The 53,590-nt window shown below is 46.4% G+C and overlaps 1 protein-coding gene and 1 long non-coding RNA gene across 2 annotated transcripts; both read right to left on the bottom strand.

Moving 5' to 3' along the window:
- Positions 1 to 21,891: 21,891 nt before the first annotated feature.
- Chst4 (carbohydrate sulfotransferase 4) lies at positions 21,892 to 33,305 on the bottom strand. The gene is made up of 3 exons (XM_048437277.3): positions 33,014 to 33,305; positions 31,781 to 31,948; positions 21,892 to 23,743 (listed from the first exon to the last, which is right to left on the bottom strand). Exon 3 carries the CDS (start codon positions 23,723 to 23,725, stop codon positions 22,568 to 22,570), a length of 1,158 nt encoding a protein of 385 aa, XP_048293234.2. The 5' UTR covers positions 23,726 to 23,743; positions 31,781 to 31,948; positions 33,014 to 33,305; the 3' UTR covers positions 21,892 to 22,567.
- A 52-nt stretch (positions 33,306 to 33,357) lies between these two features.
- Positions 33,358 to 35,373, bottom strand: LOC148118527 (uncharacterized). Its single transcript, XR_015735973.1, has 3 exons — positions 35,263 to 35,373; positions 34,099 to 34,431; positions 33,358 to 33,535 (listed from the first exon to the last, which is right to left on the bottom strand). It is a non-coding gene; the product is annotated as an uncharacterized LOC148118527 (long non-coding RNA).
- Between the last annotated feature and the right edge of the window lie 18,217 nt (positions 35,374 to 53,590).

Below are 53,590 nucleotides of genomic sequence, written 5' to 3'. Positions count from 1 at the left end.
ATTCATTCCAGGGCCCCGGCCCATGGAATGTTGCTGCATTAGGATGCATGTTTCTAACTTACCCTATGGAATCCCCTGTAGGCATGCCCATATGCTTTTCTCCTGCGTTATTCCAGATTGTGTTAAATTGGCAATCAATACCAACCATTCTAGGATCATCTATTTCTCTGTAGACATACTGATTCTGGAAGTTACAAACAAACATACCTTCATTTACAAACAAACATTTCATAGGTCTTTGACACCAAATGCCGAGCTATCCTTGCCTGGATTCTCAGGCCACTCAGTGGGGGAACAACTTGGAGCAAGTTTCACTTGACTTGCCAGTGAGAGGGGCTGGATCTTTCGGATCTTTCAGCACTGTCTGAAAATGCTATCAGGTGCAGTCACCTATTTACGCGTTTTCCTCAACATCTCTGCTAGAGAAGGGAGGGGGGAATCTTGTAAGGTTGACCTGGGGTCATGTTAGACTTTAACAGTCTGGAGACAGTTTACCAAGGCGAGTAAGAGTCTTAATTAGAAGAGAGACTTAAGAGCTCAACCGGCTACACCCTAAGGATTATCTTCACAAAATATGAGCACCAAACCCCTCCCCAAGCTATGTTTCAGTTCAGTGAAAATTTATGTCTTAATTTTCCCCTATCAAACCCAAGATGAAGGGCCATACGATGACACTGGTTTCCTGTATGCCACCAGTGTGGACATCTTCCAAAAATGTCTGGCTCCTCTTTTCCTGTCTCCTGTTCCCAAAGAAATAAACAGGAAGATGGTGCTTTACAGAAGATGTTTAGCTTCCCCTGCATAGATGGTTCCACCCAGCGCTACTCACAGAATTCTGCCCAGACCCTGCAGTTCCAGTTTCTTTGGTCTACATGTTGATCAATGAACCAGACGAACAGTCAGGCATCTTGAGGGAAAAATGACTGGGGATGTAGCTCAATGGTACAGCAATTGGCGAGTAGGTGCAGGACTCTGGGTTCATCCCTACCACTGTGGTGGGGTGGGAGAAGGATGGGGTTGGGGGAAAGAGGGGGTGACTGGTGTGGGAAGTATGCACATTGGACAAATGTCAAATGACACATACAAACATTCGATGTTTCATACAAAGGTCCTGTCCTTCAGCCGCTCAGTTTCTTCTCTGGTGGGGAAATGAGTATTTAGTGGTCCACACTCGAGAATTATTCGGAGCAGATGTAAGTGGCTGTGTGTGCTTAGGTAGGCACAACTTCCCCTTTAAAAATCCAATGATTTTAGTTCTGAGCTCTATCTAAGTCAAAGGAGGGTTGACACATCTGAAGTATTCCTCACGCCCCCAGCGTCTCTAAAAACCCTGCCCTGTCCCCAAGCTTAACACTCTGGAAAGATGCTTTTCTGCCTAGTAGTGTCCAAGAGTCTCCGAAATCACAATCTGGATAAGAAGGTGGGGGACAAGCGCTGTAAGTTGTGGCTTCACCTCTGCCAGTCTGACAGGCCCGGACCAGGATGAGATGGCACAAAGTGATCCAAATTTCATCTTAGTTCTCAACTCTCCAGCCTGGAAAACTCAAACAAAGCGCAGGCGCAGATGGACGGCCCTATGGGGCGGGGCTAAGGGCCACTGCAGGTGCTTGTGAGCAAGCTCTGAGAGTAGCTGTGGTTTGTTTGCACCTTCAGTTTGAACTTGACCCCGCTGCCCAACGTGATATTCTCTTCCTCTTGTACGCCTTCAGGTTCTAAGAATTTGACAAATCATCCCTGGGCACCAAAAACATTGGTGAGCGTTCCCAGCTCCAGGCCAGTCCCACCAGATGTGAAGCCGAGTGGGAGGTTAGCTGGTATCAAAAGTATGGACCTTTGGAACATTTCTTCAAAGAATCGTGCCCTTCACGGTCCTGTGCATCCTGCTGGAAAAATGAATCCACTTCAACGGGCTTGTCAGAGATGAAACTGGACACGGTGAAGCGACAAGGGCAGACCAACAATATGGGGTTTTAAACTAGGAGACAGCTAGCATGAAGTAAAGGAAACTTTAACTTTTACAGGCACGGTAGTGAGGGAAACAGGTCGGGGCAAGAGGGAGGCTTCCACAGAATCAGGAAGATGAAAAATCAGGAGAAGGAGGAAGAGGGAGAGGAGGAGAAGGAAGAAGGGGAAGGAGAAAGAGGAGGAGGAGGAGAAAGAGGAGGAGGAGGAAAAGGAGGAGGAGAAGAGGAAGAGGGAGAGGAAGAGGAAGAAGAGGAGGAGAAGGAGGAGAAGCAGGAGGAGGAGAAGAAGAAGAAGAAGAAGAAGGAGAAGAAGAAGAATAAGAAGAAGGAAGAAGAAGGAGGAGGAGGAAGAGGAAGAAGAAGAAGAAAGAAGAAGAAGAAAAAGAAGAGGAAGAAGAAGAAGAAGAAGAAGAAGAAGAAGAAGAAGAAGAAGAAGAAGAAGAAGAAGAAGAAGAAGAGGAAGAAGAAGAAGAAGAAAAGTTGGTTCACGTAAGATGTACCCAGGGTGTGTTGTTAAATGACACAAGGGAGAGAGTGTTGGTCTCCAAGTTTCTCATGGAAGCTGGGAAATAGGGACATTGTAGTCAGACATTGTCTGGAGCAAACAGACAAACAATTCTTTGAGTAGCCTTGAATTTCTCAGGCAGCCACCTTAATACCTGGAGCATCCTAGGGAGATAATTTGGAGTTGCTAAAAGCGGTTCCTACTTGATTCAAGTCTTGTTGAAGCTATTAATAGTTGAGAAAGGGTTCAGAAAATCCTGGATAGAGTTTGGTCAAGGAGAGACTCTGTCAACTCTACATCCTACTGGGAACTGATTGGAAGTACCCAAAAGTTGAATGGTCTCATGGTGTACTCTGCTTTACCGTAAACAATCTAAATATGCTCGCAAACATGTCTGGCTGCCTAAGGCTGGGCGTGAGGGTCAGAGTCGAAGATGGAGAGTGTCTGCCAACGTGTGCCGGGCTTGTACTGGGGGAAGGATATGTTCTAAATCGGTCGTGGTGTTGTGCGCACAACCGTTAAAACACTAAAACATATCAGATTAAACACTGTTAGGTGAATTATGCAGTACAGGGGCGACATCTCAATGACACTTTCAAAAAGTCAGGAGGCAGTAAGCCCTCAAGAAGGCCGTCCCAAACATGCCTTGGCATTGGAAGGAAGCTCAAAGTTGCTTTTGATTGGCTTTGTTGTGAAATAAGGTCCTTCAGGCTGGCCTCATTTAAACCTACAGTCCTCTGGATGCTGAGATTGCAGGTGTGCACTACCGTGTCCAGGTTGAAGTCCCAGGAATTTAAAAGAAAAAAATCTGTCGAGTGTATCATTTATACAGCTGTTCACACAGAAATCGGTTTTCTCATGCAGAGTATGACATCATTTCAGACTTCAGCATTTCGAAACAGAAAACATTCATTCTTTCTTAGGAGCAAATACATGCATTTTATGTGTGTGTATGGGGGAGGGGCACACATGCCATGGTGCAAGTCAGAGGACACTTGCAGGGGTCTGAGCTTTCCTTTCACCAAGTGACATGCTGGGACACAACCAGGGACTTCAGGTGTGGTGGCAAGCACTTCCACCTGCTAAGCCATCTCAGAGGCCTGATGACACGTTTTCCTTAGCGAGGCCACACGCACAGGAATTAGATTAGGAAGAACTGGATGGGGTGATCTTGCCACTATTGGTTCATCTCAGGGTACAAAGGGCTTATTTTTTCTCGACTCTGGCGTTTCATAATGGAAACAGGGCAAATGTCAACTGGGCTTCAACTCTGGGAAGCATCCTCATTAGACGGCTTTAGAAAAACAACTGGTATTTCTATATAAACAGAGTTGGTGTGTGTGCTACATGAGTTCACTCTTTTCTGAAATGATATCGAGTTATTCACTATGAAACAGACACAAAACTATAAACAAGTATATAATCCACACTAATGTGTATCACTTACTCGTTTAATGACAGATAGTGATCTACCATATTGGTCCTGTCTTCTTTTTTCCCGTTTTCTTTGCTGCGAAATTACAAAGCAAACACTAGATTTCCCGTTTTCCTCCAAACACTTCAGGAAATATCTAAAAGTGTTATTTCCAGGTAGGCATGATAGTGCCTACCTGTAATCCTAGCACCTGGGAGGCTAAGGAAGGAGGATGGCTGTGAACTGAAGGCTAACTTGAGCTACATAGTGAGTTCAAGGCAGTCTGGAACACATAGCAAAATCTTACCGAACCAATAACAACAACAACAACAACAACAACAACAACACACACACACACACACACAATTAAAGCCACCAAACCTAATCCTTCCTTCCTTTTTTCCTCCCTCCCCCTCCCTCCTACCCTCGCTCCTTCCCTCCCTCCCTTCTTCCCTCTCTCCCTTCTTCCCTTCCTCCCTTTCTTTCATATATGTAAGTTTATGTGAGCAGGAGTGTACAAGAGGACAGCCTAGGTCATTGTTCCTCCGGAGCTGTGCACCCTATTTTCCAAGACAGGGTCTTGCATTGGCCTAGAACTCACCAGGCAGGTGAGAGACCCACCTGTTTCTGGCTCCCCCGTGCTGAGGCTACACACACGTGTCGCCACAGTGCTTGATCAGCACTTAATCGATGGAGCCCTCTCCTCAGTCCTGAACATTAGTTCTTAGACACAAGATCACATTGTGCCAGGTATTTCCAGTTGCATTCAAAATGCAAAAAAGTTTTTGAGACATGAAAGGAATTATGTTCACTAGATCAGGAGCCAAATAAGGTTCAAACAATCCTTAGTTTTCTGTCTTGATCTCAATCTAGTGGAGCCTGGGTTCTCTTCTCTATTCTTCTCCCCACGCCTTGGATCTGTTGCAGTGAGGGCTGTAGGCTCACATGGCCCATACTCTGGGTGTGTCTGCTTGCTGGTAGTGTCTTTTAACTGGGTTTCTCTAAATTGCTTACAAATTCTCACGAGGGGGTTTAGAACTACCGTTTCCAGAGCCCAGAGCAAAGACATGTATTGTTTTTCTTGCATGTGTGTGCTTTAAGATTTATTTTATTTTTCATTTATGTGCATGTGTGTGTCTGTGTGAGTATATGCCACATGCGTGTGGGCACCCGTGGAAGCGGGAAGAGGACATCAGATCCCCTGGGGCTGGACCCCCATCTGCTCCTCCTCAGCCTTTCAGAGCCTCACACCAGTTCTCTGTTCTTGTCCTTTCCTGTGAGGATCTCATGGTGCAAGTCTCAGGCCTGTATCTTCTCAGCTTCATCAGCTTCTTCGCTTTCTACAGCATCTCCCGTGCAAGGCCTTTCCCTGGGTTGAAGCAGCCGCGAACCATCTCCATCCCTGTACTCAAAGGCAAATGAGTGCCACTGCTGTGCAGTCTCCAGTCCCTCTTGGCCCTCAGCACTGGCTTGAAAATCCTTTTGCAAATACTACGCTAGCACTTCCTTGGGGCTGGGAGCCCAAGACTGCTGAGATCCAGATTGGGAAGTTCCTAGAGAAAGAGGCTCCATTTATGGGCTAGAAGCAAGGACAAACTCCAGATATGTCTGGGCCACTTAATGTGGAGATTTGTTTGTGCCGTTGTGTCAATACGATGAGGCACCATTTTGTAAGCTGCCATCTTTCTTCTCAGTAGGAACAGGCAAATTCTATGTAGAACTAGAATAGCAATAGTAAAGTCAATCTGTTCACTTTAAAACATACGACCCCCCCCCTTTTTTTTTCGAGACAGGATTTCTCTGTAGCTTTGGAGCCTATCTTGGAACTCATTCTGTAGTAGACCAAGCTGGCCTCCAACTCACAAAGAACTGTAGCATGGGGGGGCCAGCTTGTTGGGATTTCTGTCCCGCCCGGTACCCCACAGCCAGCAATTCCCTCAAAAAAATCACACACAGGACTCCATAAGATTATAAACTGATTGGCCCATTAGGTCAGGCTACATAATAGCTCTTATAATTTATTTTACCCCATTATCCTTATCTATGTTAGCGACACGGCTCAGTACTTTTCTCAGTTGGGCAGGTTACATCCTGCCTCTTCGGTGGTCTGCGCAGGAATGGCGGAGGGAGCTTCCTGCTTCCTAGCCTTCTCCTGTTCTCCTTGCCCCACCTCTACTTCCTGTCTGGTTGACCTGCCTGTACTTCCTGCCTTGCCAATCAGCGTTTTATTAAAATACATGATTGACAGAATACAGATAATTCTCCCGCACCAAAGAACAGAGTCTTTCTCCTGTCTTTGCCTCCCAGGTGCTTTTGCTTTAAGATTCACTGAGTCCTACAGGCTCTGGTTAAACCCTCACTTTCAGATTCTGCTCTACCCACGAGTTGACGACTCTGAAATGTGTGTCCAGGCTAGGTCTCTCTTCTGAATGTCAGAGCTGCCCATCGGACTGCCTCATCCCTTCTCCATCGACAGATCGTAAAAGGAATCACTGATCTATCATTTCTGATGCCCCACTCAGAGTATCCCTGACTACATCCAGAGTTCTTCAATGAATACCACCCCCTTCTCCAGGATTGGCCTCTTCCTCTGCTTGCCCACACTAGGAACCTCTGAGCCACCATCAGTACCTCCCATTCTTACCTGTCTCCATGTCCAGTCTTTGAAAACCCCTTAGATCTGGCCTCTCTCCTTCCCTGCTTGTCATTGTCCGAGTCCTCCACCCCCTCTTAACCGGCTTAACCACATCCGGCCCACCTACCATCCGACACTCACCACAGTGATGACTTTTAAAACCAAAAAAAGGAGCCATGTTATTTGCCTAATCTTCCTGTTGGTGTGGGGAGCTCATGGGGGACAGAGGACAACACACGGCTGTCAGTTCTCTTCTTCCACCATGCAGGTTCCAGGGGTCGAACTCAAGTCAACCGAGCAGGGCAGCAAGCATTGTCGCCTGCTGAGCCACCTCACTGACCCACTTCACGTTAGTGTTTTAAGACAGAGGATGACAGGAACACAAGACTAATGGACACAAATTGGCACATCTGACAAGAGACTCTCTTGGTAGAGGCCTCGGCGCACCAGATAGTCCTTCAGGCATGTTTGTGGGCATTTTTCTTTCTTTAAAAGTTTTTTTTTAAAGATTTATTTTATTTTATGCATATGAATGTCTTGTCTGCATGCATGTAAGTGTACCATGTGCATATTTGCAAGAGGGTCTTGGATCCCCTGGAACTAGAGTACAGATAGCTGTGAGCCACCCTATTGGTTGAATTGAAGCAGGGTTGCCCTTTTTATTTGTTTGTTTTTTTTTTTTTAATACAGGGTCTCTCTATCTAGCTACGGCTGCCTTGGAACTGTCTATGTAGCCCAGGATGGGCTTGAACTCACAGAGATCCACCTGCCTCCCAAGTGCTGGATTAACGTGCTCTTGATTGCTGAGCCATCTCTTAAGACTGATGTGATTGTGTGGTGGCATCACCGCTGTGCAGGTGGTCCTGCCAAGGCGGTAGAAGAAAGCCCGATAAATTCCTTTCTCCCCAGGTTGCTTTTGGTCCTGGTGTTTATCACAGCAACGGAAAGCCAGCTAGGACCCAGAATCTCTGATTGGGCCTGAGTTAGCTAGACTGGCTGGCCAGCGAGCTCCAGGGACCCTACTGCCCCAGCACCAGGATTACAGTCACATGCCACTGGGCCTGGCTTTTTACACTTTTACGTGGGTTCTGGGGGTCCCGACTCAGGGCCGGCTTTCCCCCACTCTTATCTTGCACCATGCACCTGCTGCCCCTTAAAATGTCCTTACTGTAAGGCCATGCTTCCTCCTACCCCGACCGGCCTGCTGCTCACTCTCCCCTCTGTCTATATCACTAATTCTTATTTACTCTCCGAAGTGCAGTTCAGGGAAACCTACTGCTGCCCTCTGCTTTAGCCAGCTTCCTTTTCCTCATTGCTTTTCGTCTCATTTTGGAATTGTAAATATTGGGCTGGTTCCAGGGTTTAATGAGCATCTTTCTCAGTGTGTAGACTCTGTGCCCAGAGTCTGTTTGCTTACCATTGTCTCCTAGTGTTTCGTGTTGAATAAATGAATGACTGTTGATGCCGTGACAACAGTAAGGGGCTCCTTCACCACCACAGCCACAGCTGCATTCTGGGGACACTGTGGATCCCAGCTCTGCCTCTTGCTTCCAGCGGACTGCACAGCCTCTGGTGGCAGAGAGGCCTGGGCCTGTTGTGCTGCTGATGCTGCTGGCCAACTGTGACTCTTAGGCAAGACCCTTTTCCTCTTTGGATTTCAGTTTCTTGATCTCTGATAGCACATCCACTCTGATCTCTTTAGAGGTTTGGTTTGGAGCTGGAGAGATGCTCAGCAGTTACAATCACGTTTGCAGAGCGCCTGAGCTTGGTCCCAAGCACCCACTCATGTAGGATGGCGCATGATTTCCCCTAGCCCTAACTCCAGAAGATCTGATGATGCCCATGGCTTCTGTGGACACCTCCACACATGTGCACACGCCTACACACTGACTTAACTTAAAAAAAAAAAAAACTTAAAACTAGATTCCCCCCCCACAGTAAGTGTATTTTTTTTAAAGTACTATTTATGGACGTCAATAAATACATAATTTATCAAATTGTCAAATTATCTCCACAATCATTCTCTCTGTGTGGTGTGTGTTCGTATGTATGAGGGTGTACTGTGTGTGTGGTGCATGTGTGTGTGTGCATATGTGGAAGCCGAAGGTCAACTTTGGGTGTTGTTCCTCATAGACCACCCACCTTGGATCTGCCAGGATCTGTCACTGGCTAGAGTTTGCCAACTAGGAAGGGCTAACAGGCCAGCAAATCCCTGGGGTCCACCTGCCTCTGCCTCCCAGTGCTGGCGTTCCAGGTGAGTGCTACTGCACCCAGCAGTTTTACATGGGTGTTGGGGACCAAACATAGGTCCTCATGCAGCAAGCGCTTACCCACGGAGCAGCCTCCACAGTCCCGCAATAGCTTTGTAAGCCTTTCTTTTTTAATCTAACATCTGTACTTCACCCTTTATATTTGTATATCATATATCCTTAGTCTCTCTTGAGTTATAAAATCCAACTGACCTTTTTAAATTGATTTTTATTGAGCACTACATTTTTCTTTGCTCCCCTCTCTGCCTCTCCCCTCCCCATTCAACCCTCCCCCAAGGTCCCCATGCTCCCAATTTACTCAGGAGAGCTTGTCTTTTTCTACTTCCCATGTAGATTAGATCTATGTAAGTCTCTCTTAGTGTCCTCATTGTTGTCTAAGTTCTCTGGGATTGTGATTTGTGAGCTGGTTTTCTTTGCTTTATGATTAAAAACACCTATGAGTGAGTATATGTGATAATTGTCTTTCTGTATCTGGGTTACCTCACTCAAAATAATGTTTTCTAGCTCCATTCATTTTCCTGCAAATTTCAAGATGTTTTTATTTTTTTTCTGCTGTACAGTACTCCATTGTGTAAATGTACCAGATTTTCCTTATCCATTCTTTGGCTGAGGAACATTTAGGTTGTTTCCAGGTTCTGGCTATGACAAACAAAGCTGCTATGAACATAGTTGAGCACATGTCCTTGTGGCACGATTGAGCATCCTTTGAATATATACCCCAAAGTGGTATTACTGGGTCTTGAGGAAGGTTGTTTCCTAATTTTCTGAGAAATCACCACACTGACATCCAAAGGGGTTGGACCAGCTTGCACTCCCACCAGCAATGCAGAAGTGTTCCCTTTTCCCCACAACCTCTCCAGCATAAGTTGTCATCAGTGTCTTTGATCTTGGCCATTCTTACAGATGTAAGATGGAATCTCGGAGTTGTTTTGATTTGCATTTCTCTGATGACTAAGGATGTTGAACGTCTCCTTAAGTGTCTTTCAACAATTTTAGATTCCTCTGTCAAGAGTTCTCTGTTTAGGTCTGTAATCCATTTTTTTTTATTGGATTATGTGTTTTTTTGGTGACCAATTTCTTGAGTTCTTTGTATATTTTGAAGATCAGACTTCTGTCTGATGTGGGGTTAGTGAAGATCTTTTCCCGTTCTGTAGGATGTCATTTTGTCTTGTTGACCGTGTCCTTTGCTTTACAGAAGCTTTTCAGTTTCAGGAGGTCCCATTCATTAATTGTTTCTCTCAGTGTCTGTGCTGCTGGGGTTATATTTAGGAAGTGGTCTCCTGTGTCAATGTGTTCAAGTGTATTTCCCACTTTCTCTTCTATAAGGTTCAGTGTGGCTGGCTTTATGTTGAGGTCCTTGATCCATTTGGACTTGAGTTTTGTGCATGGTGATAGATATGGGTCTATTTTCATTCTTCTACATGTTGATACCCAGTTATGCCAGCACCATTTGTTAAATATGCTTCCTTTTTTCCATTTGATATTTTTGCTTCTTTGTCAAAAATCATGTGTTCGAAGGTGTGTGGATTGATATCCGGGTCTTCTATTCCTGTCTGTTCTTATGCCAATACCAGGCTGCTTTCAGTACTGCAGCTCTGTAGTAGAGTTTGAAGTCAGGGATTGTGATGCCTCCAGAAGTTCTTTTATTGTACAGGATTGTTTTGGTTATTCTGGGTTTTTTGCTTTTCCATCTGAAGTTGAGTATTGTTCTTTCGAAGTCTATGAAGAATTTTGCTGGAATTTTGATGGGCATTTCATTGAATCAATTGACTTTTAAAATCCTTTTCTCTCCACCTTCTTTTGTGTTGGGGATTGAACCTACAGACTTGTATACCCTAAGCAGGAACTTAGGGTACCACTGAGTGCCATCTCTAGTTCTCTTCTTTACTTTATAGATTGAGAGGGAGTGTTACTTGGCTGGGTTTTAACTCACTCTGTAGCCTAAACGGCTTTGGGCTTGCAATTCTCAAGCCTCAGCCCCTCCCCAAGTCAAAGTAGCTAGGTTTCAGGCCTGCTTCACCATGTCAGGCTCCGCTTTTGTCTTTCACGGTGTTGACAGTTTTGAAGAGTTCTGGCTAGTCTTCTGTCCCAGGTTCCATAGCTGACTGTTGTCCTTGTTGAGACTTTTGGAATATTTTTGACAAGAAGCCTACAGTGGCAGCATGTACTTCCTAATGCATCCACCAGGGGGCAGAAGCACCAGCTGTCCCATATTGATGTTGCTAAATTCAATCCCTTGGTTAAGAAGGAATCATTAGAGTTGTGAGGGGAGAATTCAATGATGGATTGCAGGTTCATAAACCCCTCTTGCCCATTCCTATTTAGTGTTGGTTCTGGGGCAGACACACAGCCCTCCGCCTTCCTGATGGTTAGAGTCTTATGCATCCTAGCAACTGCCCTGCCGTACCACGGAGCTGGAGACCAGCTCTCCACAGCATTCTTGATTTTGTGCTTCACCATCTCTAGGCAGAACTCCATGGATTGGAAGCCAGCATGATATACGTTGCGAGTTCCAGGCCAGCCAGGGATATGCATGTTTGTGTGCCTGTTTGTCTGTATTGTACAGTGTGTGTTGGTGTCTGTTGAAGCTGGAAGACACCATCAGAAGCCCTGGAGCCTGACTTACAGGTGTTTGTGAGCTGCCATGTGATTACTGGGAGCTGATCTGGGCTCTTCTGAAGCAGCACCAGCTCTTAACCACAGAGCCATCTCTCCAGCCCCTCCATCTTATTTTTTGAGACATGTTTCTCATGTTTGAAACCGACGCTCATCAATTTGGCAAGGCTAACTGGCCAGCAAGCTCAGGGAATCCCCCTGTCTCAGTAACGGTAGCTTTGGGTTAAGGCATATGCTGTGCTGACACTTTTACAGGGTGCTGTGGATCTCAACACAGGTCCTCACGCTTATGTAGCAAGCACTGTACCACCCGAGCATCTCCCTGGGTTCTTCTATTGCTTCTGACAACACTCTGGGGCATGAACAACACTGGGTTTTCTTTTAAATAAGTTACTTTAGGGAGAGCTGTTGAGCCCCCTGTTCTTTAGGCCTGCCCATCTCGTGGAACAGAATCTGCCACTAAGCCAGAGTCGAGTCCTCTTCTGAAGGGATGCGCTTGCTTGGAGCACAAGGGAACTCTGGAATGCAGACAGGAGGAGCCCTGCTCTTTCCATCTTGCTTCTCCTGGTGTGGATCCTAGGAGTGGGTCAGGTAGAAGCATCTGGAACCCAACATTCTTGGCCTTTTCTGGGTAAGTAGGGTTTCTAACTGGGACCTGATTTTTGGAAGGGAATTATAGTTCCGCCTCTTGCTTGGGAAGAACAGAGAACGGCCCAGAGAGATGTTGGCCACCTGGCCCCTCCTAGAGTGAAACCTTAATCCTAGACTAGGAGTTGGCAGAAGAGGGACGTCCCATCTCCTTGCCTACCCTGCCTGCATTAGAACTTCCCCTACACTGAACTGGGCCAGGGGTTAAGATCAGACAGTGATTGAAATACCAGATCTTTGCTGTTCTTACGGGGCTGACTAATTTTTCTTGAACAGATATTTCACTAGTTGTTGTCTTAGGATAATACCCAGGGGCTTTAGAATTTACAGCATTCACTCTGAGTTTAAGTGGGACATTTTCATAACTATTATTAGTCAAGTGTTTGTCCACTCAGGCGAGCTCTTCACAATGGCTTCCTAGAGGCTTTTATTTCCCACATTGTTTTATTTTTATTTTTGAGACAGTCTTAAACTGTGGCCAAGGTTAATCTTGAAGTCACCATCCTCTTGCTTCTGACTCCTGACCATGAGGTTACAGGAGCTTGCCACCACATTTGACTTCCCACGTCGTTTTGTACTCAAATGGAATCAAAGGACCTCCCAGGGCAAGGCACAGCTCAACAAACACCTGTAGTTTTACACAATATGGAGTAACGTAGAGTAGGGGCCCATTTTCATGTCAATAGGGGAGCAAGAACAAAACAACAACCAGGCTGGAAAATTTCTGTTCGATTTGGCAAAAAACCCATGTTGCCGGCGGTGGCCAGGGAGTTTTCGGAAGCACGTGGGAATACTTGAATAGTTTTATGTTTTCAGAAAACTTAAGCATTGTCAGTCTTTTGGGCTGCAGTCAGACCACCATTAAAAACATAAGTCAATCCAAGTGTTTGAATCTCCACGTTTGAACACCCCCCATCCCACTTGACCCATGGCATTTTAAGCCATTAGCTTTAAGATCCAATTTCCTTTATTTCTATCAAACAGGAAGTGAGTGAAGTGTTGGCTCTTTATTATCTGGATCCTTAAACATGTTGCTGTATGTTTCAGAATGGAAGTTTCTATTATTGATTAAACGTGTTTTCCCTCCCCTAAACGTTATATGAGGAACGAGCCGTTGGGGCATAAGTAACTGAAATCAGATTCAGAAGAGCGGTTGTTCTGGAGACCTTTTTTTCCCTTCATGGCTTTATTTTGTTTATTTTATTTTAATCTTTGAGACAAGGTCTTAATACGTAGCCTCAGTTAGCTACTGTGCTTATATCTCGTGAGCACTTAAGCAAGTATTTGCTGATCGCTTGGTACGGGTCAGGAACTATGCCGGGTGTAGATACATCACAGTAGATAAGATAATCCCTCAGCACTCCTGTGACCTGTGTAGTTTTACGACGTAGCAACGCTTAATGTGACAGTGGGAAGCTCATTGTGGTGGCGTCCAGCGAGAACTTAGCGGGTGTGGTGGTTAATATCGTCACTCTGACGTGTCTAAAGTCACGTAGGAAACAAGGTTCTGGGCATGTGTGTGAGGGGTTAGCCTTTTAGGTATACCTCTGAAAGATTACTGACAGGTTAGCCGAGGTGGGAAGAGCCATTTTAACTGTGGGCAGCACTGTTCTGTGTGTGCGTGCGTGCATGCGTGCGTGCGTGCGTGCGTGCGTGTGTGTGTGTGTGTGCGTGCGCGCACGCGTGTGCGTGTGTGTCCTTCACTGACTCATGTGAAGAAGTAAATTGAGCAATGAGGCCCTGGTATCCACTGCTGTCTGCTCCTTGACCAGACACAAGGTGACCCCCTGCCTCCCAGTCTGTCGCCGTGCCTTCCTCTGCTCTGAAGGATGTACCCTCAAACTGTGACCCAGAATGAACCTTTCCATCCTCAGATTGCTTTAGTCAGACCTTTTAGTCATAGCCACAAGGACAGTAACTGATGAAGAGGGCCAAAGTCAGAGAAACGCTAGAGGGACTTCCCTTGGACCGAAGGAAGATAATGATTTAAAAGCCACGGACGTTGATGGTGGAATAGAGGGGCTGGTTCCACGTGGGAGAAAGGATGTGATATGCCACGCGGAGGATGGTGCTTGCGTGGTACAAACAGCGTGGTCCAAAACAAAAGGAAGACGCTTGTGTGGTACTGGTAGAGCCATGGATTTAAGAGCAAGGAGCAGAACCGAAGGGAGAATGGGGCGGCACCCACAGGATAAGCTGTGAGGCTTTCTTACTGTGGGATTTGAACTCTCTGAACTTTTTCTTTTTCCCTACAGCGTAGTTATTGGATTGTACAGACCTAGGGCTATGGGAGTCTGGGTCAGGGATGTATGTGTCAGTAATCCACAATTTGCAGCTCAGGGGAGGTAAATAGCAGGTCCCCAGTGAAAAAGGGAGAGACTTTATGCCTGTGCCTAAGGACTCCAACATTTAGTAGCTAGGAAAAGGGGACAACACGGAAGGCAGAGAGGAGGCAGAGGCCGGAGAGGTGTCTAGAGTGGGGCTTAAGGAGGAAGTGGGAGAGATGTTTCAGGAGACTGGAGGAGAGGTAAGCGCCAGAATGCGTGGACTAGAGCGCCGGAACAGCGCGGAATTGGGTTTCCAGGCCAGTGAGGGCTGGTTCAGGGGAAGGCAGGAGGTGGTGATCCAGACTGTAGTGGGCTAAGGAGCAAGCAGAGGCAAATGAATGGCTATGGATACCGCTTAAGGGCACTGTGGTCCAGCAGGTGAGGAGAGTTTGTAGATATGGAAAGGGGCGGTTCCGTTTCTCCCAAGAAGGGAGAGCATTGTGGGCACGGAACCAAAGGGGAAGATTTGGCTGAAGAGAATCTGAGGTTTAGAGGAAAGGAGTAAACTTGAGAACCAGACAGTTCTTCAGAAGGTGGGAGGGTTAGGACTGCATCTCCAAGCGTGGGACTGGCCTTAGAAGGGAGGGGGAAGGAACACTCAGATGTTTGGCGTGGGGGAGTGGAGGGATTCATTAGCCCACGGTCTCTCTTTGAGGAAGAAGGGGAGGTGCAGTGTAGTCCCAAGAGGGCTGGGAGGGTTTTGAGGAGCAGGGGAAGGGTTCCGACCTGTTGAAGCAGACTATTATAAACGGCACAGGAAGGCAGCTGTCTTAGCAAGTGATTTCTCCCCACTGGGCCCTTGCTGGCTTAGGGGTGGGAGCAGGCAAGGAGAAGGCAGTGTGTGAGGTCCATGCAGGCTCATGGCCACAGACATTCAGCATTCCCAAGCCTGGCTTTTCTCAAAACACTTTCCTGACAGATATGGAGTATTGAGAAAATGAAATCTTCCTCAGTCAAATGTGTTTGGGCAAACCTTTATATGTGTGTGTGTGTGTGTGTGTGTGTGTGTATGTATATGTATATGTGTGTGTATGTGTGTGTATATGTGTGTATGTACGTGTGTGTATGTGTGTGTATACATGTGTATGTGTGTGTTCGTGCGTGTGTGTGTATGTGTATATATATATTCTTTTTGTAACTTACAAATGGACATAGTTGAGGTTCTCACAGAGGGAGTCCAGTTAAATTTAATTTTTAAAATTTCAGGTTAATTATTTCTAGATTGTTCTCGTTCGTTCCCCCTCACACCCCCTCTCACCTATAAAATTCTTACCGTTTGGTTCCCTCCCTGCAATTCAGTCCCAGGTGAAAGAACAGAGGTCTTTGTTGTGCTCCATCCAGTGTTTGTCTTCCTCACAGTTGCTCCTCATAACCGCATTGATTGAGTGGAGCAGGGACAAGCCTTTCTGGAGCGAGCTTGGATTTTACGAACGGTAGCTCCAAGTACCCACGGCACCTACTGTTTCCTGTTGTAAATTAAAACACAAACAGTAAGCCAGCTTCCTTATGGTTCTCTCAGGATGGTGAGAAGGTGAAAACTGGTATGGCAGCCGGGCCACTGACCACCCGTGAGGCTTAGAGTTCTGCTTGGGAGAACTTAGGGAGAGTCAGTATCTATTGCATGCGTATGTGTGTGATATGTGTACATGTGTGTGTGTGTTTGTGTGTGTGTGCATGCTTGCAAGTATGTGTATGTGTGTGTGTGTGCATGTATATGTGTATGTGTGCATGTGGAAGTCAGGGCTTGTCCTTATTCTAAGTCACCAATAATCAACATTTTCATAGTTTTTTTCCAGTTTAAAATTGTTCTCAGTCTTCATGCCGTAACTGAGAGAAGCAGATGCAGAGATCCACAGCCAAGCACTGGACCGAGACCTGGGAGTCCAGTTGACAAGAGTGAGGAGGGATTGTATGAGCCAGGGTGGGGGTCAAGAAAATAATGGGCAGATCCACAGAGGCAGCTGACCTGAACTATTGGGAACTCACAGACTCTGGACCAAAAGTTAGGGAGCCCGCATGGGACCGACCTAGGCCCTCTGCATGTGGATGACAGTTATGTAGCTGGGTCTGTTTGTGGGGTTCCTAGCAGTGGGATCAGGACCTGTCCCTGGCACTTGAGCTGGCTTTTTGGAACCTAGTTCCTGTGCTGGGTTGCCTTACCCGAAATGCAGGGAAGGAGCTTGGTCCTGCCTCAATGTGATATACCATCTTTGTTGACTCCCATGGGAGGCCTGCCCCTTTCTGAATGGAGAAGGAGTGGATGGGGCCCGGGATAGATGGGAGGAAGGGGAGGGAATAGGAAGAGAGGAAGGAGAGGAAACTGTGATTGGTTTGTAAAAATAAATGAAAGAATTAATAAAAAATCAAATTGCTCTCATTTGTGGGCTTATCTCATCACCGTTGGTCGCTGTTGACTAGGGAATACGGTTTTGGCCGACGACAAATGAAAGAGAAAGAGAGGGGCAGGGAGGGATCCAGACAGGATTAAGGGCAGAGGAGAAAGCATACACTGTCCGTGGTGTCCGTGGTGCTGTCACAGCCAAGGGAATGGAAATGGGTTCTAGGAAGGGAGCAGGAAACTTAGAAATGGCAGTAGCTTGTGTCCTCCAGACAGATACATGAGTCTGAGATACAAGCATTTCATGGGGGATGAGGTTCAGTTTAAGAAGTTGGTTTAAGATGTTTAAAACATTGCTCATGGGCCAGCAAGATGGCTCAGCAAATAAGGGGGCTTGCCGTCACACCTGGCAATCCATCCCTAGGGTCCACGTGGTGGAAGGAGAGAACCAAATGACTCCCCCACAAGTTGCCTTCCAACTTCCACATGCGTTTGGTGGCGTGTGTGCGCCCACGCCCACTCATCTGTCTGCCCACACGGCCATGTGCACGCAAGTAAATAAGGAAATAATTTTTAAAAAGTCAAACGGTTGCAGGGTGCTGAGAATGCCAGTAAAGGGGGTGACAGCGGGAATAAACCAAACAGAAACACAGGAGTAGAAGCCCAGGTCCTGTGAGCCCCGAGAGTCCTCTGATACCCAGGCCTGAGTCCCGTGTCCTCAGCAAGACTGATGGTTTTCCTGGCCCACCTGCTTCCGCCTTCATCGGTCCTGCTGGTTTTACTCAATGCTCTAAATGACGGTGTTGTGGCCTCTAAGGTGTTTCCTCTTCTGGTCTCAGCTGCCTGAATTACTAAAGGCACAAGCTGCAGGGCCACTACCTGTGAATGGAGGGTCCCAGGCAGTCTGCCTGCACCTCTGTCTTAAACTTCTTTCTCCTCACCTCTCACGATACAGCTCTTGTACTTTAAATGCAGAAAAATGATCCTTTGAGAATTCCATACATACGAACAACATATTTTGATCATATTTATCCCCTAATCCCTAATTCCTTGTCTCCACCTTCTTTCCTTCCTTCCTTCCTTTTTTTTTTCCCCCAAGATAGGATTTTGCTGTGTAGCTCTGGTTGTCTTGGAACTCTGTAGCAAACTCAGAGATCCACTTGCCTCTGCCTCCCAAGTGCTGGGATTAAAAGTGTGCACCACCATTCCCAGCTTCGTTTTATCTTTTTAATAACTCACTTAGTCCAAAATTAATGATACCCAAAGGTTCATTGGCATGAAGTCCTCAAATAGAACATGATTAACTTGCCAGGAACCAGAGTCCAGAAGGAATCCGACTTGTCCTCTCCTGACCTACCCTGCCACTCTACTGAGGTGACTAGGAAAGGCTGGAAGCCTTGGGTCTGGCCTGTCTTCAGTCTAGACATGCGGGTTGGCAGCTCATTCATCTGGACAGGAGCGAAAAGATCAAGAGAAACCCACGTGGAGGAGGGTTTCTCCGTGGCTGCACGTTCCTTTGGACCAGATGATTCTCGACTCTGGAAAGCTTCCCTGTGCACTGCTGCCTGTGCCCCACTGATGCCCGCAGCAGCCCAACTTAAGTGTGACAGCTCCAAATCCCCCAGAGAAAAATGCGCAATCACGGTGTGCCAATCAAATAATGCTAAAACACTTCTTGTTGTGAGCCACTGTTGTATAAAACCCAGGGAACCATGATTGGAGGGGTTGCTGATATGGCAATTAGCCTGGCTCAGCAAGGGCCCATTATTATTTGAGCTGTCTGGACTGTGCCAGTCTCGCGGACACTAACACTGTGAGAGTTCAGTAAGGACGGCCTGTGTGAGCAGTGATGCAGTTAATGCTGCCTGCCCTGTGCACGGTGACACAAGGAAACCCTGCTGGCAGCGGCAGAGCCACCGGGCAGTACAGTTTCACGGGTTTATTGACCTTCCTGCCACGCTTGTACTTCTTTACCTTGCATGAGATCATCATTACTGAAAGCATCATAGCTCTCAGAGATGCTTTTTGGTATTGCCTATGCTGGCTTGGGCATTTGCCAGGATGTTGTCAGGGTGTCTGTTCCCAGATCTCTGCATGGCATGCCCCTCCCTATTTCCAGGAAGACTCTCCCTCGAATGACCCTTAGACTTCTGCACCCTCCTCATTCCCTGACCACGTGCCCTGCACTAACACTGACCCGGCTACTGTTTGTCCCCACAAGCTCTCAGCAGCAATGCCCAGGGTATCCCTCGCCATATGGTATTGCTTGTTACATGAATAGAATGAATGAATGAAGACAGAGTTAGCAGAATGTGACAGCCAGGCTCAGGCTATTGGGAGCTACTTCTCTGCAGTACTATGGAGGGCCAGAGACATTTGTGAGAAGAGTTACAATCCTGGGCCTCTCTGCCAGCAGGAGGGTCAGTGCACTGGGCTCTCCTGAGTAATGCCTGTCAGATTTATTGCTAAGTGGCCCATGTCACTCATACATGCTCATTTAACAAATTTTACTTTCTCAGTCTATAAAAGTAATTCAATAGAATTATGATAATATACATGCAGAGATTATGTTTAAGACTAGGCGTAAACAATCATATAGTAAATTGTAAGCTATAACTTGAAAAAATATTACAGATTAACACCAAGTCAGATTCTGTATAAAAATCACCATAAACTGATTCTACCGTTATATAGCCACTATTCACAAGTTTTAATTAAACTTTGTTAAAATGTTAACAATTGCTGTCATTATATACAAAGTAAAACCACACAGGAATTATAGATAGAAATGCCATTAAATTCTAGTTGAAGTCCCCTATTGCTTTCCACCTTATTTTTAATGAATTTATATATTAGGCATATAGGTTTTTCGCCTGCACATATGTTTGTGTACCACATGCATGTCTTGGAGGCCAGAGGAGGAGGGTATTTGATCCCTTGAGACTGGTTGTGGGCCATTGTGTGGGTGCTAGGAATTGAATCCAGGACCCCTGAAAGAGTAGCTAGTTCTTCTAATCATTGAGCCATCTCTCCAGCCCCTGTGCTTTATTTTTGGAGATGAGAGAGGTCTCTAATTTTGAGATGAGGTCTCTAAATAAGCCTGGAGCTCATACTTTTGGTCAGGTTAGATGGCCAATGAGCTTCAAAAATCTACACTTCCCCTCTGCACAGCAACACTGTGAGTATAGATGCCCAGTGTTTTACCATGGGTTTTGAGCTGGTGAGCTCAGGTCCTTGTGGTGTGGGAAGTCCTTCTGTATATATGTTGTTTTTATTGGTTAATGAATAAAGAAACTGCTTTGGCCTGTGATAGGGTAGAGTAGAGCTAGGCGGGGGAAAACTAAAACTGAATGCTGGGAGAAAAAAAAGGTGGAGTCAGGGAGAAGCCATGTAGCCCTTACCAGAGACAGATGCCAGATGGAACTTTACCGGTAAGCCACAGCCACGTGGCTCTACACAGATTAATAGAAATGGGTTAAATTAAGATGTAAGAGCTAGCCAATAAGAAGCTAGAGTTAATAGGCCAAGCAGTGATTTAATTAATACAGTTTCTGTGTGGTTATTTCTAGTCTGGGCAACCAGGAACGAAACAAGCTGGCTCCTACAACATCCTTATGCATATGTGGCAAGAAATTTACCAACTAAGCCCCAGGTCCTAAGCTCTTGAGGAGTTCTGGAAGTTACTTGGATTTGAATGTTAGAGTAAATTTGCTCCTTTGAAGCAGCATAGACATTAACACCAACCAACCCTGCTAGCAAAGGCAGCAGTTCCTCAAGTATCACAGATGATGGGGCGTTCTGTTGATGCTCAGAAGAACGGTGGGGGAGAACTCTGACTTGATGAAGTGAGAAACATTGACGAATCAAAGGAAAAGGCAAAATGGCAGATTCTGTCAGGTTTGGACTCAATGAGTTATTAAAAAAACCAACCATTCAGAGCTCAGAGGCTCATAAAATTCCAGACCCCCTCTCTTTGTGTGTGTGTGTGTGTGTGTGTGTGTGTGTGTGTGTGTGTGTGTATGTGTGTATGTATGTGCAATGCTTGCAAGGCTGTCAGAAAAGAGAGTCAAAACCTCAAACTGCACTTACAAGAGATTGTGAGCCACACAACATAGGTGCCAGGAACTGAGCTCAGGTCCTCTCCAAGAGCAGTTTATACTCTGAGCCATCTCTCCAGCACTTTCTATAGATATCATGCCTTGTTCTTTTTACCCCAGTGGCAAAGACATGTGTTCAGCATGTCTTGGGACCAGGAGGTGAATTTCATTGCTGTCTAACATTGGGGGTGCCTTGTGCCAGGAGAAGTCAGTAGGGCCTGGAGAGCCAGCAAGGTGGTGCAATGAGCATCTAGAATCCCACACTGAGAGGCTCTGATCCCACCAGACTCGAGGAAGCACCTGGCAGTGTGCGTTTGTACACAGTGGTCCTAAAGCACAGCAGGGACCTGGGGACATCTGCAAAGGCTGGGAGAAACAACTTTCCTTACTAGGGGAGATGACTGTTAGAAACCGACGGAGAGACTGAGGTCTTCTGGCTGAGGAATTAGAGTCAAAGAATTAGGTGCGGAGCTCCCAGGGTGATACACACGTTGTTACACGTATGTCACAGGGAAGGGGTGAGTCGCTGACTGCAGCTGTTGTATTTGAGTATACAATGTCCCACATGGGCTCATGTTGTTCATCGCTTGGTCCCTAGGAGGTGCTGTTTGGAGAAATTACAGAATTTCCACGTGGAGCCTTGCTGGAGGAAGTGTGTCACTGGGGGGTGGGTTTTCAGGTTGTACAGCCTGGCTCAACTTCCTGTTCTTTCTCTCTGCTTCCTGTGTGTGGGTGAAATATGACCTGCCAGCCTCACACCCCTGCTACCATACCTTACCCACCGTGATGAACCGTACCCCACTGGGATTATAAACCAAATAAACCCCTTCTCCCCAAAGTTGCTTTCTGCAGTGGTGTTCTATTGCAGCAACAGACAAGCAGCTAATGCAGCTACCTTCCACCAACGCTTAAGACAACAGAGGCTCGATTTATCCAAAAGTGGTAGTGATTTTTTTATGCATTAGACAATAGCAAAAGACAATAAAAAAAAAACTCTACAAAGATGATTATGCCCATTGTTAGAATCCCATGAGAATGAAGATTGTCTACTGGTAGTCAGAAAACATACAAGAGGAATTCAAAACAGAAGCTTGGTTTATAATTTTCATATTATCGGAGAGCAGTTTCACAGATAAACACTGATAAACACTGGAGAGAGATGCCATCCGGACCAATTGCACTGTGAACATGAGTGCTGGTCCTATTGGGCAAGGTGTTTGCTGCCTGTTTGTGGTAACTGGCAGTGCTAGAGGCAGACTCACAGGTAAGCAACCACCCCTGTGCCTGCTGCCTTGAATCTGAGGGTCTCTGTGGAAGTTGCTGGGAGTTCTTTGGTGAAAGCCCCATTTCCCTGGTTTTTGTTCTTCCTCTTCTTGTTGGGAAGATGTGAACAGGAGGTTTATGGACTTGTTCCAAGGGTGCTGCTTGGTGTGTCTAGTAGGCCTGCAGGCCATAGTCTCTGAGGTATGCATGGGTGGGAGGGTCAAGGAGAGAAGAGAGACGGCAGTCTTGCTTGGTGGGCTGGAGGGGCTGCTCAAGGTCCCTGAGTCTTTCAAAGACAGAAGGAGATTCTTGACTTTAGGCTCAGATGTAGCGTGTATCTCAGTATAGACACAAAGGCTTCTGCTTGGGCCTGTGGAGGCACAGCTGATGCTCAGCTTGCTTATCTCATGACACTGTTCAGGCCTGGGATCATTTTGTGGTGGCTGAGGCTGGACCCAACTGGTACAGACAGGTCTCCTAAGCCTTCTCGCTAGAGTGGCCCCAAAGTGTTCGGAGAAGACAAAAGATCCAGTAACAGGTCGCCTTGCTCTTGTTTGGATCTGGCTGGGAGGTAGCCCAGCAAATCCATAGCCTCACTACAGACATCTTGAAGTCGAGAAACCTTTTCATAAGGCAATGACCAACGCCATGCCTGGGAGATGTTCAGGGCATTTCTGGCGTTAGTGGCAAAGGAAGGCTGACTCATACTTTTGCCACGGGTGACGTTGTGAACCCAGGTTTGGAGATGGGGTAAGAATTTCAACCCCACAAAATTGTATAGCCTGGAGGTCTGGGCCAACGGTGCCCGAACCAGGTCCTCGTACCTCAGGAGCAGGAAGCGTTGCTGTAGAGCCTCAGGCAGGGCTTGGATGGCCTTGATTATGTCCACGTGACTTTTGCAGATGATCTGCATGGTATAATAGGGGTGGTCTTCCTCCTTGATCGCTTTCAAATGGTCCCCCAGCACAATGTGACTATCAATCATGAGGTCCCCTCTGGTGTGTTCCCGAGATCGGAACACAGCCCGGGGGTCTCGGATCAGGTGTACGATGTGCAGGTTGAGAGAAGGGTCTGTGAGAAGTGGGTAAAGTGCCTGCAGGTTGAAGAAGCGCACCTCCTTGAGTACCACGTGACTGTGAGAGCCGCAGGCCTTCTCCACCATATCAAAGGGCTGCTGAGAACAGAGGCGCTTACAAGGCTCAGGCGAGCTGATCTGGTCACTAGAGAAGAAGTCACAGACAGGTGACGAGCACAGGGCCCGGCTTTGCTCCCACTGGAAGAGGCTGGACTGTTTTCGGGGGCCTGGCTTCATGTAGGCATCGAAGACACTCATGTCACACAGGAAGACCGAACGCAGAAGGTCCCGCGCAGCCATCTGCAGCTTCCAGGCCGTGCTGCTGGTGAAACTCATCCACACGTGCCAGGCAGGCTCCATCAGGTAGAAGACATCCGGGTGTTGCCCAAAAACCTGCCCCACAAAAGAGGATCCTGACCGCCAGGAAGACAGGACCAGCACATGCACGGGCCTCCTGGACTCTTCTTCGTTCTGGACAAAGCCCCTATGTCCCAACGTGTGGAAGAAGAGTGCAGCAATTAACATCTGGGAAACCAGGAACAGCAGCAGCTTCCCTTTCTTAGGCAGTACCATCCTTTGGAAGTAGAAGACCTTTAAAGGGCAAGCAGAGGAATGGGGCTGAGTCAGGCTATGGTGGCATCTACCTTCTGGCTTCTCTTGGACCCCCTCCAAGGAGCAATGTAAAAATTCAGAAACTTCCTGCAAGCCCTTGTCCAAATCCCTCTGCAGAGTAATTCTGGCTCCTTGGTTCTTACTGGATCGTTGTGTTCTATTTTTACTGTCTTTAAAACGTCCCCCTCTGGTCTTTCTTGTCCACTGAACTCCCAAGAACGTCCCCACTCAGCTGCATTCACTCAATATAAGGGACACTGCCACACCCTGTGCCTTCTACACCCCTGACAGAGTGGCCTGCAGGCAAAGCTGTCTGTCTGACCAAGTCCTGCTTGAATACTTTTGTTTTTCTCCAAACCAAGGGAAGTGAGACACTTAGCCATGGGCTGCCATCAGGTTACTCCTCACCTCACTGATTCCTTCATGTGAAGGAGAGTCTCACAAACTGTTCCTCATCCCTCCCCCATTCTGATGAAGCCTGGGACTTTCCCACTACAATCTCCTGAAGGCTAAGGATGAAGGCTGCCACACTGCCTGGCTTTAGAGTTTTCTCCTTCATGGCAGAGCCATACATCAATGGGGCATCAGGTTCCTTCTGATTTAGCCTCATCCCCTGGGACTAAGAATGTGGGGGAGGGGATTCACAGCTAACCTTGTGTCTATGCAGATGACAAATGACCTGACTCCATTTCAGAAGAACCATTGACTCTATAGATGTGTGGTGAGCCAGCCTAGGAGCTGGTTAGAGACACCCGGGGCTGTTTGGTCACAGGGCTTCAGCTTGGGAAATGCCTGGCTGCTTTGCAAACCTACTCAGGACTGTCCTGCAGAATACCAGAGACTGTCACCTCATCAGGAACTCAGATGTTCATTACACAAAGCGATAACAGAAGAAGGTGTTAGGAGGGTGTTCCAGTCGCTATATTTTCAATATTTAAAGAACACGTTGGCATTTGTAATTCACATAAAAGTTCATGAAGACTGGTGGAGGCCCTGGCTTCACTCTGCACAGTGCGGGCTTATTTTATAGGAAAAACCTTCGTGTGGGGTGCTTGGTAGGTCAGCCATGCTCCAGTGGATGGCCTTATATTCCTGATTCCAAAAACCGGACTTGTTGGGGTATTAAAAAAAAAAAAAAGGACATGAAATTTGGGGGTGGGGGAGGGGTGAGGAGGTGAGAGTGAATCTGGGAAAAGTTGGGGGAGGATTGTATGCATGTATGAAATTCTCAAAGAACAAAATATAGTAAAACACATATAATAAAGGAAAGTACATATTTCAATGCAGAGAGAGGGGACAGAGAAAGAGAGCGTGCATCAAAGTCAGCAAGAGGGCTTAGCAGGCAACAGTACCGGCTAATAAACCTGAGTCTGACACCGAGGATCAAAATGGTGGAAGGAGGGAACTGGCCCCTGCGAGTTGTCTTCTAATCTCCACAGGTGCATGTGTGCAAATACACCCGCATGCATATGTACACACACACACACACACACACACACACACACAATTTCTAAAAAGAATAAAGATAATCTGGTGTCAAGCGCCATGCTGGTGTCTCCCTCCTAAACAGTTTTAAAAATCAGTTGTTTTTATCTTATGTGTGTTGGTTAATCATCCACATGCATACAATACCCTTGGAGACCAGAAAAAGGGTGTTGGATGCCTGGGCACTAGAGTTACAGATGCTTGCTAGGCACCATGTGGATGCTGGGATCTGACCCCTACTCCTCAGTGAGAGCAGCCGGTGCTCTTAACCAAGGAGTCCTCTCTCTAGTCCCTCTTAGAGGTTTTAATGCTCTCTTCTGCATCATTCTGGTCCGAGCGACTTCTTGATATAAATAACCAAGAGACAAGCTGGCTATTACACAGAGCATAAATATGAACAAGAACAAGGTGTTAATGTATATATATCATCACGTGACCTAGAGATTCTCCTCCCTTGCGCCTTAGTAAAGAAGGGAAGGGCTTGCTATTCTCCTGATGACAGGTATCATCATCAATTGCAATCTCTTCCTTTGGGTGGTACATGCCTATAACCCTGTGTACATGGGAGGCAGAAGTAGGAGGATTGCAAGTTCAAGGCCTGCCAGAGTAATTCAGTAAGGTCCTCTCTCAAAATGAAAGAAATACACTAAAGAGAGCCTACATGTGTAGGGAGTGGAGGAGGTCCCGAGTGTGAGGAGTGGGTGAAGTCCTCAGAGTACGTATTGTCCACACGAGCATGGTCATAGCAAGGGCCCCCATAGAAACGGCGACCTTCCTCTGGTCCCAGGACAAATGTTGGCAGTGTGTCCAGAAAGCATCAACCCTCGTCTGGGATGTTTACCGCTGGAGACTGTTCTCCTACAGAGCCCTCCAACTGAAACTAGCTAGCCCCTCCCCTTTGTGTAGTACATAATAAACACACTGAGTTTTGGGGTTGTCTTGCAGGTGCCCTCCGTCAGGGTGAGCACAGTCTACCCAACCCTGGCTCTTCTGTGTCATCCCAATCATGTTTCCAGGACCTCCGCTGTGAGGGACACAATATGGAGCTCCTGCCTACATAGGCAAGGCCCTGATGAAAACGTAAACACTGTTAGAACAACTTCCATTCCAGTCTCGAAGATCGGTTTTACATCCCTGCTGGGTAGGTTTTCCTTTTCCGCCTCCCAGGACCTAAGTAACCCGAGAAGATTAACTGAGGAACTGCCTAGATCAGGTTGGCCTGTGGGCATGTTGGTGGGGAACTGTCTTAGCTGCTAAGGCGGAGGATCCACCCTGAATGTGATCACCGGTTCCGGGGTATCGCCCACCTCCGGGATTTCCCTGCGATAAGGGACTGTAGTCAGGCGAACCCCTTCCAGGCCTAAGTTGTTTCGCCCAGGATACTTTGTCATAACAACAGAAACAAAACTAGGGCAGGAATGGATGATTTGTCTGTGTTCTTAGTTCTAGGAAGTTATTTTGTCTGACTCTTACTAGATTCCCTTGTCAAAGGCTTATGTTTGTGTTGTAATTTTGAGATAGGCCAGCCTGCATCTTACTATGTAGCCCAAGATAGCCCTAAACGCCTGTTGGTTCTTTTGCCTCAGCCTCCTAAGTGCTAGAATCATAGGATCGAGTCACTAAGCCCAGTTTTTTAAATGTTTATATTTATTAGTATATTTTAAATGCACAAAATAGTGGGTCTTACAATGTCATTTTATACATACATATGATGTGTGTGTATATATGTACATATATGTATATATATGTACATACATACACAAGTCACATATCCTGCTACTCTCTCTTACCCTCTATCACCCACTGACTCTCTTCTCTGTCACCCACTGACCCTCTCAGTCTAGTCATTATTCACAACTTAAAAAATATTTTTTAGGACCCATTGATTTGCATGAATAGGTATAGGGGGTGCATATCATTAAATTATATGCATATATGAAATTGCCAAAGGACAAAAAAAATAAACAAATATCCTGATTGTCTGCTCAAATGGGGTATGTAATAGGAAATTTCATGGGGTTCCAATTGTTTTGAAAAGACTGGTTCTCAAGATCATGAAGCCTGTAGAGTGAGAACTGAAAACGTGGCTTTCTTAAGACTCCATGCAGGAGGGGAAAGGCTCGAAGAGCGCTTGATGGCTGTATCCTGGCCTGCCAGGACCCAGATCTCTGTCTTGCTGAAGACAAGTGGAGAGGGGGGATCTTGCCACAAGCAGTTGGGTCTGTAGGGGAAGTTAGGACATTCTCGAAGCTCTCTGTAGGTAGGGGTTAGTGACACATCTTCAAAGAGGTCACAGCCTTCCCCTAGAGAAAAGAAAACATGAGAACTTTCCTAGTGACTTGGTCGCCTTGTGCCAGTTTCTAAGAACCAGTATTTATCTTGCCGTTAGTCCACAGTGAAAACTCTGCTTCCAAACCTGCCTAGTTATCTCTGCTACACAACAGTGGGTTAATACTATTCTGTCGGTTCAGCTGCAGTTCAAACATACGAGGAGATTTAGATGTTTACAAACCCTTCACGATTTCCCTCTTAGGAAGAGACACAGCAAGGCGTCCTCCTGACCCACCTCTCTTTGCTTTTTTTCTTTCCCTTTTTCTTCTCAGCGTGTCATAGAACACAACGACACAGGGACACGGAACACAAAGCATGTCCTTGTTTCTTTCTACCACCTATTGTACGGACACACAGCAATTTATCTAACCAAGGGCTCCTGCGTTTCCAAGCTCCGCTTATTTCAAAGGCTTCATTCATGGGCTTCTTGTCTACACACTTGTAAGATTAAATCCCCAGAAATGAAATTGAAATGTGGAGTCAAAAAGTGCACACACACACACACACACACACGTGTGTGTGTGTGTGTGTGTGTGTGTGTGTGTGATTTAGACAGCCATTGCCAGGCAGCCTTTATGCTGCCTGCGAACCTGGAGGGAGGTATTGGAGAGTGGGTTTGGGAGGAGGGGGAGGCGGCCACAGAGGTGATTCTTGGAGTTTGTAACTTGCTTCCTCAAGAGATAGGACATGCTTTGCCAGGTCTCAGGCTTCCCTTGGAAGTCCCCTTAGACATTCTGGAAGTGTGTCATAGCCCTCACCAGAGTTTGTGTGGCAGTGACATCTCCCATCTCTCCCATTGCCAGTCATGCCTTCCCTCTGGATGTACCTAAAGCATCAATCGAGGGTCAGCCTTTTTCTCTGTCTCTTGTGTGTATGAGTATGTGTGCCTGTTTGTGTGAGGACCACTGTGGAACTTTTGGCGTCATTTCATTCTTCATATAGCATACACCTTCCTTCTTTTTCCTTCCCTCCTTCCCTCCCTCTCCCCATTTCTTTCTCCCCTCTCTTTCTTTTTGAGTCAAGGCCTCTCACTGGCTTAGAGCTTGCCAAATAGGCTAGGCTTGCTCATCAGTGAGCCCCAGGGATTTCCAGTCCTGGATTAAAGATGTATGCTGCCATGTTTGGTGTTTGAAAAACCTGAGTTCTGATGATCCATCTTGGTGTTCTCAAAGTAAGCACTTTACCCATGGTTCTGTCTCTCTAGCCCTTATCTCCTCTTCGTGGCCAAAATATTCCCCCACTTTGCTAGGTTTCGGGAGCTAAGGGCACTTGCTGCTCAAGCATGGGGACCTGAGCTCTTATCCTCAGCAGCCAAAGAAAAGCTGGGTGTGGTCATGTGGGTTCATGCATTCCATGTTGTGGTCATCTGGGTGCATGTACCCCACAGTGTGGTCATGTGGGTTCATGCATCCCATGTTGTGGTTATTTGAGTGCACACATCCTGTGTTGTGGCCATCTGGGTACATGTATCCCATGTTGTGGTCATCTGGGTGCATGCATCCTATGTTGTGGTCATCTGGGTGCATGTATCCTGTGTTGTGGCCATCTGGGTGCATGTATCCCATGTTGTGGTCATCTGGGTGCATGCATCCTATGTTGTGGTCATCTGGGTGCATGCATCCTGTGTTGTGTCCATCTGGGTGCATGCATCTCATGTTGTGGTCATCTGGGTACATGTATCCCATGTTGTGGTCATCTGGGTGCATGCATCCTATGTTGTGGTCATCTGGGTGCATGTATCCTGTGTTGTGGCCATCTGGGTGCATGTATCCTGTGTTGTGGTCATCTGGGTGCATGCATCCCATGTTGTGGTCATCTGGGTGCATGTATCCTGTGTTGTGGCCATCTGGGTGCATGTATCCTGTGTTGTGGCCTTCTGGGTGCATGCATCCCATGTTGTGGTCATCTGGGTGCATGTATCCTGTGTTGTGGCCATCTGGGTGCATGCATCCCATGTTGTGGGAAAACAGAGACAAGAGGATGGCTGGGACTTGCTGACCTAAAGTCTAGTGAGAGGTCCTACCTCAAATGCAGACGCTTGACATCCTTGCTTGGCTCCTGCATGCCCAAGTGTGTCTTGCTCACTTGCATTCACATGTGTACACACAACTCCCTCCATGCCCACAATGCTATCACAGAGGACAGTGTCAGTGAATGCTACTTCCTGTCTTGCCCTCTGGGCCTCATGGTTTAGGGGATGACCAGTTTGTAAAACAGAAGTCCAAGGGGGAACAACTGGAAACTATGTCATTGCTGATTATGGTTTAAGTGTAGCTGTACCCTCTCCGCGACCACAAGACAGAGAGCTTTTCCTAGGGACAGCCTGAGTGTGGGAAACGGTATAGGACAAAGCTAGGAAGCAATGGCGTGTCGGGGAGAGGAGAACTCAGCCTGCGGACACCCAGAGCCTAGGCTGCAGTTTTACAAGCAGGTTCTGTGACTGTTTTGCCCAAAGCTAACATCCCCTGGAACTAGGAAAACAGGGGTTTCCTTCCATCCCAGCCCTGGGTCAATGCTGCCCGGCAGGGCCTGATGGCTCTGTGCCTTCCTTGTGTGCCAGCTGCTGCTGGCCCCAAGCCAGGCCCTATCTGTGTTTTCTTCCCCCGCCCTTTTTTTTTTTTTTTTTCTGGCAGGGTGGCAGGATGGTGCTGGGGAAAGTCCTGCTCCTTGTTCCTGCCATTCTATCATGGAGCAGCTTCTCCGTCCCTCTGCTTCTGCTCTGGATAAGCCCTGGCCAGGAAGAGCGAGCTCTTGTGAAGCTTGTCCAGTCCCTGGTCACCAGGATCTACACAGCATGTGTTGTGACTGCCTACCCTACTAGGGGGCACTCTAGGTCACATCCCAGGCAGAGTTAGCTCATCTTAATAACCAATGGTAGAGGCAGGGGACAGTCTGTGTGTGGCCGATGTGAGGGCCGCTGGGTACCTGGTGCTTTAGGGAGCTCCGTGGAGAACAGACACTCCCCCTTCGGTTCCAGCCCGAGTCAATCTCTCTTGCTGTTGGAATTCTCTGCTGGAGGTATTGGCATTTCCCCACTGCCTCCCAGCCCTCCCCACCCTCAGCTACCACACCTCTTTCTAAAGCACACATCTGTCGCTCTCTAAAGTCCCTTAGATTAACGTTCTAACATGTACACGCTAAAACCCAAATCCCCAGGCCTTGTGCCCAGAGCCCGCCTCTGCTTGTCCTTCGATTTCCTGTTCCTTCCTCTGTTCTTCAACCTCTACCCTCGGAGTCAGCTTTCGGATCTGCCCAAGCTGTCTTGTTGCTGAGGAGCCCAAGACGTTTAGAGAACTGTCACTCTTCCTGCAAGAGACTACCCACAGGCCCCTTTCTCCATAAACAATGCTATCCCAGTCCTCCCAAATGTCCATTAGCTTCCCAGCCACTGCACAGGACACAGCTGCAGACTTCCCATTGAGCTGCAGCTAAGCCATGTCTTAACTTTCTCATGGTGTGTAATGCTTCCACAACGGATTCGGACTCCTTACATCCCCTGGATCAATGAAGATAGTTGGGGAACAAGGAAGAGTCACATTGTTAAAAAGCAGAAAGCCCTTTGAGCTTTGTTTGAGACAGGGTTTCTTGTGGCTCAGGCTGGCCTCCGAGCTGCTCATAGAACCGAGGACGGTCTTGAACTTCTGACCCTCCCACCCACACCTCTTGCGTGCTCGGATTACAGACTAACTGTCTCAGTGATGGGCGCTCACATCACTTGAGAATGAAAAAGAAAGTCATCAGAACGTTCATGTCTTGAGAACCATCATCGGAGGTGGGGGTGGGGGGAAGGCACCAGAGTTAGGGGCTTTCTCCAGCATCCTGACTACAGGAGCCTGGATTACAGATCCTCCCCAGCCAATCAGGAACAAGCTTTTTAAAGCAAAATGGGAAATCCCGACCAAAATCAACTAAACAAGCTGCCTAGATACCAATCTAAGAGGCCAGCATTCTGAAGACTTGAGCAACTCAACTTTAGATTCTCTCGTGGAATGATGTCCCTAAAAGCAGAAGTTAGAAACGGCAGGCAAGGGCTTTGCACAGACAGAAAGAATGGAGGCGGGCTGGGGACACCGGCCCCGTCATAAACAGCCGAGAGACCTGGGCAACTCTTAGGGTTAAGCTCCCAGATAAAAGTGACCACAAAACAAACTTGTTTAAGACAGTGTCTCACACTGCCTCCAAAGCTGGCCCCAAACTCACCTCAATCCTCCTGCTTCTGCCTCCTGAGTGCCGGGATTCCACGCTTAGCTACCACACTCCAAAGAACAAACTCGAGCCGTTTGAGTGCTAGAAAGATGGAGCCTGGGTCCTCACCAATGCTGTCTTCGGTGTCCACGGACAGGGCTGGGCACATGGAGCGGGAAACACCTGTCCGGGAATGTCTGAGTGAACCAGTATCTGTGGGGGGCTCTTGCTGCCTTCAAGGAATGTGGGGCCAGGAATTTTTATTTTATATTTGTGGAATTATTCAGCCCCAGTGAAACAGACTTATCCAAGGCCATTTGAGGCAGAGGTCTCCTCCACCTCAGTTGCTAGGCTGGCCCCACAAATGCCATTAAATTTCATACCTATAGTCACTTCTGGACTTCCAGAAGCCCTCAAGGGGGGCAATTATAAAATACAATCCCACTAGACCCAATTGGGCATTCAAAACAGGGCTGGCCACATCCCTGTTGTTTAAATTCACATTGTATGTATGTAGCATGTGGCGGTCAGAGGACAGGTGTGGAAACTGAACCATCTTCTGTCAGGAATGGAACTAAGAACATCAGGCTTGATGGCAAGCACCCTTATCCCCTGAGCCATCTCATGGACCCCACTTCCCTAGTTTTCAAAACGAACAACTGACGCTTGCTTGATTGACTGTCTGGGTGCAATAGCTCTGTTCATTTGATCTAATTAATGGCCACAATTCACTCTGCAAGCCAGACCAAATCTGCAGCTTCCGTCTCCTATCTCCCATGCAGCAGCGAGCAGGAGGGAAGCAGGCCTGGAGGTCAGAATCACTCGGGCTACATCACAACAGTCCTACCCACTTTTCAGAGCTGGCTGGGTAGGGCTTCTGGTAAGCAGCTTGTGTTTCTTTTTCTAGAAGATTCCCTTGGTGATTCAGAGTCTGATTCACACTCCCCGATCCCCCTAACCTCTTCCTGTAGGGTTCAGAATCCATTCCATCTTGGATGTCAGATGCTATCTGATACCTGGATCCTGCGGCCTTGGGATAATGTCTGTCCTACTTGGTAGCTGCATCCTGAGGAACTCTCTTCTTACCTTGTTAATGGCTTGGGCTTCCCCAGTGGACTGAGTGGCCTTACTGCCTGCTTGGCAGAGCACCGTTCCTTCTCTGACTCAGAAACTCCCCCACGGCTTCACGGCTTCCTCCTCCTCCTGGTATTTTGCTTCCCCACCCCTTGTGCTGAAACGACAACCCACCTTGCAAGACAGGCTCCAGAAAGGCTCTGGCTCTCAAAAAGCTGTGGCTTGAGCAGCTTATCTCGAGGGTGGAGAGATGAGGGGTGGAGGGCGGAGGAGGGGTGGGGGTCAGTGAGGAGCAGCACTCCAGGTGGACTAAGCTGAGGAGGGTGAGAGATGACCCCGGAATGTCTGCTCTCCTAAGGCAGCCAGAAAGGCCAGGTCGCTTTATAAGATATCACAGGAGGAGAAGAGGTCCCAGGAGCAGGAGGGCCAGAAGATGGGAGTGGGAGGGTGCTGCCAGACAGGCAGTAGAAAGCCAATAAGAGTTTGGAAGCCTCACTCCCCGCCTCCCGTCCCCCTGTGCCCCCCTTCCCCCCGTCTTTCACTCTTATCTCTAAGGAGGCTGTATAAAGATTATTTTCTCTGCATCACACCTGTTTCTCCATTCCACCCTAGGGAGGTAACATTTCTCAGCTTCTATGTCATATCCAACATCTTCACCTCCACGGCAGAGGCAACGGCTATGTTCTAGGCTGGAGACTACAGATTAACCAGTGTTTAGTTTGATTAAAGGGTGAAGAATTCTCCTTTACTACAAAAAAAAAAAAAAGCTATTGAAAGATACAGCTTCTGATTGGCGGCTTGTCTGCGGCAAGTCACATACCCACTTTGGGCTACTTTATCTGGTTGTCAGCAGTCTAAAGCAGTAGGTACGGATGGGGGAACGGAAACTTCCATAGAGTAGAGAAGCTGAGTGCTGACTGGACTATCAGTACAAACAAGGATGGCGATGCCTGCCTTCCACACTGTGAATGTTAGGATTAGGGTACACATGTCCCCTTGGCCAATGCTATGATACTAACAAGGGTTTAAAAGGGTTAGTTACGGAGACTGCAGAGATGGCTTAGTGATTAGGAGCACACCCTGCCCTTGCAGAGTATCCTAGTTCTAGCATCCACATCCGGTGCAATTCCAGCTCCCCGGGGATCTAAAGCCATTGGCCTCTGTGGGCACTTGGCCCCCCCGAGCACATACCCACACGACTCACATACCCATAAACAAATCTTGAAAAGGTGTTAGTTATTATTTAATAATGACTGTACCTCTTCTTAATAGCTGCTTTTTTCCAGGCTTCACAAAAGAACAACCAGGCTGCGTAGGGGTGAGTCACACCCAGGTCTGGCAGATCCCCATCAGCTGTGCCTCCGAAGGCCTTATCCTTCTACAAATGACAAGAACCTGTGGAGGGAGGCTCCCGAGTATTGACTTCAGCCGTGTCCCTTCCTCCCTTCCTCCCTTCCTGTTTCCTTCTGGCACGGAGCAGACAGAGGTCTCTTCTTCCGAGAGGCAGTTCAGATGCTGAAGAGCTAGAGATGGGCAGCCATGTGCTGCTCTTGTTCTCAGTTTAGGAGTGGTCCTCACTGAGTGTCAAAGAACTGCAGAATGCAGGATGTGCAGGGAAGGGGATACAACAACCAGTCATCCTGCTGCCCAGGGAGTTTCTGCTTACCGTTTTCCCATGCATGTAGAAATCTGTATAATTAGCCAGCCATGGTGCCTCATTCCAGACACACCAGCACAGAGATTGGTATGTTCTCTCTCTCTCTCTCTCTTTCTCTCTCTCTCTCTCTCTCTCTCTCTCTTTCTTTCTCTCTCTCTCTCTTTCTGTGTGTGTGTGTGTGTGTGTGTGTGTGTAGGTCAAAGGTGGATGTCGGGCACCTTCTTTTATTGCCCTCCACTTATTTATCATTTGAAACAAGCTCTCTTACTGACTTCAGAACTTAGGACTTTGATTAGACTAGCTGACCACCAAGTCCCCAGAACGCCCCTGTCTCTGTTACCGCAGTGCTGGGATTACAGGCATTCACTGCCCTGCTAAGCTTTTTATGTGGATGCTCCTCACACTTACACAGTGAGTGCTCTGTAAGTCATCTCTGCCCTTTGTTTTTGCTTTAAGGTAATTTAAGTTATAAAATACAATTTGGACACAAAGGTAACGAATAAAGGCATTCTCTCTTAAGAATAAAAATGCCTTAACGAATAAGGGTATTATCTCTTAAGAGCAAGAACACACCTTAAACCAGACGCTTACTAAGGGGTCTCTTCCATGTCATTGCCTCGGAAGTCCCTGACTCAGCACTTTGGGGAGCTCCTCTCTTGACAGGCAGCTCCTTGACTCGTTTATAGTTTACCATCGTACAAGCCTGGTTGAATATTCCTCATTCTGACCTGTTGACCTGTCTGTCCGGGAATCCCACAACTCTTACCCTTTGAGATTTCCTCTTTCCATCTTGAAGCATGCTTGTGAGACCCGCCTTGCTGTTTCATGCTTTGTTTCTTGCTATGCAATGCTCTATGCGTGACTGTCCTGATGCTGGTTTGAGGACACTAGAGCTTTTTACAGTTATGACTCACGAGGGTGAGCACACGCCCTAGCAGATGGTGTCTCCAGAGCCTACCTCATATTAAATCATAAACACCTACCCATGTCCGCTAGTCCTAATTGTTTGGTTGGAAGCATCACCGCAGATCCCTGACACCCCTTTATACAAAGAGTCTGGATTGTTTGGCTGGGGGCTTCACCCCAGCCTCCGGCATCCATTTTGGAATGTTGGGCGGAAAACTCCACTTCAAGTCACCTCCCCTGGGAGTTGCCTCAATTCAAACTCTACCTCCAAGAAAGCCCGACAAAGGGTGACCCCTTCCCAGGGAAGGGCAAGACTACTCCCACAGGCTATTTAAACTGTCCCTCCAGAGAACGAATGTGTGATCTCCCCTTTTTCCATGGTCATTCTGGGTCTCCTTTTCTCTTCTTTGTGTTTTCCCGGGGGCCACCCTGGAGTGTAGGTGTCCATTAAACCTGGGTTTCTTCTAATTTGGTGTGATTTGGATTATTGCATCGGCAGAGAGTTTTGTTGGTCTGAAAAAACTTAACACTTATTTCTTCAAGATAGGCTCTCATTCTACAGCCCAGGCTGACCTGGAACTCACTAAGTAGCCAAGGATAGCCTGGAGTTTGTGATGACTCCTCCTGCCTCAGCCTTTCAAGTGCTAGGATTACAGGCTCCAGCAGCTGTACCTGGCTCCAGCCAGGGCTTTTTGGAAGAGGTCTTTTTCATTAAAACTAGGCAGGTAGCCACAGTTAAACTTTTTTGAAGCTGAGACCTCCCAAGAGTTTCCTCATAGAGAACCTTTGAGGAGCACCCCGAGTTATGTTGATTTTTCTCTGACAGTGGTGTTATTTGTAGGATGAGTCATGGTTCTGTTGAACATGCAGCCTCCTTTGGAAACACAGGGAGCATGTCCTCCTGGGGAGCTCCGTCCTGGAGGATCCATAGGCCAGTCTCTTTGGAGAATATGTGGCCCTCTGATCAAGAGAAGAGTGACTTAAGAGAAGCATCCTGCCGTTCCCCAGATCTCAGCTGGTTATGGAGGGCACGTGCTACAACAACATTGTCTGTCCTTTACGATCCTCTTAATTTCAGTGATTAAGGGCACCAGGTTTTGGTTGTCTTACCAATCTTGTCATTTTTAACTTCTGTGTAACTTTGAGGAAAAACTTTAGAAAACAAAAGCAAACAATTTTCTAGAAATCCTTTCTCTTAAGACTCGTTTTCCCAAGCAACTGAAGCCTAAAAAAGTTAGTGAAAACACAAGCAATTATATTGATCATATGCACATATTCTGTCTTTAAAGTAATTGTTTTGTAAATATTACCACAGTTAAGTCATTATCTTAAGAGAATGCCATTGGTGACATTTGATATCATATCCTGAACTTTGAACTTCGAACATCTTATAGTCATAAATCACGAAGCATATGCCATCATTAAGTCCTATCTGGCACAGTTCTGTGTCTTAGGTTGAAATTTCCTATATTCTGTTCTTTTATGTTTTATTTTTAGGACAAAAGCTTACTTTATCAATGCCATGAGTGATGTATTCCCTTGCAAAAGATCATCCAGCAGTGGTCCCGTCCCCACAATAAAGGCATGAGCTTTTCACCTGAGTAGCCAATGGCTCCCTATTACCTGACTGTGCTGCAAGGGGCTAGGTAAACAGAGACTGGAGAAGATGGAGGCTCCATCTGAGTGGCTATGAGGAAGCCCTCATTGGTGCTGGACAAGGCTTTCTAGGTGTGGTTGGCTGGGGGAGGAATGCCCACACCCCTGTATGTAACTCCCTGCCTAGGCTCTGCAGGGAAACTCAATGAATGCATTGGCTCCCCAGAGCGAACTTTGGTAGAATTGTCCCTCCGTTTGCCATTACAATTGTGGGAGGAACATAGATGCTGCTTTGCATCTCCCCACAGGAAGAATTTTAGCAACAACCACAGACAATCTGTCCTGGTTTGAATAAGAATAGTCTCTTTAGCCGTGGTTCTCAACCTTCCTAATGCTGCGACCCTTTATTAAAGTTTCTTATGTTGTGGTGGCTATAAAAGTATTTTCATTGCTATGTCATAACTATAATTTTGTTACTGTTATGAATCATAATGGAAATATTTGATATGCAGGATATCTGACATGAGACTCCCAAAGGGGTGGCAATCCACAGGTTGAGAGCTGCTACCCAATAACTGCATATATGTGAATGCTTAGTCACTGGGAAGCGGAACTGTTTGGGAAGGATTAGGAGGCATGGCCTTGTTGGAGTAAATGTGGTCTTGTTGGAGGAGATGGGTCACTTGGAGGAGTGGGCTTGTTGTTTCAAAAGCTCAAGCCAGACCCAATCTCTCTCTCTCTCTCTCTCTCTCCATGGGTCAGGGTGTAGAGCTCTCAGTTCCTGCTGCAGTGCCATGCCTGGCTGCTTCTCACTGTGATTAACCCTCTAAAACTGTAAGCAAGCCCCTAGCTAGATGCTTTCAAGAGTAGCCTTGATCATGGTGTCTTCTTACAGCAAGAGAATAGTAACTAAGACATAATCTGTCTTTATTAACCATTTCTAGCAAAAAGATATAACTTTATACTTATACCCCTTACCTACTTAACTGTTTTCATTTTACTTTTGTAAATAAGAGTTAACACAAATTACATACAACACACGCTATGTTAAATTAAGATTACCTGTATACATGTATACATGTTGCTAAACCAACAAACTTTTTGTTGTTGCAAGTCTTAGATAAACTTTCTTGTCATTTGGATTTTTATACCTTTTCCTTCCTTCCTACTTTCTTTCCTTCCTACCTTTTTCCTTTCTTCTTTTCTTCTCTCCCTCCCTCCCTCCCTCCCTCTTTCCTTTCCTTTCTTCCCTCCTCCCTTCATTTTTCCTTACTGTCTTACATAACTTGAAATTTAGAGGAAGCTTTACATTTGATTTACCTTCCAGCAGAGCCTGTAGAGCTATCAGTGACCTTGTGTAGTGAATATTTTTGTAAACACAAATAGGATGAGGAAGAAAAGATAAGCAGAAAGCCAAAATCTACACATTAGGCCTGTAATTGTCATTTTAGATACAGAAACCGTTTATTCCCCGTTTTAGCAAGGATACATAGGAGGGCCAAGTTCCATGGGGTTTATCATTCTGTCCTTTCTCACTATTCTTATTATCATCCCATATAGCCCCTCCTAGCTTTTGAAAGAGTTGTTCTTTTAGAGAAGAAATGGCATCTGGATCATCCATATTAGGACACCAGTTATAGTCTGCGTGATCAAGAACATAATCCTCAGTAGATAAACTTTTGGTTTTGCACAAGTGAGTTTATCAAGTATATAGCAAGCCAAAGTGAAAGAGTAAATGAGAAGAGATAGATAAGTGATGATAGACAGATAGACAGACAGACAGACAGATAGACAAGTGATGATAGCTAGTGTTAAGAAAAAATCCTAAGAGGGGCAGCTCCACTGGTGCAAAGAAATCCAATTAGGTCAGATCAAACCAAATTAAAATGCCCATCGTTTTATTAAGTACAGCGCTTTCGGGTGGCTGAGTGCATGGCGGGGAGACCAGAAAGCGGGGAACCAATGCAAACTCGGAACCACATGTTTCTCCCTGGTAGCCCACTTAAATACCCTGTGGGAGTGATCCTGACCCTCCCCCAGGGAGGAGTCATGACCTGGCATGCTGGGATTTGGAGTCCAGAGCAATGCAACTCCCAGGCCAGGTTGGCTGGGATGGATGCCAGGGGCTGGAGGCTACTCTTCAGACTTAACATTCCAGACTCTTTGGATATAGGGGTGACAGGAAGTTGAAGAGATAATTATAAAAATGGACATAGACTCAAATCCGGCCACTTCCTGTGGGCATAGGGTGATGTGGGGAGGGGAGAGCTGGGTGTTGGTGGGTCCGCATTCAGAGGGTGCTGTGGCTGGAAAGGCATTCTGTTCCCGGAGATGCCAGGCATTTGCTTCTTGAGGGAGGTAAGAAGGCAGGTGTCTAGGAGGAAAAAAAATGTTGTTATTATTGACCTATGAATGGGGCTAGCCATGGGATGAGACAATAGCAGAGGAAACCAGATCTTAGTTGGCAGGTGTTCTTGATCCAGAAGAGCTGGTACCAATGGTGAAGTTCAGGAGCTGGTACAGGTCCCTTTGGTGTTGTCCTGGGAGCATTTTGTAGGTTGGTCTTGAGACAGGCAGCAGGAGTAACCTGCAAAATATGCTTAACTGGCTGGGGTTAATTTACCAGACCTGATTTTGGTGTAGCGATAGAACTTTTCCAGGAACCTGTGTGAGAACTGGAACAAATTTTATTACTTTGGGTTAGAAGGCTTTAGAGTAAATTGGGAACTTTTGAACCTCTGAAGATGGAAACTTGTTAATCCTAGACTATGAACCCAGTTAAAGAACAGTACCCTGAGGTGTCAAATGCCTCAGATCTGGGAGGAATAGATAAGCAGAAAACGGGACAGCTTTTGACTAGCAGGCAATCCCAAGTCCTCTCCTTGTCCTTGGAGAACATCAGGCTTAGAAGCAGTGCAATTCTTTTAGCCACCCGTAAGGCTGCACTTTCGGGTTCTGAAGCCGGCACGTGTACCCCCTGTGTGCGCCCGTCATCAGTGTCTGACGTGGGCACGTCTTTCCCCTCGTGCGCATGTCCTAGGAAGCCTTTAAAAGCTAAACGTGCCGAGAGAGAGAGAAAGAGAGAGAGAGAGAGAGAGAGAGAGAGAGAGAGAGAGAGAGAGAGAGAGGGCGGGGGGGGAGGGAGGGAGGAAGGGAGGGAGGGGGAACAAAGTGTATGGTCGCCAATGAACAGAGAAAGAACAGCAGAAGGGGAGGGAAAAAATATGGGAGCGCCATACTTGAAAATAAACACGGACTTTGGAATTTGTTTTTGTAATTTAAAAGGTTGTTAGGTTCCCGCTTAAGGGCGCTTGAAATCGGCTAGGAATTACAAGAAACCTACCTTAAATGCATGCCTCTGACATGAGCCCGTTGCAGTGTGTGCATCAGAATGATACCGAGTCAGATGTATTAAGTACGGGGTACATGAGAAATTGGATGGGAACGTTTTCCAGCACCCAAATCTTATCTCAGCAGGAGGCCCAGCCTCTGCTGTGTGTGTGTGTGTGTGTGTGTGTGTGTGTGGCTTTAGGCACAGCTGTGTCTTCCACAAAAGCCTGAAAAAGACAAATGGGTCACCCCAAAACCATACCCACATGCAGTTTAAAAGGGGAACTCACCAAGTGAAGCCAAACTTGCCTGGTGGAGCGTGTGTATAGGAAGGCCTGTTTTCCAGCAGGCTACAGGGCCTGGGCCCTGCAGGAAAATCTAAGACTTCTTGGTGGAAAACTTCCATATGTTAAGAAAAAAATCCTAAGAAAGGCTGCTTTGCCAGTGCAAAGAAATCCAATTAGGTCAGATCAAACCATATTAAAATGCCCATCGTTTTATTAAGTACAGTGCTCTCGGGTGGCCGAGTGCATGGCAGGGAGACAGGAAGGTGGGGAGCACATGCAAACCCGGACCCTGCGGTTCTCCTCCAGGAGCCCACTTAAATACCCTGTGGAGTGGTCCTGACCTGGGGCCTCGAGGGGTGAGGACCTGGCATGCTGGGATTTGGAGTCCAGACAAATGCAACTTCCAGGACAGGTTGGCTGGGATGGATGCTAGGGGCTGGAGACTACTCTCCAGACTAGGTAGGTAGGTAGATAGATAGATAGATAGATAGATAGATAGATAGATAGAAAGATAGATAAATAGATAGATAGATAGATAGAAAGATAGATAGACAGACAGACAGAAAGACAGATGGGTAGTTAGATGGATGGATGGGTAAATGGACAGACGGATGGATGGACAGACGGAGAGACAGACAGACAAACAGATAGACAGGCAGGCAGATAGTAGCCATCTGGAGTTCCCAATAGATAAGAGTTTCAAGCAGAGTGATCTCTTGGGTAAAGTTTCCAAGTAAAAGAATAAATAGTAGCAGAGAAAGATGACCTCATCAAACAGGGTGCTCATGGCGTCCACCAGAAGCCAAGCGTAAAAGTTGAGGCAGCTGACTGGAGTTCACAGTAGAGTGTCCTGGGTAGATCGCAGCATCCCTTTGAGTGAATCTTCCAAGTCAAAGAACAAATCAGAATGGGAGCACCAGGAAACCAGACACTCACAGCATCCAGCAGAAACCAACTGGGGAAGGGAGGCAATCAGCTGGAGTTCACAGCTGAAGCTATGGATGAGCTTCCCATGGTTGCCCGTGGAGTTTCTTTTCCCATTGTAGGCCCATTTATATCTTAGGATAAGCAGTAGCAATCCCCTGTTGGTAACAGTTTACCTTTAAACTGTTTTTAAGGGCACAACGGGCTCATATTTTTATTTTATTTAATGAGTGTGGTGGTGTTTCACCTGCATGTATGTCCATGCACCACACCTGTGCTCAATGCTTGCAGAGGTCCTGCGATCCCCTGGAACTGGAGTTACAGATGTTTTTGTTTGTTCATTTGTTTGTTTGTTTTGAGACAGGGTTTCTCTGTAGCTTTTGGAGCCTGTCCTGGAACTAGCTCTTGTAGACCAGGTTGGCCTCGAACTCACAGAGATCCACTGCCTCTGCCTCCTGAGTGCTGGGACTAAAGATGTGCGCCACCACTGCCTGGCTTACTGATGTTTTTGAGCTGCCATGTGGGTGCTGGGAACTGGAAAAAGAGCAGCCAGTACTTAATCGGTTAGCCGTGTCTCTAGCCTCAAGGCCATCTACGGTTCTGAGCTGTTTGTCAGTGCTCTTCCATCTTTGTCAGAGGTGTGTGTGTGTGTGTGTGTGTGTGTGTGTGTGTGTGTGAGAGAGAGAGAGAGAGAGAGAGAGAGAGAGAGAGAGAGAGAGAGAGAATGAGAATGAGCATAATGTGATCAAGTATACACTGGCCCCAGATGGGAGCATGTGGAGTCTGTCCCCGACTGGAGGGCAGCGGAGGGCAGGCAGTGTGCACTAACACAGATTCCATAGGCAGGGGACACGCTGGGCTTTGTGGAAATGCCTTCTCATTGTTTCTCTTGTTTACTTGTCTGCTAGATCTGAGGATGGAACCGGAGTTTGGGAAATTTAAACAGAAGACAAGGAAAAGCCAGGCTTGGTGGCACATGAGGGAGGTGGAGGCAGTCAGGAGGGTCAAGAGTTCAAGATCAGACTCCACTACATAGTGAGTCTGAGGGAAGCCTAGTTACAGGAGACCCTGTCTTAAAAGAACAAACAAACAAAACCAAAAAGAAGCTGGTCTGAATGGGCATGTGTGAGAACAATTGGAGACTATGTTAAGGTGACTCAAATAAGGTGGACAAGTGACACGAAATGCCTTTGGGGGTGAGAGGTCCTGAACTTCAAATGGCAATAGCACAGCTGCCCAGGCCCAGACTCAGAGTCATGACTAGGCCCGCCCCATTATCCACCCCATCTATGATCTATTGGAGCGTGTGAAGGGACCTGACACATAGACCCAAAGCTACAGGATTTCCACAACACAGGACGCCAGCAGGTTGTCCAGGAAGAGTCTTAGAGGGGACCCAGCATTGAACGTGTAGTGGTGGAGAGCAGGGGCCTCGAGCCGGGCCAATCAGTCCTTGCAATGAACACTTGTAAGTAGAGATGTATGGACCATGGAGCACATGATGTGACTTGTTGGGTCACACTGCAGCTTCCGTGACAAGATTTTTTAATTCCTCCCCCATTTTTTTTTAATTCTCATTTCTTTTTTTTTATTTTTTCTTTCAAATTTTGTTTTATTCAGGGGATTGAAGGGGTGGAGGGCAGATGGGAGGTATGGGAAATGGATGGGATCAAGATACAGGATGTGAAGAACATGTAGAAGAAACAATAACAATGATAATAATAATGATAATGACAGTAGTAGTCACAGGAGGTGACCTTTCCAGACTCGTGTGGCTGCCACACTTGGGTAGGCATAGGTGTAGTCAGACTTATGTGTGACTGCCTCTTTTTCGGAAGAGTGCCTTGAAATGACAGAGGGTCAGAGAATGAGTCGTCACTGGGGTGACAGTAATGGTGACTGTGGCTTGAGGCTTGATTCGAGGAGGAGCAAGCAGACAAGGGGTGGTGCAGAACTAACATGGAGGACAAGCTCCCAGGGCAAGGGTGTCAAGGATTTGAGGCATGATGGATCTAGAACAGCAGTTATTAACCTTTGGGCCAAGACCCCTTTCGGGGTTGGAAAACCCTGTTACAGGGTTCCCATATCAGATATCCTGCATGTCAGATACATACATTACGAGTCATAACAGCAGCAAAATTACAGTTATGAAGTAGCAATGAAATAATTTTATTTCATTGGTTGGGGGTCACCACGTCATGAGGGACTGTATTAAAGGATCACAGCATTAAGAAGATTGAGATCCACTGCTCCAGAGGGTTGACTTGGACACTGAGTCCACGCAGAGTTGATCCAGGAACAGGACTGGAGTGTGACAATGGCCCTAGGATCGCAATCAGGGCAAGAAGCCTGCTTAACATCAGATTCAAAGGCAGTCATCTTTAGAAAGGAGGGGTGGTCAGGAAGGTCTGGAGGCAGCCACGAGGAGCAAGGGGACAATTGTCGCACTGTGGGGTTGGGAGAGACACAGCTGCCTCTTGAGAAGAGGAAGGAGCAGTGTCCTTAGATAAGACCTGGGTTTCCTTTACGGCATGAAGGTAAAGGATGAGGTGTGCTGTTCTGATAGTGAGTCCTTGGAGGTTTCAAGGGATGGAGATCATGAGGGATGGAGTCAGAAAATCAGATACATAGAGTCATTGAAGATGACATGCAAGGGACAGAGAACAATCCATATGAGAAGTCAATCTTGTACGACCCAGGTGAAGCAGGGAAAGGGAAACAGTGCAAACAGAAAACCATGGTCTCAGGGCAGACACACGTGGCCAAACAATGACTGCTTAAGGAGAAGAGGCATAGTGTGCCTGCCAGGAGAGCTCCGTGTCCTCTGTCCTTTCCAATTTGGAAGCCAGGGAGATGTGTGGCTGAAACCCTCGAAGCCGGTGTTCCGCAGTTCAGAGACGGCCAGAGATGGTGTCACCATTTCTCCTGAGGGTGAAAAGCACGTGAAGACACTCTGACTGAGGGGGTGGGAGTTGTCACATGGGGAGGGAAGGGAGGCGATGGTGGGACAAAGCAGGGTGATTCTCCAGAGACCCGACTCACATGGCACGTCCGTGAATTTAGGGTGATGCAGCGTCTCGAGGGTGGCGTTTGGTGTTAATCTTCCCAAAGACCTTCAGTCTCATGGTTACTGTTTTGTGGTTGCAAGAGGGCTGCTCCACGCTGCAGTAAGTAGGTTGTAGCCAGGGGTCACACAGAAGGACACACAAGTAGGAAATGAGTCTATCGGGAAGAGGGGGTTCAGAGGGAGTGGGGCAGGAGTAGAAGGTGATGGGCATGAGTGTTATAAAAATACATTGTATATACAGATGAAGTTATCAAAAAATAAAAAGATCACTTGTGCAGCAGCTCAGTAGAATGACGCATGTCTATAATCCCAACATATGGTTGGCGGAGGCAGGAGGATCACTGCAGAGCTTGAAGCCAGCCTGGGCTACAGCGTGAGAGCCTGTTTCAAACAAAACAAAGCAAATCTCTTGTTTAGTCAGGCCTGCTTTTTGTGTCTAAGCTGCTTCCGTGAGAACCTGCCCGCTAGTGTAAGAGGCACGAAAGGCAGTTCCCAATGGCCATGGTTGTCCTGTCTGAGGCCATGCAAGATCAGCCAACCTCCCGACACTTGGAGAAGCCCACCCAACTCAACAGACCCACAACAACCACCACGAACGCATGAGAAATCTCCAGTTATTATACAGCACCAAAACCATTGGAGGATTGTCCCCCAGCATTATTGTAGCCTCAGGTAACCGACACAGTCTCCCAGGCTGAGCTCCGACACAAGCCTTACCCCTGTGCGCCCAGCTCATCTGGAGACAGGACCTCTTCTCATCTGCAAACGCTCAGCAATCGGTAGAGCGCCTGCCCTATAGAGAGAGTCCGGCAAAAAATGAGTGAACCTTTGTTCCACACGAAGAAAGGAACTCACCGTTTCGTGTGCAACAGGTGCAATTTCCAGAGACCAAACAATGTAATCAAATGAATGTACTCAAAGAAAACCTGGTTCAATAAGATACGTGAAGCAGCCATCACAGATAAAGTGCCTCACACTGCAAGTGCAGGGGTTATGTTTCAAACACTGGGCACTTCATTTTACATTTTATTACATTGTGCGGATCAATTTAAAGATAGCCTAAATCCTATAATACCACTTAAAGAACAGAGTGCAAATAAGTGGATATGACTCAGTCTAAATATCCTTACCATTATCTTTAGTACCCACTGCCAAGCCATTGTGACGACTGGCATTTCCTAAATAATATCAAGAGGCTTGCAACTTCTGGAAAGGGAGACATTATTTGCATTGATATAGAAAAAAAAAAGAGAAAGAGGAAAAACATTATCTACTGGGGTGTGTGTGTGGGGGGTGAGTGTGTCGACATCGTAGATGTGTTCAAGTGTGTCCTCGGGGTTTCTAAGACTGTCCTGCACTCGCTTTGAAAGAACAGGAATGAATGAGCCATTGGATCAGCTTAGAGGCCAAGTTCAAGATATATACTATAAGAAGGATTTTGTCAAACGTGCTTAACGATTTTAGCAATAAGCAAATTCTAAATGCTACTGAAAAAATGCTATGTTTATTTACTTTAGAAACCCGTAGGGAAGATGCTGATGAGCAAGGCGTTCTTCCAAGATTCTAGTGCTGGGTGTTGTCTTCTTCTCAAGAGTCAGTTAGCCTTCTGTCTACAGAGCGTCCAGAAATTACTTTTCTCTTGATATTTGAACTCGTTTTCTCTTGTTTTGCCTTTGAAACTTCCCTGTCCAGTTCTGTTAAGAAGAGAAAGCCAGGAATACTAATTCGACGTAAGAATGAATGAGACTCCATGTAGCTAAAATCGGAATCGACGCTGGGGATAAGTAAGCCGATCCAAGCTTCTTTCTCAAGAATAGCGCACCTGAGTTGTGGCAACATTTACCTTCTGGGTGTGAGGGCATCATTTTCATACCCCTCTCGCTGGGTACCAATTACCACATCGGTGTCATGTTTCTTTTATTTACAAATAGCTTGGAGTCAGGAAAGGTAACTGACCAAGTTCTTACATCATCTTGACAAGCACATTTTTAAATTGGTTTTTATTCCTTTTAAAACTAATTTTATTTTTATGTGTATGTATGAGTGTAATTCATGTGCATGTAATTCATGTGCAACCATGTGTGTGGCTCGGTACCCAGAGAGATCAGAAGTGGGCTTTGGGTCCCCTGGAACTGGAGTTATGAACAGTTGTCAGCCTCCATGTGGGTGCTGGGAACTAAACCTGGGTCCTCTGCCAAAGCAACAAATGCTCTTAACCAATTAACCACCGATTCAGCCCCAAGTCTTTTTCACATGTGCCTCTATGCTTGCTGCTTCCTCTAGAATCTTCTCCCTACCCTTCTCCCATTGCATTTGATAAACTCTTATGTCGACATCTAAGCCCTGTTTAAACATACCTTATCCACACTCTGTTGTCGCCTTCCCATCTGGGTAGTTCTGTGCCAACTTGACACAAGATAGAGTCTTGTGAAAAGAGGGAAGTCAGTTGAAAAATTCCTCCCAAAAGATCAGACTGTAGGCAAGTCTGTAGGGCATTTTCTTAGTTAGTGATTGATGGGGGAGGGCCCAGCCAATTGCAGATGGAGCCATCCCTGGGTTGGTGGTCCTGGATTCTATAAGAACGCAGGGTGAGAAAGCCATGAGGGACAAGGCAGTAAGCAGCTCCCCTCTGTGGCCTCTACATCAGCACCCGATTCCAGGTTCCTGCCCTGCTCGAGTTTCTGCTTTAACCGCTTTCAATGATGAACTGTTTTATGGAAGATGTTTCTTCCCCACGTTGCTTTTGGTCATGGTGTTTTCTCCCAGCAATAGAAACTTTAACTGATATACCACTCCACCCCTCTCCGCCCATCTCCCATGACAGCAATGGTGCAGAACCTTCTGTAAGCACATGCCTGTATTTGCCTCCCTATAGATCTAGTGGACTCTTCCTTTTCACGTCTCTGGCAACAAACATAGGCTCTAGTGTACAGTAGACACCTACTGTTGAAAATACCTCCACATCCAGGAGATCCAACACCCTCTTCTGATCTCTTCAGGCAACTAGGCATATATGTGGTGCATGGACATACACGCAGACAAAACACTCATATCCATATAAAATAAAATAAGTCATTAAACTTTTTAAAAAGCTAAAAAGCAATGTGAAAAATTTGTATTACACTAGATTCCATAGGCCATTATTCTGACTGTATAGAATGCACTTGTGTTAGTATTCAGGCATCTGCACCGGCCTCAGTTGCAACTGCTAAGAGCATCCCCTGTGCACATTCGCTATTTCCTTTATAAAAAGTGAGTGTTGTCTACCTCCCATTCTCTTTCTCTTCCGCCACTCTTGTCCTCAGGGACCAGTCTTTGCACCCCTTTCTGTCCTCCTCTCTGTCACCTTCTCTGCCCTCTTCTCTGTCCCCTTTTCCCGAGCCTCCTCTCTCTTCTTCCAACAAACCTCCCATGTGAGCCCTGTAGTATGACGTGACTCCTTCCCGCCTTTTTAAAAAGGCCTTTTTAAAAAAAAAATTTGTACTAACCTCAGTTTCCTGTCCCTCCCCTCCCCTCCCACCACACCTCCCTTCAGCCCACCCCCATCCACTCCTCAGTGGAGGTAAAGCCACCCTTAGGGAGTCAATAAAGTCTTGGTATACAAGTTGAGGCAGGACCAAGCCCCTTCCCCCGTATCAAGGCTGAGCAAGGTATCCAACCAAAGGGAATGAGCAGCATTTGTTGAAGATGTTTCCTTTTTTTTCATCACATAATTTTAGCTTCTTTGTCAAAAATCAGGTGTTCAAAGGTGTGTGGATTAATATCAGGGTCTTCAATTCGATTCCATTGGTCCATTTTTCTGTTTTTGTGCTAATACCAAGCTGTTTTCATTACTATAGTTCTATTGAAGAATTTCAAGTCAGGGATGGTGATTTCAGAAATTACTTTATTGTACATGATTGTTTTGGGTATTTTGTTTTTTTGTTTTTTCATATGAAGTTGAGTATTGCTCTTTTGAGATCTGTGAAGAATTGTGTTGTGATTTTGATAGGAGGGATTACATTGAATCTGTAGATTGCTTTTGGTAAGATCGCCATTTTTACTATGTTGATCCTACTTACCCAAGAGCATAGGAGATCTTTCCATTTTCTGATTTCTTCTTAAATTTCTTTCTTTAAATGCTTAAAGGTCTTTTACTTGTTTGGTTAGTTACCTCAAGATATTTTATTTTATTTGTGGCTATTGTAAATGGTGATGTTTCTCTGATTTCTCAGCACATTTATCATTTGTATATAAGAGGGCTAATGATTTTTTTTTAGTTAATCATGTATCCTGTCACATTACTGAAGGTATTTATCAGCTATAGGAGTTCCCTGGTAGAGTTTTGGGGTCACTTACGTATACTATTATATCATCTGCAAATAGTGAAAGTTTGACTTCTTACTTTCCAATTTGTACCCCCTTGATCTCCTTTCATTGTCTTATTGCTCTAGGTAGAACTTTAAGTACTATATTGAATAGATATGGAGAGAGTGGATAGCCTTGTCTTGTTCCTGGTTTTAGTGGAAATACTTTGAGTTTTTTTTTCCCATTTAGTTTGATGTTGACTGTTGGCTTGACATATATTGCCTTTACTATGTTTAGGTATGTTCCTTGTTTATCTGATCTCTCCAAGACCTTTATCATGAAGGGGTGTTGGATTTTGTTGAAGGCTTTTTTAGCATTTAATGAGATGATCATGTGTTTTTTTCTTTCAGTTTATTTATATGGTAGAGTACTTTGACAGATTTTCGTATATTGAACCATCGCTGTCTTTGTGGTATGATTGTGCATCCTTTGTGCCCAGGAGTGGTATTGCTGGGTATTGAGGTAGACTGATTCCCAGTTTTCTGAGAAACATCCATACTGATTTCCAAAGTGATTGTACAAGTTTGCATTCCCACCAGCAATGGAGGAGTGTTCCCCTTACTCCACATCCTCTCCAGCATAAATTGTCCTCAATGTTTTTGATCTTAGCCATTCTGACAGGTGTATGATGGTATCTCAGAGTCATTCTGATTTTCATTTTTCTGATGACTAAGGATGTTGAGAAATTACTTAAATGTCTTTTGGTCATGTGAGGTTCTTCTGCTGAGACTCTTCCATTTAGATCTGTACCCTATTTTTTAATTGGATTATTTGGTATTTTGATGTCTAGTTTCTTGAGTGCTTTGTATATTTTAGAGATCAGCCCTCTGTCCGATGTGGGGTTGGTGAAGATCCTTTTCCATTCTGTAGGCTACCATTTTGTCTTATTGATCATGTTCTGCCTTACAGAAGCTTCTCAGTTTCAGAAGGTCCCATTTATTAATCATTGCTCTCAGTATCTGTGTTATTGGTGTTATATTTAGGAAGTAGTCTCCTGTGCCCATGCATTTAAGGCTACTTCCTGCTTTTTCTTTTATCAGGTTTAGCATAACTGGATTTATATTGAGGTCTTTGATCCATTGAATTTTGTGCATTGGGATAGATATGGATCTATTTGTAGTCTTCTATTTTTACTGATGAATCTATTTTCTCTATCAAATCTTTACTGCCTGAGATTCTCTCTTCCATCTCTTGCATTCTGTTGTTTATGCTTGCACCCATAGTTCCTGTTTGTTTACCCAGATTTCATTTTCAATTTCCAAAATTCTCTCGGTTTGTGTTTTCTTTATCACCTCCATTTCAAATTTCAATCTTGAACTATTTTCTTCACTTGTTTGTTTTTCCTTGATTTTCTTGACTTTCCTTAAAGAATTTATTGGTTTCTTCCAATTTTCTGTTTGTCTTTTCCTCTGTTTCTTTAAGGGAATGTTGTAGGAAGTCTTACAGCCAGTGGTTACCCACCCACTGGGGCATGGCCTCTTATACTATATAAGCTGATGTAGAGCAGGCGTCCAGCCTCTCTGTTCCGGTTGCGGATTTTGGTTTCTGATCTCTGTTCCAGCAGAGGATTCTGATTTGTGAGTCTACCCCTAAATAAATAACCATCTATTTCTCAATTCTGAGCTAGTGTGGGATTTCTTTTAGGCGTCCTTCTTCAAGGGAATTTTTTGTTTCCTCTCTAAGGGCCTCTATCATCTTCTTATTTTATTTTTTTGGTTGTTTTCTTCTGTTTCCTCTGTGTTGGGATGTTCAGGTCTTTCTCTTGTAGAACCAGCAGTTTATGGTGATGCCATATTGTTCTTTATGTTGTTGAATGTGTTCTTACACTGCTATCTACCCATCTCTTCTTCCAATCATAGTAGCTGGGGCCTGTGACTCTGGTGGTTGCTCTTCCTACAGGTGCATGTGTGGCTGTGACTCTGGAGGGAGCGGGTGCCGCAGGGGATGGTGGGGGTGGGCGGGAAGGATACTGCTACCTGGTCACTGAGGAGTGCAGTTGGTGAGGTGGGGTACAGGATGTTTCCCAGGGCTAGGGCTCAGAGAGCAGGACTGTCCAGCTGGCAGCTCAGACACCTCTTCCATAGGAGTAGGTGTGGCCTGTGGCTCTGGTGGTTGCCTATGCAGCAGGGGAAGGCAGAGAGGTGGCTTCCTGCCATTTTTTAAATTCTAATACTTTGAGTATGTTCTCATCCACACCCTATTTCTTTCCTTGCTCCTGTTTGTTAGTTGTCATTGTCCCCCTAGAAAGTGGCTTCTACTCTCATATTGTTGGGCCCTAGAGTCCAATCACTGAGGAGGAGTCACCCCAAGAGACCGTCTCCCATACCACAGCTGATGTAAAAGCATGAGGATTTTGTTAATTCTGTCATGACAGGGTCCTTCAGCAATCAGGAAGCTGAAAGACCCCAAATGGCTGGTACAGGCTATTTTTAAAGGAAAAAACCTACAGAAGCAAGGGGGGGGGTGTCTGGGGGTTGTTTTTTGGCTATTATGATTGGCTTCTTCAAAAGGGATATTACCAATAATTGGCTGGAGAGTGGTTGCCAGATTAGATGAAATAAGGGGGAACATCTGAGGGTCACTTTCCCAGAGACTTAGTCAAAACACCAGGAACTGAGTCAACACCCAAGGGTTATCTTACCCCTATTCAATAGAACATTCACAAGGACTCAGGGAGATGATGGAAAGTTCCCAACATTTCAGTGTGTGCATGTGTAGGTGGTTCCCAGGGGTAAGGAGGGAACACTACTGCTGAGAGGCCTCAAACATGGCTTCAGAATTGTCTTAAAGTTTTACAGTATCATCTGTATATTCATGATTTTGTGTTTGTATATAAAATCTAGAATCTATACACATGATAGAGAAAATGAGGCATTTGTCTTTCCGAGTCAGACTTAATCTGATTGCATATTTTCCTGAAAAATTGTATATGACTGCATTTTCCTCATCTGTTTTTTCGGCCTCCTAGGTTGGAGTCTTAACTCCAATATTGTGAATATTGCTGCCGCAAACACCAATGTGCTGGAATCTCTGTGGTTAGTTGGTGTGGATTCTTTTAAGTAAGTACCAAGGAGTGCTACAGCAGGGTCTCAAGGGAGCTCAATTTATAGATTTTTTTGAGGACTTTCCACATTGATTTCCATAGTGCCTGTGACAGTTTACACTCCCACCAGCAGTATGTAAATGCTCCCTTCTGCCTTCAAAAGGTTAGGGACAGGAGGGCTCGCAGCAGTGCTTCAGAGGCTCCTGCAGCATCCCACATCTCTGCCATGAGCATTGGTAGGACTAACATTGTCCCTTGGGCATCCACTTGACCATGGTCCCCCCCCACCCCCCGCTTTACTGTCTCTGCACACCGGATGCTCGGGCCTCTATTCCTTGTGTCCTCGTTGTCTTGTACTGACTCTAAGAACACTGTTTTCTGGAAGATGTACCCTCCTCCCCACATCCTCCTCCACCTGTTGCCTCCAGGCACGGGGCCTTTACTCCTGAGCTTTCTTCAGCACAGGTGAGAAGGCTCCTTTTGAAGTTTGTAATCAGGCATGCAAGGTTGGTCTGATGATGAAGACGGAATGGACGGAGTGTGGCTACATTAGGAGTGTGGAGGAGAAAATCTACCTGGCAGGCTTACCCTCAAAGCGGTTTCTAATTTCCTTATAGACTACACAACCCATTGATCCTATGGCTTAGCTGAGAACACATGGTATGTGCAGCTGAAGCAGAACCCTGGGGTTCATCCACAAGCCAGGCCTCAGGTGCCAAAGGATCAGGGTGGTAGCTGGCCCTGGGGAACAAGTGAACCCCCAGACACTGGGTGGGTGACATTCAGGAACAGGAAGGGGAGAGAGAGCTGAGTGACAATAACCACACCGTAACCTGGTGTGACCAGGCTATTTTAAGTTCAACAAAGTGTGGTCCAGGTAGCCTGGCTTTCCAGCTGTAGGGTCTTTTGTGCTTTTCTCAGGGCCCAGTCAGAAAACCCATCCTACTGCTAATCCCACCAGTAGAGAAGAAGACCACTGCCACAGTTTGAAGTCAGATTTGAAGCGAGCTTTAAGTACTGATCAGGTAGATGGACTCTGGCCAGGTCCATACCCAGATTCCCCGGGAATGGCTCCAAGTCACATTTTGCAGGAATTTAAGGAGGCACAACCCACAGTTCACCGCACTTCCCATGAGATCCAATCAGGGGCAAGCATATATCCTGACATAGTTCCTGCCCGTGAACTTCCTACCATCTGATTGAACACATCCTTTGCAGATGAGTCAAACTTGTTTAGGGGAGTGAAAACAGGTGGCTTGTTATCGCCCATAAACAACGGCTTCCAGCATTTCAGGAGTCCTTGGGCAAGGGGCTGGCAGGTCAGAGGCATTTTTGTTGCATGGATCTCTAAGGCATAGCCACTAAAACTTAAGATGTTGCTTTGGCTCTCACACCACCTGCTTGATTTCCCCAAGGGAGAGGACTCACAGTCACCTCTGCCTCAGACTCTGTCTTGGCCTCAGGTTTTCCCTTATTCCAAAGACATAAAAATTGGCAAAAGAAAATGACTTTTTCTACAGGCTTTTTTTTTTGGGGGGGGGAGTGTCTAATTTTCTCCCTACCATGCTTGTGCCAGCTGACAGTTTCTAGAAAG

The sequence above is a fragment of the Myodes glareolus genome, chromosome 22, assembly GCF_982192425.1.
Source record: "Myodes glareolus chromosome 22, mMyoGla1.1, whole genome shotgun sequence".
NCBI classification, from domain to species: domain Eukaryota; kingdom Metazoa; phylum Chordata; class Mammalia; order Rodentia; family Cricetidae; genus Myodes; species Myodes glareolus.
Note: the sequence above shows the minus strand (reverse complement) of the source record. Positions and strands in the feature narration are given on the sequence as shown.

Bases quoted from the DNA above. Each gene is read 5' to 3' on its own strand.
- Chst4 (XM_048437277.3), bottom strand. From the start codon at position 23,725: ATGGTACTGCCTAAGAAAGGGAAGCTGCTGCTGTTCCTGGTTTCCCAG.